This window comes from Neofelis nebulosa, chromosome 11 (genome assembly GCF_028018385.1).
Source record: "Neofelis nebulosa isolate mNeoNeb1 chromosome 11, mNeoNeb1.pri, whole genome shotgun sequence".
Taxonomy (NCBI): domain Eukaryota; kingdom Metazoa; phylum Chordata; class Mammalia; order Carnivora; family Felidae; genus Neofelis; species Neofelis nebulosa.
The window spans coordinates 91,696,977-91,765,513 of record NC_080792.1 but is presented as its reverse complement, the minus strand read 5'-3'; the positions used below and the strand labels follow the sequence as shown (position 1 = coordinate 91,765,513).

Genomic DNA, 68,537 nt, shown 5'->3' with positions numbered 1-68,537 from the left:
AGTATGGGGAAAAGATATAAAGAATCTCAAAAACTCTGATCCCGATATCATAGAACCATGGCGCCGAAACAGAAGCTTCCAGCCCTCTTGCCCCGGAGACGAATAAGCCCCTATTTCATTTTGTTTTGCTCTGTTGAACTACCATGACTCAGCTATTCTGTTGCTCACAGACAAAAGCATATCTAATAGCCACCCCTTCCAATGGCTTAGGGGAAGCCCAAGGGAGGCAAAACTAAACAAAAAAGGCCAATGGGACATTAGCTGTCTGTGAAAGGCAGGAGAGAAGTCGGGAAGAGGGGAGAGGGAAAGAAAACCGGCCAGAGAAGCTTGTTCTCGGTATTCTTTGTGGATGTGGGGGCAAGGGTGGCATACATTTACTGTGGGACCCAGGGAATGTCTCGGGTGATGCAAACACCGACTCGAACAGCCTCTGGACCTTCACGTACTCAGATTAAGCTTCTCCGTCTGTCTCCCCCAGATCCAGATGTACTTTGATAGCAGAAAGCCGCACGGCAGGTTCCTATTGTTTTCTGGATTATTCTAAACCTTCCCCATGTTCGCGACTGCGTGGCATCTTATCGTGTGTCTGGATCCTCAGCCCTCCCGCACCAGAACTTCTCCCGGGGGCACCCCAGATTTTAAAGAAACAGGCACGGGAAGCGATACTCCACAAGTTATCGCTTTATGAGACCCCAGTGGGTTTCTCAGCTTGAAGTGTAATTCATAAAGCGGTCTGTGTCTCGCTCTCTCTCAGCCGCCAGCATTGCTGCTGCTTAATTCTTCAAAGGACTGTGCTAATTGCTTTTCTCCCCACCCCCCACCTCCTTTTTTGTAAAAGTTGAAAGAGACAGTTTCCACAGCAGAGGCCAGCTTTCTTCCTCATCTTTCAGCGGCTCAAGAACCTGCGGGTACAGGTTCTAACGGCTGCGTCACCTTCCACCAAGATTCCGCTACAATTTGTTTTTGTCAGTGACGAATCCCGCTGTCCGGGCGGCTGAAGAAGAAATACACTGATGACAAGGAAAAGGTGTGTGTTTGCGGTGGTGACACAAGAGGGATCCCCTCGCCTCGGAGGGGCCTCCCTGCACAGCGGCCCCCGTGGGATTCGGGGCTCGCCTCTGAGACCCCGAGCACGGTTCCTCCTGCACGCGCATGTGGACACCACGGGGGAGCAGTGGCAGCGGGGGAGCTCGGCCTTGGGTCTGAGGGAGGCACAGAGACCCCTCCCCCCCCACACGCTCACCCGGCGACACGCCCTGTGCTATTTCGTGTCTCTTCAAACGGTCACCAGCTTGGTACTTTCCTTTAAAGCAGCTCAGGCCTCAACTCACAAGCCTTGCCGTGAGCAATGGGCTTTGCAAAATACCGTCCGATGGGCCAGCGTCCCCTCACTTCCTCCTAATGCGTTGTAATTACAGCTACGCGCGCACACGGTGTCCACGCACATAAACGCACGTGGAGATGCGCGTTCAAGCACGTGCACGCGCCCCATCGCCTGTGCTATGAAAACCGGCCAGTGACAAACATGAGTCTTATTGAAATGACTCGTTTCAGTCAGGAGAAGGGGCCCCGAGAAGAGAAAGGACTTCTCCAGCGTCATTTAGCTAAAACAGTAAGGGGCAGAACTCGAACCCAGGACCACCGATGCCCGATCCAGACCTCTTGTCTGAAGAATCAAGATTGCCTGGCTTGACAGACAAGGCCAAATCAGGTAAGGCGGAGGGTGGCCGCATGGGGGAGGCACATCAGGTAGAGCACCATCCGAGGCCTCAGACCTGCACACCTGGGGGTGTGTTCACACCAGGGGGAGGGGGCACAGCCGCTGGAGCAGGTGGGTTGAGGTCCAAGGCCTTATGTCTCCCTCCTACCTAGGAACTGCCTACCTAAGACCCCTGCCTCCAGGGGCGCCTGGGTGGCTCAGTCGGTTGAGCGTCCGACTTCAGTTCAGTTCACGATCTCATGGTGTGTGGGTTCGAGCCCCGCGTCGGGCTCTGTGCTGACAGCTCAGAGCCTGGAGCCTGTTCCGGATTCTGTGTCTCCCTCTTTTCTGCCTGTCCTTGCTTGCTCTCTGTCTCTCTCAAAAATAAACATTAAAAAAAAATAAGACCCCTTGCTCCATTCAGCCTGGACCCTCAGCGTGGCCTTTCCTCACCCTGTCCCCATCACGACCTTTGCCATATCCAGACAAATGTCAGCTCCTGGGACTATGGATCCTGGGCCTTTTTAAAAAGGAGTAAAGATGGGGTGCCTGGGGGTGGCTCAGTCGGTTGAGCACCCAACTTCGGCTCAGGTCATGATCTCACAGTCTGTGGGTTTGAGCCCCGCGTCAGGCTCTGTGCCGACAGTTCAGAGCCTGGAGCCTGCCTCCAATCCTGTGTCTCCCTCTCGCTCTGCCCCTCCTCACTCTCACTTTGTCTCACTCTGTCTCTCAAAAATAAATAAATAAAAATTAAAAAAAAAAAAAAGAAAAAGGAGTAAAGAAAAACAACAGTGAAGTTACCAAGTGAACCCACATCCCAAGAGTATGTTCTTGTCCAACTACAGGGACAACAGGGACCTTGCAAAGAAGGGTCGGTGACTGAGGAGGGAGCAGGAAGCAGGAAGTGCCCTTTCCCCAGGGCTCAGGCCCAGGTGGGGAGATGACCGTGGCTGTTTGCTGCTGTGAGGAGGTTAAGTTACTCTTTCCCTAGTCGGGCTACAAGGGATCCAGATCCCGTGGTCTTGGGGACACAGCTTAGTCCTGGTCGGGGTTGCCAAGCATGGGTGAACGTGTCTCCCAGGGCACATCGACAGGGTCTAGATCATCTTTGGCATCTGGCAGGTGGAATCCAGGGATGCTGCTAAAAGTCCCACAAGGCACGGAATAGACTCTCTGGGCAAAGATTTATCCAGCACAAAACGCCAGCCTTGCTGAGGCTGAGAAGCTCCGAGGTCAAGATTGTGGCTCAGAATTGACGGATGTGACAGGACACAGCCGAGGAAGGGACAGCGTCCTACCTGTGGTCACCAAAGTGTCAGCGGGGCATCCCCCGCCCACCCTCCACCCGCCGGGGCCAGCCTGCCACGGGGGGTGACATCCGCCAGAAGACAACAGTATTCTCTACTGTGGGAATCATGAATGCTTCTCGTTTCTATCCGGGGAGGACATCTCCAAGGTCGTTCTTGTCCGATGGTGTTGTGAACGACTCTGGGGTTCGTGCATGATGTCACATCACAGGGACCATTACTGACGCAAACGGGGAGAGAAACAAGATTATCTGTGACTCGAGGATCGAGGGGGCTGGAGGAAACACCCAGAAAGGGGTATTTCGCTCCTTTGAGAGGAGCAACCCTACAGAGGAAAAACTGAAGGTGGCTGGAGGGGAGGTGGGTGGGGCATGGGCTGGATGGGGGATGGGCATCAGGAGGGCACTTGCTGGGATGAGCCCTGGGTGTCATATGGAAGTGACAGGCCACTAACTTCTACTCATGAAACCATTCCTACACTATATGTCAACCAGCTTAGATTTAAATAAAATTTTAAAAATGATAATAGCCAAAAAAAAAAAAAAAACCCAAGCAAACCAAACAGAACCATCACGTGAATCTGTCAGCCGGTCTGTGACCTCCACCTTCTAACACTGAAAACCGGAGTCCTGCCCGTCGCTGGCACTGCTAGCTCTTGGGTCCAAGCCACTCCCACCATCCACCGTCCAGATTATTCCAGCAGCCTCCCACCTGACCCGTTCGACCTTGCCTTTGCTCCTCTTTGGTATGTCCTCAAACCAGCATCCAGTGTGAGCCTCTAAAAATGTGTAACGAAACAAATCCCTCCTCTACTCAAATTCTCCAACGGCTCCTAATTCCTGCGAAGGAAAAGCCACAGTCCTTCAATGGCCATGAAGACCCACCATGATTTCCTCAATCCCACACAGACACATTCCTGCCTCAGGGCCTTTGCACTTGTTGTCCCCTCTTCCTGGAATCCCTAGGTATCTTTGTGGCCAATTCACACATTTCCATTCGTCTTTACTCAGATGGAAAGAATGTTCATTTTTTTGGAGAAAAATTTCCTGGATGCTCTCTAAAATTGCAAGCTTTCCTTTTACCCCTACAGACACTATGCCTGGTCTTTCTTTTCTGAACACTTTTCACGATCTAACATACCACATATATTAGTCATGTATTGTACCTCTCTCTGCCCCAGAAGATGCCAAGTCCCATGAGAACAGAGATTTTTTTAAGTATATTTATTTATTTGAGGATGGTGGGAGGGGCAGAGAGAGAGAGAGAGAGAGAGAGAGAATCCCAAACAGGCTCCATGCTGCCAGCACGGAGCCCAACCTGGGGTTCGATCTCACAGTTCATGAGATCATGACCTGAGCCGAAATCAACACTCAACCGACTGAGCCACCCAGGCACCCAGAGAACAGAGATTTTTATATTTGGTCATTATGAAATCACCAGCACCTAGAATCATGCCTACCATATATAGGAGGCTCTCAGTAATTATTTCTTGAATGAATTAATGAGACATAATAGAAAAATTGCTAACCATGCAGCCTTTATACACACACTGTTTCTAAAAAGCTCAAGTGATGATGATATATGTGTCCCACTTACCAATCAAATATGTAAATACCAGAAATCAGTAAGTACAAATTTGTTCCTTACTTACAAGTTACAAAAGAAGCACGAGTAAAAACAATATGACACTTTCCCCATCAAATTAGCAAGTATGTTTTAAAAACAAATTGACAATGCCCAGTATCAGGATGAGTAAGCGTTTCTCATACTGCTAATGAGAAATCAGTCTTGCGACTTCTCTGCGAAACATGTTGGCAAACAGGTAGCAGCAACCTTAAAAATATTTGTGAAAATATTAGTCATTTCATTTTAAGAAACAATCTAAAGAAATCACAAGAGGACCAGACAAAGACATATAACATATAACGTAAGCCTGTAACACTGCTTATAATATTAAAAAAAATTGGGAGCACCTGGGTGGCTCAGTCGGTTCAGCATCCGACTCCGGCTCAGGTCGTGATCTCGCAGCTCATGAGTTGGAGCCCTGCATCGGGCTCTGTGCTGATGGCTCGGAGCCTGGAGCCTGCTTCGGATTCTGTGTCTCCCTGTCTCTCTGCCCCTCCTCCGATTGTGCTCTGTCTCTCTCTCTCTCTCTCTCTCTCTCTCTCTCAAGAATAAATAAACATTAAAAAAATTTTTTTTAAAGAAAAGGAGTTGATTAACTACATTATATTTCAGCCATTTAGCAAGGTGCTCTGGCCAACGAAATCCTGAGTGGTCGGTTACTGGGCGATATATTCCAATAGTATGTTAAGTAGCTGGCTGCAAATCTTCACCCCTCCCTATGTCTACACTCGCCTGCAACAGAGCCCACACTCTCATATTCCTCTGTAGGTACTGGATGCTCTAAATGAACAGCTGCTCCTGTTTGAAAGAGTTAAAGAGTTAGCTGAGCAATGGCCAGCACTACAGTCAATCGAATCTGAATTTCCCATACGTGTACCTAAAATAGAGAACCATGATAGGGAGGTAGCTCTACGTGGCAGGTCAACATCCGAACAAGACATAAAATGTGTCCTCCCCCCACCCCCCACGTCAGGACACAAGACCTTCTGTCACACCAGTGCTTCCTCTGGGTCTTTGAGGTGAAGTCTACGGCACAATCCGGGGTCTCTGGAAGTTTCCACGGGGTTGTGTGTGTGTGTTGCCCCCCATGGAGTGGGGAGAGTGCAAGTGCATTTTGGAAGACTGGGCTGCGTGTGTGTTTGTTCTCCACGACAGAGAAGGAGCAAACACAGAGTCCTCCTGCTGGTGACGCGGTGGACGAGAGCCTCCCTGGGATGTCCTTCCCCAGTTCTGCAGGATGTGAGAGGGGCTTTGGGCCAAAAGCAACTTTAAATGTACATCAGCAGCAATAAATGTAAGCGACCATCAAGCTTTGCTCTGCTCCAGAATCCCCAAGCTGTTCTCGGATCAGCTCAGGTCATAGAGGAACCATCTCAGGTCTGGGCTTCAGGAAGGACCTTAGCCACGCCCCCTGCTGCCACGCTGGCCCCAGCCACCGTGTCCCTTCTCCTGGACAAGGACAGCAGCTTCCAAAGCTGGCACCCACCTTCCAGGCTTGAAATGCCCCACCCCGATGCCAGTAGCCAGACTTGCAGATTCAATGGTCTTATGTATAAATAAGGTAGATAATGTCAGCCTCCTGCTTCAAGCCCTACAGTGACTTCCTGCCTTTACAGAAAGACCCAGGCTCTGTCCGTGGTCTTGAGAGGCCCCGCACAATTGAGCACCTGTGTACAATTCTAATCTCCATTTGTACAACATTTCTTTGTTGTCTGCAACAAATTATCCAAAACTTGGTGGCTTAAAAATAACAGAAATTCATTCTCTCAGGGCACCCGGGTGGCTCGGTCGGTTGAGCGTCAGACTTCAGCTCGGGTCATGATCTCGTGGTTCGTAAGTTCGAGTCCAACGTCGGGCTCTGTGCTGACAGCTCAGAGTCTGGAGGCTGCTTCAGATTCTGTGTCTCCCCCTCTCTCTGCCCCTCCCTTGCTCGCTCTCTGTCTCTCTTTCTCTCAAAAATAAATTAAAAAAAAAAACATTTAAAATTAAAAAAAAGAAGCGGGATGTCTACAGAGTCCAGGTACAGTGAATGGCCCCAGGACCTTTCTCCCTTCTTGTCAGCAGGACACCTGGTGCCTACAGTCACCACTGACAAGTGTCCCAGAAGCCACGACCTCCCCAAGTATTCCCATCGTTTGAGAGCAAAAGGGGAAGAAAGGCAGAAGCCACGACCTCCCCAAGTATTCCCATCATTTGAGAGCAAAAGGGGAAGAAAGGCAGAAGCCACGACCTCCCCAAGTATTCCCATCGTTTGAGAGCAAAAGGGGAAGAAAGGAGGAACAAAAGCTGGAGGGGAGTCAGATCATTCTCCCTGCCCCAATTCTAGTGCGATTGCCTCACCAAAGGTATTTATCAGCTATCTACCATGTGCCAACGACGATTTTAAAGAGTTTTATTGAAGTATACGTGCTATAAAACAGAATGCATATATTTAAGAAATGTAATACTTTCTAAGTTTCGACCTATGTGTTAGCCTGGAAGACCATGACCGAAAGCAAGAGAACAATGATCATCCCTCCACCTACCCCCTCCCCCGCCCCACACCCCTACCCCAATCTGCACACGACCGCTGGTCTGATTTCTGACATAGGTTTGTTGCATATACTGTAATTCCCTAAGAACGGAATCACCCATGTTCTGTGTGGTTTCTTTCATTTAGCACAATTATTTTCAGACCCGTCACGTTGGAGCATGCATCAGTAGTCAATTTCCTCTGACGGCTTAGTGCTATTTCCTTACATGGACACATGGCTGCCCATGCACCTGTTGGTGGACATTCGTGCCCTTTCCATGGCCTAGTACCAATAAGGGTGCTACCAACGTTCAGGAACCAGGCTAGTAAATACTGGCAAATACCAAGAAGTGGAAAGCCTGGGCCATAGGGAAGTTATGTTTAACTTTTTATTTTTTTTTATTAAGTCAACCATTTTATAAAGTGGCCATCCAGGAGCACCTGGGTGGCTCAGTCGGTTAAGCGTCCGACTCTTGATTTCAGCTCAGGCAGGTCACAATCTCACGGTTCGTGGGTTCAAGCCCCACATCAGGCTCTGCTCTGACAGCACAGAGCCTGCTTGGGATTCTCTCTCTCTCTCTGCCTCTCTCCCATTCATGCTCTCTCTCTCTCTCTCTCTCTCTCTCAAAAACAAATAAATAAACTTTAAAGAAGATTCCTGTTTCTCCACATCCTCTCCTACACTTGAAAAGGTGGATTCTTTTCTTAAATTATACCTATTCCGATGGGCGTGTAAAGGTATCCCTTACAGTTTTAATTTCCATTGCTCTGATTACTAAGGATGTTGACCATCGTTGCTCACGCACCAGCTCGCCATCCATCCATTTTGCTATGTTGGCCGTTTGTCACGAGAGCTACAAATGATGTCCTTCCAGCTGGAACTCACATAGAAACGACAGAGCCATGAGTCACCGCCTGGGAGGGGAGAACAATATACTGGTAGTAAAATGAGAATAAGCCTTCTGGAGAAAATGCAAACGGCTTCTGTCCAAACGATGCCTAATTGTTCCTCGTGTGAGATGACAGAGCTCAGCCGCTGACAGTGAGGTGTGCGTCCTGCCCCTGAGGACAACTGTCTGTGGCACTAAACGCAGCAAAGACCTCCTAACAGAGGTCGCCCTCCTCCCCACTGGGAGGCAAATGTGATGCAGGAAAGAGCCAGGACTCTGGCGAAGTGAGTGATCTGGCCGTTCAGCTCCTGGCTGGCTGAGTGAAGGTCAGCAAATCCACCCCCAACTCCGGGAAGAGCAAGATAATGACCCAGGACTAGGGGGGGTCCAATTGCTTAGATGGTCTCCATCCCAATCAGACAGTCTGTGAACTCTCAGCCTTTGAATTGCAATTGCTGGGGTCGGGGGGACATTTGGAGGACAAGGAGGGGTACAGAGTGCCGGTTGGGGTGCAGGGAACCATAGAGCAGCCGGAAAGTGGATGCTCGTGTCGCCATCTGACCTTGGCAAGTCATTTCAGCTCCGAGCCTCAGCGTCCCCATCGGCACCTGTTCACCAGGTGAGCGATCATCACGACGAACCCTGGAGGGGGCACTGTCGCATCTGTACGATGCCGCAGCATCTGGGATTCAGTTAGTTTTTCCCAGAGGGTAATGCGGATTCACTTTTACCAGATCTTACAGCTGGTGCTGCTGTAACTCTTACTATCTCGCGTTGACTACACGCAGGGCTCTGCTCCCTCTTTATTCTCCCAGCACAGTCACCTCCACTTGGCAGCTGGGGAAACAGAGGCTCAGAGAGGCTCGGAGATTTGACCAAGGTCGCACAGCGGTAACGCAGGGGTTCGAACCCAGGTCTGCCCACATCAGGAGCACTGTCTGTACGCACGGTGGTCTGGTGCATCTCCTCCTGCCCGTCCTCTGGCATAGCTACCTCTTCAAACTGCCCTGCCTGGGGACAGGTAATGGTCAAGCTAACACTGGACCAGATGTCTCCATTCAGGATCGAACAGCCGGGTTTCCAGACATCACCCCAGGCTAGAGGGTCTGCTGCTCACCTCGGCCACCCTCTGCTTGCAGCGTTTGGAAGCAACCAGTGACGGAGTGGCTGTGCGCTCGAGGCAGGCTCGTTCTGGCAGTGCTCCTGCTTAAGCGTCATTAAGCAGAGGTTGCTGTTTCTGCTACAGATGGGGCCGCTTTGGTTTGGGGACATCGATGTGCTATGTTTAGAGATCGCATTCAATTTAAACGTCGCAGCCTGGCTCAAAATATTCCCAGTGGCTGTCAGCATACAATTTTCCATCGTCATCAGTATTCCTGCTGCAAAGTCCCAGGGAGGCATTGACCACATCAGAGTTTGCTCGTCCCACTGGGGGATCCTCAGTGTTCTGAGAATCTAGGACTTTGCACTGTCTCCTTTTCTGTCTCCATCTCTCTCCAAGTGGATTTGGACTCAGGGTCACGGACGGACTCAGGGTCATGGACTGAGCCAGAAGGAGTGATATACCGGTTGGTTCCCATGAGCCTGGGGCAGGCACGGAGAGGAGTCTCTCCATCAGTGATCATGCCCAATCCCGGGGGACATCTCAGTGGCAGGATATCTTCCCCAGGACCTTTGGAATGCCGCTGACCGACAATTAAGCACGTGGGTTCATCACAGACTCAACAGGAGGCAGAGGAGGCAACGTTGACCTTGGGTCTGGAGACGCCTGGGTTCAAGTCCATTTCAGCCCCGGTGTCGTTTGGAAAAGCAAATTTCCGGTGTTGACTTTGTTGATCTACATTCGCTTCGAAGGATTTATCCTATTGTAACGTTGTCCTTTCTCGGGATTCTTTTTTTTCTAATTTCAAACCTTTTACTAGACAATAAACACAGGTAATAAAGGAACTAAGCAAAGAACACCAAAGAGTGCGTCCGGAAGCCAATCCGTCCCACGGTGGCCATGCGTCGTTTCTCAAGCCGTGTGTTAGTAACGAGAATCCCCAAATTGTCATCCTTTTGGCCAGGCGGGCCTGGGCGGGAGTCTGTATCTATTTAATGTTGGCACCTCGCTGTCTCTGCAGCAATCCGGCATCACCTTGTAGCAGAGACCTCCGCCGACCGTGCGGGACCCTGTTAGGGGCACCCGGTGCCTTCCCTCCTTGGCAAGTCAGCGGGACAGCAACGTCAGGGCGGCCCCAGCATCTCATGAGCAGGCAGCCTCACCTGCCCAGACGCAGCCCGTCCCCATGCCAAGGCGAGCCTGGTTGTACAGAGCTGCCTCTTACACGGGAGTTTCGAACGGCCCGCGAGGGAGCCCCAGATGGGAACTCTTATTGGATGCAAAATCGCAGGGAGGCTGTGCGGCTCTCCCAAAAAATTAGACTGTGTTCTGTCCCATTAGGTTTCCTACGGCCCGGGCAGCTCATTGCCGAGCGGGGTTACCGGCTCCCTCTGAAATCCGTCCTCCCTCCGAGAGAGAGGTGGGGACCTCACCATCCCCGTCCACGACTGAGCCGCCTCCTCCGCCGAAGGTAAATATTTTCCAGAGACAGAGACGATGGCTCCGGGGAGACCAGGAAATGCAGCCAAGTTGCCCGAGCTCCTTCCAAGTTTTCCTGCTCCCAGTTCAAAACCCGACAGTTTCTTCCGCCTCATATTGAACAGGCTACTTCCCTCGAAGGTATTAGTGTTATAAGCGTGCGCCTCAGATGCGGGGTGAGACCCACTATGGATTGCATTTACCAAAAATGCCTGCAAGGACGCCGTCCACATAACCTCACTGTGACACGGGGCTCTCGTTATCCCGCGGCGTGGGCCTGGCTTCCCGTCCTTGATCTTGGGCAGACGTGTGGTTCTGGTAGAAGTTACACTCTGTGACCTCTGAGGCCTCATCACAAAAGGCCTGATCCATCTTTCCAAGGAGGAAAGGTTTGGAGTTCATCAGCGTTCGTTTGGATCCTTCCTCTCCTGTTAAATAAGTGAAAATAAATTTGGCACATTTTTACAAAAACAGCATGCAGGGTGCTGGTGCGTTTTTATAGCACATTATCCCCATTCATTCGGGGATCCATTTATAGCCACCCTGTGGGGTGAGGACTGAAGAAATGACAGTCTTCCAAGATGGAGAATGCAGAATTTAGGATCTTGGGGTTTGAGGTGATTTTTTTCTTTGTTGTTGCCAAGCGTCTATGCTGCTTGACTTTTCCAGAATAAGCATCTTTTAAAATAAAAACTGAAGTCATAACCAAAACACAAAGGGGCGTTGGCTGATGGAGGCACACATATGTTTTGCCTACAAGCTGTCACCTACCCATCACTGCCCACGCCTCTAAGGAGCTCTCGAAAGGAGATTTGGGGGCGCCTGGGGGGCTCAGTCGGTTGAGCGTCCGACTTCGGCTCAGGTCCTGATCTCACGGTTCGTGATTTTGAGCCCCGCGTCGGGCTCTGTGCAGACAGCTCGGAGCCCGGAGCCTGTTTCGGATTCTGTGTCTCCCTCTCTCTGCCCCTCCTCCACTCACACTCTGTGTGTGTGTGTGTGTGTGTGTGTGTGTGTGTGTGTTGTGTGTGTCTCAAAAATAAATAAAAACATTAAAAAATAAGAAAATGTCGTCTTGAGAGGAAGTAAAATAACCACCATGAAAAGTGCTAGAATCAGGACCATACTGTGCAGGAACAGGTGTAGCAACCACTCCCCACTGTGTCCCTGGCAGCCGCAGGCACGGTCACGGCCGGACCGCATGCCCAGAACTGGTTGGTGCTCATGGCTGGTTCCTGGTAAACTTTTGAACTCTCTCCCTTCTCCTCTCTCTCTTCCTGTGTGTGTGTGTGTGTGTGTGTGTGTGTGTGTTTAAAGCATACAGACCTAAAATGGACCTGTATTATTAATTTTCATTTGCTTACTATAGGCTAAGCATTTTATTCTTTAATATTATGTTATGTTTATATTATACCTGATAATTATATTTCTATCTTATATTTCCATTATTTTATAGCACTGATGGCCTTGGTAGTCAGGACTCCACATCATGGTGAATCGCCAGTCCTCCTATCCACAGTGACAGGATTATGTCTTCAATGAGAATGTCACTGTCTGGGACATTCTCACTCACCTGTCTCCCCTTCTCACTCACCACTAACAACACAGAACAACTGCAGTCACCCAGCCTGTGACGCATGTGGCCGCAGTAGCTGCTTTTGAAGTGGGTCATAAATATTAGAGATCGTGGCAGAACCTTTAAGAATTTGGCATGTCCTGATCTCGCCCCAGAATCACCCAGAATTCTATACCCGGCTGACGAACAGCCGTTTTTCTTATGGGCTTGTTGATCTGGGTCCATTTTTTCCAATTCACCTTAAGAAACTGCACATCTGTGAAGGTTGTCCTGAAAAGATGCGGGTCAATTGAACCAAATACCTTTCTAGTTTGTTCTCCCTCTTCTTTTACATTTAGCTGGCTCCCATCTGCTCCCTGGGATCAATCATTTTGTATTTCTTTGTTTCTGAGTGTGGGCTAAGAAATGACTTCACATATAAACGCTGTTATGTGGCCACCGTGGCAGTGTAGCTGAAGAGATGCTTGTTGGCATTCCTGTGCTATAAGGAGGCACAGATGTGGGCAGATGGCTAGCGCGGGGCACGATGGCAGTGTGGCCCCCACTCTGCAGGGACCCCATGTCCTCAGTGCTTACAAAGGGCGCTGCTCACTCTAGTTTACGCAAAAGCATCAAGGCCAACTTGCCCCAGGTTTATTCTGGAAACCAACAGCCATAATCCAGGCTCTGGTCAGGTGACAGACTCAAACAAATACCTATAAATTTACTTTGGGATTCAGACCTACAAAAGCTTATGAGGTAAGAGTTAATCAAAGATAACTTTTGAAGATAGAAGAACCTATTTCTTGTTCTAATAAACAGGAACTAATCATACTACCTAATGTAAACCTTTATTGTTCTTGATCACCATAAAAATCTATTGAAAACCAATTAAAACTAATTAGAGTCAGAATTTCTGCTATATGCAGTATACAATAGTCAGTATACTCAGTAAACAGCTCTGACCAGTACGTACTGGGGACTAAGTGTGATCTATAGAGAAAGTGGATGGATGAATGGATGGATGGATGTGTGGGTGGTTGGATGGATAGATGGATGGATGGATGGATGGATGGATGGATGGATGTCTTGGTGGTTGGATGGATGGATGGGTGGGTGGATGGATGGATGGATGGATGGATGTCTTGGTGGTTGGATGGATGGATGGGTGGGTGGGTGGATGGATGGATAGATGGGTGGATGGATGGATGGATGGATGGATGGATGGATGGATGTCTTGGTGGTTGGATGGATGGATGGGTCGGTGGGTAGAGGGGTGGATAGATGGATGAATGGACTGATTAACCACTGGTCTGATCCTTTCATGTGAAAGTTGGGAACACAGGCCTAGAGACTGAATCTGACCTACCAAAGGACGTACCTCTTTCTCACAGACATAGGTTCCAGCTATCTATTCAGACATGTCCTTTCTGAGTATCTTAGTCTGTTCTGATTATTATAACAAAACACCACAGACTGGGCAGCTTCAACAACAGAATTGTATTTCTCACAGTTCTGGAGTGGCAGTCCAAGCTCAAGGTCCAGGTGAGGCCCACTTCCTGGATTGTAGAGGGCTGCCTTCTTCCCAAGTTCTGACATAGAGAGCGGGGAGGGAGAGAGAGAGAGAAAGAGAGAGAGAGAGAATGCACACACCCTGGTGTCTCTCCTTATAATTCTATCAGCTGGGGCTCTGCCCTATGAGTTCATCTCAATTACCTCCCCATAGGCACTATCATCAAATACAGTCATATTGGGAGTCAGGATTTCAACCTACGGATTTGGGGAGAGGGGAACACGATTCAGTCCATAGTGACTATAGATTCCATTAAAAAAAAACAAGCAAAATCACAGGCTAAGTCATTTCAGTCTTTCCTCTCCTCAGAGAGCAGACAGAGGTAGTCAGCATTTTAGGACAAGGAGTCCCCTCCTTCTGTCAAGAACCATCCTGTGCCCTGTCACAGTAAATGCTCCCACAGCAACTGAGCAAATGATATAGCTCCATCCCTAAGACTTAACATGCCTCCAGCAAGTCCCTGGCCTCTAGGGTCACATCCCCTGCAGGTCCCTGGAGAGAGTGTTTCACACTCAAAACAGTGAACAGACCCCAGCCAAGTCTAAAGCCAGACGGGTGGGCGTCAACACCCTCTGCCTCAAGCTTAAGCCCTAGCCTGTATCACAAGAGGGGCGGTGGGTTTGGAAAGAGGAATTCACACAATGGCTGCCAACACCAGATGTGTCTCATGACCCTCTAAGAGCTGGGAAGCCATATTTGGAGGATGCAGGAAAGAACAGGCTGATATAAGTTTAAAGAGGAGCCTTGGAAGGGATGCTGGAGACAGAAGACTGAGCTGCCATCACTCTCTCTGAATTGGCAGATCATAGTTCTGACAAATGTGCTGAAGGAAATTACAGGGCTGTGGGGAGGGAGCTGAGCGCTGTCCTAAACCATGGGCTCCAAACTCTACAACTGGGAGCCGCTGGCCGTCAGGAAGATTCCTCTGCCTTTCTTGTCACTTTGCGCCACTCCGTTTGTCTTTCAGACTTGGATCCATTGCCACCTCAACAGCTGTCTTTAGACTTCTCTCTTCCTTCTGTCCCTGTTTCACAGAAAGAGATTTCTCTTTCCATTTGTTTGCTTTAATGTGGGCTGTTTCTCCCAGAGTGGGCTCAGAAAACCGGCCCCTCCACTCTCAAGCAAGCATCGATCATTCTGGATTCTTCCCAAGGATCAGCCCTGGTCTCCACCAGCACAAAACTGCTATCCCAACTCCCCACTCAACATAAATCCATGAGAGCAAGTTACTGTCATACTCGCTTTGAACAGAAACAAATTAAAAATCCAGGATGCCCCGATGATCGGGTTTGAATTTTCACCCAGTGTTCAGCATCTGACCAATACTAACTTAAGCTGAGCAAATTTAAGACCCCCAAATAAATTTTGCTTCAATAAAAGAAATAATAAATTCAGGTCCTAGTAGAAAAAATATATGGGTTTTATTGAGAAACATAAATCAGGTGAACTAGAAGAGTTACTTATTTTAGCAAAATAATTTTTCAGAATTCTCTCTCAGAAGGCAAGAGATTGGACTGGGTGAGATAGACAATATACCCCATAAATCAGAATAATTGCATTATTTCACTATCTCGGTGGCTCAGTTTTCTCCTGACAAAATTTTTTAAATTGGAAGATCATTTTTTACATTTAAAACATTTTATAATACAGTCAGCCACCTGTAAATGATAGCTATATACATATATATATGTTCTATAGAACTATAAATACTTCCATATAATTACTAAGATATACATGTAATTCTAAATTTATGTTAATGTGGAAATGCTGGGGTTCAGAGCCAATAGCCAAGGAATTCTTGAGATGTCTTTGGTACAAAAAGGTGGCTTTATTAAAGCACGGGGACAGGGCCCATGACAGGGGTTGTGAGGAGTGACTGATTATATACTTTCAAGCTGGGAGGGGGTTAGGGACAGCACATGTCTTCAAGGAATCTTGGAAACAAGGTTTCCAGGACCCTGGGGGGGGGGGGCTAGCCATTGTTAGGAAAAGGTCATTTGTCCCTGTTTAGTAAACCCTCAGCCATGACATCCTTCAGATGTATATCAGGGGGCCATATGCTTGGAGGATGATGGCTAACATATATTTTGGGGTGTGGAGATAAAGGAAGTTTCCAGAGGGATTTTTATATGATAAAGTAGACTCATGGGATCCTGGAGGCCAGGATAACGTTGAGCTAAGATTGTCTTTTGCTCCTAGCAAAGTGTCATCATTAAGGCAGCTGAGCTCCTAGAGGAAGATCATTCTACCTGTTTTCAGGACTTGTCAATGGGCCGTAGTAGGGAAACTTACTTTGTTTAATTTTGCCTTTGTTTCCCACATCATATATAATTTATATACACATATATATTTAGATAAGATAAATGTATATACACAATATATCATTTACATTTGTTAATACAAATGACATGTGTGTGTGTATATATACACACATGTATATAATTCTAAAAAGTTGGCTGTGAATTCACGGTTGACTCAAAACTCAATGGATACTATGGGGATCAGGCCATCAGGCCATAAATTCGCATCCGCACGGGGTTGCAGTGGTTTTCGAGAGACCAAGCAGGAAATTGGAGGTAGAGTCACGGTTTCCCAAGTCCCCTGGTTAAGTGGGCAGATCTTGCCTTTTGAAATACACTCAGCCCTCCACGTAGGATAAGCTCCCATCCACCAACAACTATAAATTTGGCTGAAGAAGAAGATTGCATTTTATTATGTTCCATACAAATCGTCTTCAAGTCCTAGAATGGGGCAGGTAATTAGACTGAATTCTCAGATCCCTTTCTATCCGCTGGGCCGGTGTGAGAAAACCGAGCTATAAACAGCAGTGGCATCTAGAAGGGAGATGTCTCCGCTGGCGTCTAGGCTTCCATTATCAGGCTATCAATTTTTATAACTATTTTCAAATACTATTCCTTTCTTCTTTTACTCTTTAAAAATAGGCTCGTATCATCATATGTCTCCACTCCATTTTTATTACCCACCCTCTCCAAATCCTAACTCAAACGCATTGTGGTTGCATTAGAAGGTAGGCAGATTATGGCACGTTTCCATCACCGAATCTCAAAACCAGAGCTAAGCCACCTTGCACGTATGCTACACTCAAGATTTATGAGAGCGATATTGAGTAAAGTTTAATTCATGATGCAAACAACACCATCGTGCTCCAGGGACATTTAACTCCAACCATCTGCTTGGCACGGACACACACAAAAATTAATTTCTTCTCATCATCACAAGGAAAGGTATAGGGAGAATTAAGATATGTTTTCAGACCTTCTTCCTGGTCCAACATCTGTTGAAAGAAATATGCATTTTGGTGGTCGGGAGTTATTAAAATAAAGGAACTGACATATTAGTTGCTAAGTAAGGATCAAACTTTGTGCTGGGCCTTGAGCACACTTACCTCATTTAATGAGCTTTTCCCCTGGATGTGTTGGATGGGGGTGGTGGCCATCTCTCCAGATCCCCGTGCACCCCATCTCTTTCTATTTATAGCACTATGATGGATTGCATCATTAGCCTCCACTTTTACACCTGCTGTTATGGGAAGATGCCAGTTCGTCCCATCAAAAGGCCCTTCTGACTTGGAATTCAACCATGAGCCTTGCTTTGGCCAAAAGAAAGAGACATAAGTATTGGGGACATAAGTATTGGGGATCCACATCTGAGTCTCAGATTTCTCAGTACATCCACGGTCATTTCTATCATGTATTACCTCATTTAAAAAAAAAGAAAGAAAGAAAGAAAGAAAGAAAAGAAAACCATTGGTGTCCTTGTTGCTCTGCTGGGCTCCTGTGGGCCTCTGACAACTCCTGGAGAAGAGTGTGGCTGTGCTAGCCCACTGGTGACAGGGGGACAAGGACAGATGCGTGTGAAGGAGAGCATCTCCAACTCAGCCACCTCACAGATGTTGGAGGGATAATAAATGAGTAATTTTAATATATCTTTTTTTTTTAAGTTTGAAACAATCACAAAGTCACACAACAGTTACAAGTATAGTGCAAGAAATTAGGGATGCATGGGTGGCTCAGTGGGTTAAGCATCCGACTCTTGGTTTCAGCTCAGGTCACAATCCTATGGTTTCATGGGTTCAAGCCCCATGTCCGGCTCTGAGCTCGAGTCTGCTTGGGGTTCTCTCTCTCCCTCTGTCTCTGCCCCTTCCCCACTCGCGCTGTCTCTGTCTGTCTCAATTTAAACAATTAACTTAAAAAAAAGAAATTATTTTTCCCCTGAACTGAACAAGAGCAAATTGCCAATCTAATGCCTCAACCCTTTAAGCAACTGAAGTGTGCATTTCCTACGCCAAGAACAAAACCACCAAAGCCTCACGACAGCCATCAACATCTTCACACCCACGCATTACTGATGTTTAAGAGTCAAACTTCATTCAGCTTTTTCCAAATGTCACAGTCATGTCCTTACAGCAAAGGAGCCAATCCTGCATTATGGGCCGTTGGTGGGAACCTTCTGAACCTTCTCTTTCTCCTGGGATTGCTACTGTATTGCTTCTCTTTCTACTGGGATTGCTACTGATTGCTACTGGGATTGCTACTGTATTGCTTCTCTTTCTACTGGGATTGCTACTGATTGCTACTGGGATTGCTACTGTATTGCTTCTCTTTCTACTGGGATTGCTACTGATTGCTACTGGGATTGCTACTGGGATTGCTACTGTAAGTGACCAGACGCTGACGGTGGTGTCTGTGAGCGCCTGGGGAAGACCTCCGTCCACTGCTGCCACAGAGAATAGCAGAGCCGTAAAGAAATTATTCACTGACTTTCTCTCCAGCATCTGTGGGGTGGCCGAGCTCCTGCTAGAGAGGCTCTCTGACGTGTATCTGTCTGTGTGCCCCTGACGCGGGGCACAGCCCTTGAGCATCCAGACCCAAGGACACAATGAGGCACTAGACCGAGTGGCCACAAGGCGCCAGCTCAAAAACAACTTCTACCTGGAATCCCAGAGCACCCATCTGGAAAGAAGGTGTTCTTTTCTCTTTTAGTCAGGGAGTCTGAATTTTGCTGCTTGGGGTTTTATCAAACAGCCATTCTCTACCTATCCCTACTGTGCCGACTCACAGTAAATGTTTATAATGGTTTATTATCACGAGTATAAACCCTAGCTCAGCCACTTCCTAGCTCTCAGCCTGTGTAACTTCATCTTTCGGTGCCTCAGTTTATCCATCCATAAAATAGGTACTAGAAAGGCTGGATGGCCCCATGAAGCCCTTATCACAGTGCCCCATCCACTACAAATATTCCACGATGTCTCATATATACGGAACACCATCAGGGCTCTATATAATTACCAGCACTATTGTTGATAGTGTGCCTCAGGTTGCCTAACAAAGCCACAAGCCCACAAGGCCCCCCATGCAAACAGAAGAGGAAAAAGACAATGGAAATCCGGCTACCAGGACTTCCGATATTTCCTGTAAATTAAAAATGATCCAATCAGACATTTCCAGGAGAAAAAAAAAAAAGCTAAACTTGAACTTTAATTATCTACAAAGACAGTCTCCTGTGACCTACACATCCCTTTGCTGCTAGAGGGAATTTTCTGATTAACTCCGTTTTCCATTAAAACACAAGTATTAATCCACTATGGGAACACGAACCCAGTCACTTAATACTCATGATGCACACAACAGAAACAAATTAGTGTGAGTGTGTTAGAAAATACTCAGTTACTCCACGAAAATATGACTTTTTAAAAGTTAAATTAATTAGGCTTATTTCATTTTTGTTGCCTTCTAATAAGGTCATTTATAAGAAAATAAACTCAGGCTTAAGAAGACAGTATATGTCACAGATTGAAGCAAGTAAGACAGGAGGCTTCCAAATGAGAATCCATGACCAGGCAAAATTCAGCAATTTAATGATTATTAAATTAAGCCCAGAAACTTACTATTATTTTTAATTGCTTGGGATTTTGATTAATCACCGTCTTTAGGACACAGATTAGTGATTCGCATACCAAGGCTTCCATCCATCACTTGCCTGCTCCTTTTCCATTTTCAGTGATGATTTATCAGCTCCTGAGTGGAATTAAAGATTCTAGGTGATCCCTAACATCCCCCTTTGTGTGGAAGAGAGGAAGTGCATTACTTCACAAAGGCTACATCTCCCCTGCCTGTGCCTACTGGGTTTCTGTTTAATCTGAGCTCAGCAGAGACCAAGGAGGTGGTAGGCTGCCCTGATGTCACAATATGACACTCTACATCTTGTCATGCAATGACGTAATGCATTCTAACTACAGAGCGCTTAGCACATCGGAAGGACTTTCCATATAGTGCTATAAATAGAAAAAGATGGAACCTGGCTTGTCCATGAGATGGCAGTCTAAAATAATGATCCAAATTCCTTTTCAACTCATTCTGCAACCGAGGACATGCTGAGAAGAGCTAAAAATTCTTTGCATTATTGACCCAACCCACAGCCAGTCTGTAAAGCTCGACCATAGCTGCATTGCTACATGGTTCAACAACTTGGGGTGAGATTGCTTTGTTTAATCAGCCAAGACTTACTGAGAACCACCTGGATGCCAAGCACTTGCCTGGACACTAGCACTTCCTAGAGGAAAACGAGGTCCCTATGATCGTGCAGCTTATTTTTTTTTTTAGAGCAAAACAGACCATTAACCAAATAAGTAGACAACATGTGAGATGGCAATAAATGCAAAGAAGAAAAATAAATGCATAAAGAGGAGGAAGGGATAAAGAGTGAGGACAAGGGTTGTTATTTTAAATAGGGCGGTCATAGAATGCTTTACTGAAAAGGCACCAGTGGAGGTGACAACGGACATGCATGATGACAATGACATTGGTGATGACCACAGGTGTCCTCTGTTGTGGCTGTATTCACCACGTGGCATGCCACGTCAGAATCTTACAACCCTGCAGAGTAGATTCTGTTACAGACTCCTATTTTAAGGGGAACACAAGGTTAAATTACCTTTTCCAAAGTCACCCCCTAGTAACTATGTTGCCACTGAAGCATTTTTTTTTAAATCACGGACCTGCTGGCACCTGGTATGGAGTGATACCAACCAGACACCATGACTCATTCTAGCTGACTGCTTAGGAGTGCACTAAGTTGAAAAGGGCATAGTCACTGGTGGATGTATGTCTAGATACCAGGAAGATCTCCCATTACTTCCTGCATTCCATCAGAGCTAATGCTTCACCTGACCAGTGTTTGATCTAGGCATTGTCTGCCTTGTTCTAGTCATCTTTCAGAAGATGCCGGGAGCATTCGAGAAGTGCTGCGGCATTTCATGGTCATACCTTGCTGCAAATACTAGATGAATGACAAAATTTAAATCGGATGTTTTCCAGACACCTGCTGGTGACCAGAGTGCATCTACATATAACAATCCACAATGTCTGAGCAGCAGGACTTTCTTGGTCCTCCATGCTTTCCTGTCAACTGGCTGGTCACACCGGGAAGCTAGCAAGGAAGAGAGGGTAGACTAGACTGGGGATGGTGGAAATAAGTTCCAGGAATCTGGGGAGGGGTCAGAGACACACGTAATTAGTTAGACATATTCAGTGAATGACGAGATACCTTGAGTGAAAGGTAAAGCCTGGTTAAATAAGGGCGATTAAATCCAGCCAATGACAGTAAAGAACCCAGATGCCACTGGTCACTGCTCACTGTTTGGAAGTGGAAAGAGCAGAAGTGATTGCAATTTATGCCTGAAGATGTTTTTAAGAATCAGTAAGTATCCACCTCAGGGAATTCTGCCACTTTGTCTGCCTGCTATGTTCTTGCTCCAAAATTTCTGTAGCTGACTCCTTGCTATTCAAGTTGCCACTCAAGAGAAGCTTTTCCTGACCTTCCTCCCAAAGCCACCTGGCTTCCTCCAGGCTACTTCAATTACATTATCTGATTCTTTGGCATCATCAAATTATCCTTGGCTTAATTACTCGTGTATTTATTCATCTGTGTGTCTGTTGTCTTTTCTGCTAGAATCTAATGTCCTAGAAATTAGGAATCTCGCCTTCCACATGAGCTGCTGTTTTCTTAATGTGTAGCACAGTGCTTGGCACATAGTGGTTACTCAGTAAATGAATGGCCCTTACAAGTGAACAAGCTGGAGAAGAGCAATGAAGTCACTTGTCTAAGGTCATGGACATTCCCAGGGGCAGAGCTAGGTCTCAAATTTAAGACTCTTGGCTATTGGTAGGTTCTGCTTTCCAGACTCCTGGTGAAAAAAAAAATCCTTTCCTATGGATGTTTAATGGTGGATGTCAAACTGAATGGTGATGTTTTGCAGATAACAGTCCTGGGAAAGATTATACTTATTTCTTGCTTTGTTTTGTTTTATCAGTAAAGTTTTGCTACTCAGATGGTTCGGCACTGAGGCTCTTCTGGGGCACACAGATTTCACCTCCAGAAAAAAATCTGGAAATGTTTTTTTCTTCTACAGATGACATTAACAATTTAGAAAATGGTTTGAAACATAAAGGCATTTCACAGAAATGCCAATAAGAGTTAGCAAATCTCATTAATGAGATATACTAACTTGGAAATTACCACGATCCTATTTCCCAGTGAAACTATTGTAATTAAGTCAGCACGCGTCTGTGTTATTTAGAAAAATAAGTAATTACACTATGCCCTTGAGACATATTACTAATTGGGTGCATTGAGCCAACACTTTCGCGGTCTTGCCTGGTACTGAACTTGATAATCTGATGCCCAGGACCACACTCAGGGCAATGGACTGCCTCCTACAAGAACACAGTAGTGCCCCAGCAACACTGCTGGTGAACTTGAGGTCACACAGCAAAATGACAACTGACATATAATCCGACTGTTGCTGATTATGAACAACACAACGCTTTTAATTCAACACACAATGACTAAGTAACACCAACATATCAGGCCTGTGAGGAACACAGGCTTTATGGGTGGCATATGTCCACACGGTAAGTTGGCTGCAGAAGGGTATTAAAAAGGGTCAAAACTCAAAGATGCATTAGTATCACAAAATACAGTATCTGAGCTTACAAGAAAATTTGACTCCAATATCTAAAGCAGATATGGCACATACAAAGGAAGTCAAATCTAGCTCCTGACCCATTCAGTACCTCAAAGATGAATAAGCCTAGAGATCAAATGTGTAGCTATGGTTAGTAACACTGCATTGAATACTGGAAGTTTTCCAAGAGGGTAGATTGCAGATGGCCTCAGCACACGTGCAAAACTGGTAATGACATCAGGAGATGTGTCAATTAGCTCAACTGTAGTAACCAGTCGCTAGAAATATAATACATATAATGTATATATAATACGTACCCATGTTGTACACCTTAAATATGTACAATTTTTACACTGGGACATTTTAATGAATGAGTATTAAAGAGTGTTTATCGGGACGCCTGGGTGGCTCATTCGGTTAAGCGTCTGACTTCAGCTCAGGTCATGATCTCACAATTCGTGAGTTCAAGCCCCACCTTGGGCTCTGTGCTGACAGCTCAGAGCCTGGAGCCTGCTTCGGATTCTGTCTCTCAATCTCTCTCTCTCTTTCTCTCAAAAATAAATAAGCATTAAAAATTTTAAAAAAAAAGAGTGTTTATCTGACCAAAAGGGAAAGAGATAAACAGTCTTGCATTCATTGTCCCTTCGAATTACATCCCTCCAGAAGTTCTAGGCAGGTTGTGACTAAAATTTTTCTTTCCAGCTGAGATGTTAGTGTCTCTGCCTATAGGAACTGAGTGTTTCTTCTGTTGATTATCCCCTGAATGCACAATTGTGAGTGCCCCAAGACCAGACAATCACAGCTATGTACAGAGAAGACTGATCATCAGAAACGTGAAATGTACCGAGGTGGAAGAAAGGACTATCAACAAACAGTCAAGACAGTCCTTGTCTTTAAAAAGGGAGAGGAGGGGCGCCTGGGTGGCTCAGTCGGTTAAGCGTCTGACTTCAGCTCAGGTCATGATCTCACGGTCCGTGGGTTCGAGTCCCGCGTCAGGCTCTGCTGACAGCTCAGAGCCTGGGGCCTGCTTTGGATTCTGTGTCTCCCTCTCTCTCTGACCCCCCCCCCTTTCATGCTCTGTCTCTCTCTCTCTCTCTCTCTCTCAAAAATAAATTAAAAAAAAAAAACATTAAAAACATTTTTTTAAAAAATAAAAAAAAAAGGGAGAGGAAACAGGGTTCTGAGATGCCCATCATATTAGAAACCCACCCCATCACCATCTATCCCCGTGATGGCAACACTGATGAGCAAAGGCAGCCACTCAGACTACAAGTGTCATGAATATCGGTGGATTGTGAATATACATTTAAGAAATATTCTTCCACCAATGAAGACCCACTTGTTACCCAAGTAAGATGTGAGGTGACTCTTCTGGGTCAGAGTAGGTTTGAAAGAGCTATCAGATGGATGCTTTCTTTAACTCACGTTAATAATTCGATTACGTCCTGCCATTCTCAATACAGAAGACCTGAGTTCTTACCTTACTATCTTTAAGGGAGGAGGAACATGACACTCCTGAGATCGCCATGGGGGGTCAAGTAGCCTTATTGAGGAAAAACCCAATTGTGAAACAGTCATTCCACTCCTAACTTTGGCTAGTTAGTTCAACAACAAAGGGCACTGGATCTTGGACAAAGGGCTGCAGGCAGCTCCAGAAAGAATCCCCACCATCATGGGACATCCAGTTTGGATTACACAAGCTGTTGATGGTGAGCTACGGTTATCCATGCCTTTCGTACAGAGGAAGAAAACACGACTGTACTAGAAATAGTCTTATTCAGGAAGTTCTCCAGACTTGCATAACTCGGTTTATATACAGAACATTTACATATATATGCACACACTCACACATATACATGTGTGAGTGTGTGTATATACCCAAATAAAACAGAAAAAGTGCATGTGTATAAATATATATGTAAAATAAATATATATGTAATAAATACATGTCTAGAAAACATTGTATACATACACATGTTTTCTGCTTTATTTTTAATACGTTCTATCGCCATGTGTTCAAATTTACTAGTATCTTTTTAAAAATTTTTTTAATGTTTATTTATTTTTGAGAGAGAGAGAGAGACACACACAGAGTGCGAGCGGAGGAGGGGCAGAGAGAGACACACACACACAGAGAACCTGAAGCAGGCTCCAGGCTCTGAGCTATCAGCACAGAGCCTGACGCGGGGCTCAAACTCACGAATTGTGAGATCGTGACCTGAGCCACAGTCGGACACTTCACCAACCAAGCAACCTAGGCCCCCCAGCCAGTATCTATTCTGCCATTAACGCCACCCAGTGAACATCCCCCTCACTGTGGTTTCCATCCTTAGAATTTGACTTGAGCCTTTTTATGTCTCCCAAGCCGTTAGTGACGTGGGTTTAAATCATACACTAACGAAGCTAGAAAACAGTATGATGTGATCTGTAAACGGTTTCTAAAACATTTTGCATATGTAGTGAAAGGTCAAATGACCGAAGAGAAGGCAGAGCTCCAGGAAGGGGTGTCGGTTAGCTATCGCTGAATAACACATCACCCCAAGCAGGTGGCATAAGTGAATCGTAATCATCTCTTGTGATGCTGGCTGGTCTGTGCATCTGTGGGTCAGCTCTACAGATGCACAGATGCTTCGACCTAGGAACGTCATCGCTAGGTACACCCAAGTGCACACAGGAAACGAGTACAGCAATGTTCACTTAAGGGAACTATCTGGAGGGATCGAGTTCCCATGCAAGGAATCCATTAGCTGACTTCCATTTCCTCGGCATTAGCTGTTGGAACCCTTATTTTTTTATCGCTAATTTTTCGTTATGTTTTTGCTTATTTTTCTGCATAATCGTGTGGTTTTCATCTTCATTTACTCACATTTCCTCACCATGAGTGTTCATTAAAATATTTTAAATGAAGACTTCTTCTGCCTTTCTAACCCTGTGCATTGGGTCTTTGCATTTAACAGCTTTTCAAATTCTTATCACAGCATTTCAGGCAGTTTGCGTGTTACATTCTATTACGACGATTCTACCCAAGGTTGTCACAATTCAGAGATTACAGCTTCTGCAGGATGGTTTTTTCTTTTTTTTAGGAATATATTCATATATTCACTTTGTCAGCCATCAAACACATCCCATGAGCCTGCATTTAACATCTCATTTGATAGCATAATTCGACAAAGGGGCTAAAAGAAGCAATTTTTATTAATATTATGGAATGGGTTTTACAGGGGTGTTAGACAGGCACACACTGTCATACCAAAGCAAACATTTCTGCATTTCTAGTACTGTCAGCAAGGCAAAAAGAGGAAAAGGGGAGAAAGAGGCAGGACATGTGAGAACTTCTCCTAATGATGTAACTCTGGTTGTATAATGCCTTTTTTTCTCATGCAATCTTTCCAGTCTTTTCTAAAAAGAATCCAAAATTATCCTCCCAAATGTGACAAACACCATCTGTGTTGTTCTTGGGGTTTGAAAACATCACTACTTGATCGAATAGTTGAAGAAAATATATGCCCTATGCAAAATCCACAGACGTTATCATTATGTGCCCAGACAGTATTTCCTGAGGGCGTAGAGACAGAAAATCTCATGGGTACTCCTGAGGCACAGTACCTGGAACAGAAAGACTATGGTGACAGCCTGGCCTCTCTCGTTTCTGGCCTCCCACAACTTGCACCCCCCGGAATGCCTCCCGTCCTCTAAGCCTGTGTCGTTCAGGCGGGCTGGCCACAGTGATGGGTTCTGGTGGGTCCGTGACGCAAGACAAGCCAAACAGAGCCAGTGGACCAGACAGGGAAGAACGGAGTCCTCCCCGAAGTGACCACAATGGCAGGACGGACACTGGGAGCTGCTGGTGGCCAACTCGCCACCAGGAGGGAAGATCCTGCTGGAGACGATGCCAACCCAGAGGAGAGACAGGAGACAGGCTGCTAAGGACGCTGCTTGGACACCTGCACCCTGACGTCCCTGGTCCCCGCCCCCCTGCACGTCTCCATCCACAGGAGGAGCCCGAGTCCCCTTTTTGCTTGAGTTGCATCGACACAGCACCGAACGGCAGCCACTGGACAAAGCCACCTGACCAACGCCACGGCAACCCAGAGGGAGTCTTCCAGGGGGGACACGAACACACAGGGTCCCAGTGCAAAACACAGAACCAAACAGATACAGCCTCCGGAGAGAGAGGAAGACCACTGGCTACCTCTCCAGCCGTCACTATCTCATACCTCATCCTTGGCAACAAGGCCTGCTCCCAACGCTCCCAACTGTGAATCCTAAAAATGTCAAATATGCACCTGACCAAACCCTCTGAAGCCAGGACCCACTGGGGATCAGTTGGGATCTGAGGGGAAGACCAATGGAGGGTTTGTGGAAAGGTGGTGCTCCCTGGCAGAGACAGACAAGACAAGAAACATCTCCCTTCCTGCCTTTGGGTGAGCTGGGTGAGTTTGTGATCTCTGGAGGAGCTGCAGCTGTCTTGTGATCATGAGGAAACAAAGTTGGAGAATGACAGCCAGTGGCCTGGGTATCGTGGAGTGGAAAAATAGAAACATTCTGGATGACACCGCTGCCCCACTGGATTCACAAACCAACGGACCAACCACCTCCAGAAGTTTTGTTACGAAAGGGAATTAAGTCCTACCACGTCAGCCATTTTCAGGTGGCTTTGTACTAACTGCAGCTGACGTCATCGTAAATAAGACACAAGTCTCGTGCCTTCTCCCTGGTTTTGCAACTGAGGCTTAGGGGATGTTCATCAGGAGTGTGCAGGTTTCCAAAAGCCCCTGGGTATATAATAAGGTTGCATAAGGAAATCCTTCCTCAGTGATCGTGATGGAGCGTCGGGACTGAGAATGAGAATATTGAGTTTGGAATGATCTAGTTCTTAACCAGTGGCTATCTACTCAGAAAGTTTTGACCACTGGACCTCAGTAACCTCTTCCTCACTAAGGCAGACAGAACACAGCCCCAGACCGCAGGTGTTGGGGTCGGCAAGAACAGAGCCCTCACTGCACAACCCCACGGGTGGTGTTCCGGCCAATTCCTCCTGTACTTACACACTCACGGACTCTCTCATTAAACAAGTACTCATCAGCACTTACTGTGTGCCTAGCACCGTAGAACCCAAATCCTTTAAGGGTTGAAAAAGAAGGAAAAGCACGTTCAGGCTCCGTCATAACCACACAGCAGGAAAGCAGCTGTAGAAGACACTAGATGCAAGTGTGTGGCTGTGTTTCAATAAAACTTCATTTACAAAAGAGAGGACGGGCCGGGTTGGGCCCACAGCTGTGGTTTCCCCACCCCCGATCTAAGAAAAGGACCCCTGATCTAAGTTTCCATGCATCTTACATGAAGGGTCCCAGGTACATATGGCTGTGGTGTGTGAAGTCTCTGTCCATCGAATGGTGACCTCTTGGTTCTCCACCATGAAAGCAGAAAGGAAGAAAAAGACAAAAGATGAAATTATTGGGGCGCCTGGGTGGCTCAGTCGGTGAAGCGTCCGACTTCGGCTCAGGTCGTGATCTCACGGTCCGTGAGTTCGAGCCCCGCGTCGGGCTCTGTGCTGACAGCTCAGAGCCTGGAGCCTGTTTCAGATTCTGTGTCTCCCTCTCTCTCTGCCCCTCCCCCATTCATGCTCTGTCTCTCTCTGTCTCAAAAATAAACGTTAAAAAAATTTTTTTTAAAAAGATGAAATTATTAACAGAACCCTTGGAAACTGAGGCTGGTCACCAAACAGTTTACCAACGAGCTATACACATTCTGAACTTCATTCTCTTCGAAATGTCACATTCCTTCTGGGAAGTGCCAACAAATCACAAGGTCCATATATAATTATCTCTGTGGAAAGTTGGAAGCCACACGTGTGTTTACAGTGTTATTTGTTCAATGAGAATTTGTGGTGCATTTGGGTGGATTGTTATTTCCTCCTCTGTCACTCAGACTTCAGTTTCGCTGAGCCACCATGCCTCAGGTCGCACAGGGGACCTTTTCCGTTCTCAGGTCTTCTCCATGGTTGGATAAGTCAGGCTGAGGAATCTGAATCTCTGCCCCAAGTGGGCCTCTCAGCCTTGGGGCTGCGGATGCAAAAAACCTTACTCCAAAAAAATCTTTGGGCAAGATTGGCTACCTGCCCCAAAGGAATTCACTCCCAGACCCTCATGGGGACCTTCCAAAAATGAAACCAAAAAAAAAAAAAAAAAAAAAATCAAAGTGCAGTCCATTAAGCGTCCGACTCTTGACCTCTGTTCATGATCTCAAAGTTCGTGGGTTCGAGCCCTGCATCAGGCTCTGTGCTGTTGGGACTGGGGATTCTCTCTCCTTCTCTCTCTGCCCCTCCCCTGCCTGTGCTCTCCTGTGCTGCCTTCTTGGAGTGAGGAGACCATGCCCAGTTTAAAGGCTTCCCCAGAAATCCTGCTCTTAGCACAGAGACGGGCCCCTGAATGTTGGTAGCAGCTTTGTTGACGATAGTCAAAGCCTGGAAACAATCCCAGTGTCAATCAACACGTGAGGAAATGGACAAGCGGAGGTATATCCCATCCCGGCAATAAAATACTGCTCAGCAATAAAAAAAAAAAGGACTAAACCAGAGAGTCATGTACTCATGCATGAATCTCATGAGCATTTGCAAGAAACCAGACCCATCACGGTGCATGAAAACACGGATAAGATATTCTAGAAAGGACAAATCCAGTTTGCAATGAAAAACAAAACAAAACAACAACTAGGGTTTGCCTGGGCACAGAGTTCCTATGTGTACTGACTAGGAAGGACAAAAGAACAGATTTGGCGGGGGGGGTGATGAGTGTTCTAGATCTTTTTTTTTTTTTTTTTTGGAATGTGCTAGATCTTAAAAGTTTATGTATTTACTTTGAGAGACAGAGAGGGAGGGAGAGAGAGAGAATCCCAAGCAGGCACGGCACTGTCAGCGCAGGGCTCAAACTCACCAACAGCGAGACCATGACCTGAGCTATAATCAAGAGTCAGAGACTTAACCAACAGAGCCACCCAGGCGTCCTTCTATATCTTGACTGTTACATAAGTATGTATATTTATTTAAATGATTCAAACTACGCATCGAGCATGGGTGTGCTTTGCCACATATAAATTATTTCTCCAAAAAGCTAATTAAAAAAAAATCCATACGTTCCATAAACCAAAGTACACGGAGCTTAAATCCAGCCCAAGTGTCACCTACACTAGTCGCCATCAGCGAATCCAACTGTTGTCTTCTGCTGGATAGCCAGAGCCCTCAACCCCACTGCCCTACTTCTCATGTTGGAAGCTTCCTGCCTAATCTCTATAAGCAGCCAGAGCGAGCCTTTAAAAAAAAAAAAAAAAAAGAAATAACTCATGTTATCCCTTGGCTTAAAACCCTCCAAACACTTCCTCTAGAGGGTTTGAGGGTTTTTTTCGTTGTTTATGACACAGGTTCAGCGGTGAATCACAGAGGACACCCCCCCACACACACACACACACAGTGCAGGGCCTTAAATCAAAAACAAATGTATTTCTCGGTCAAGGCAGTGACACATAGAGGCGGCCAGCCCAGGGCTGGCATGGGAGACCCGGACAGCCCTCTTGGTGCTCTACTGCGTGAAGCTTCCATTCTTGAGGTCACCTCGTGGTCCAAGATAGATGTTGGGGCTCCAGCCATTACATCCATGCTCTGGCCACCAGAAAACAGGAAGGCACACCTCCTTCCATTAAAAACACATCAAGAAACTTTCAGGCACCACAAACGCTGACACATAGGTCGCTCATAGGGTCACATCTATCTTATGCAAAGAAGTGAGAAAATATAGTAATCACTGTGCTGAGCTATCAGGGTTTCTACAGTGAGGAAGGGAAAGGAGAATGGATTTCAGCAACCCCCCCCCCCCCCCCGCGGCCTCAGGTGTCCATCAGGGTCTGTGGGGCTCCCGCGCCCAATTTTCCCGACTCTTGTCGGCCTTCCTCTCCAGCCACCTGCCCCTCTTGGTGCACCTCCAGGCAGCAAATTGACTGCATTTTACCAGCCCTGCCCTGGCTGAACAGCTCGTCCGAGGACCCATGCTTTCCTCCTCTCGTCCCTGCTCCTACTCCAAAGCCAGCCTTCCCCAGGACCTCAGGACCCACCACCCAAAAGAGCTCAAGCTCCTTCACTGTTCCCCGACCCACCAGCCTTCCGCATTGACCCAGGGGATCTATTTTGCCTAGTCAAGTTCACAGAGAAGAAAAACGCCTTCACCCAGGGGGAAAAGGGGCGGGGGGTGTATTTCAAACAGCAGAGAGGATGTCTGTGAAAAACGGGGCGTCGCTGGGCTGTCTGAGAACCTGCAGCTTCAGGGAAGGGCGATTTCCAGGGAATTTCAGGCTATGCGCAGTGACTTCCGGGAAGCACAACCGACTTCAGTGTCACTTAGCAATGCCCCTTCCGGTGCGTTTAGAGGCCAGTGTTAGGCGGAAGGGCTCATGGGAGGAAGCGGTTGTTAGGCTGTGCCCTTGCCTTTCGGGAGTCGGCTCATCCTGGGACAGGGAACCGAGGGGCCGCGCGCGAGGAGCAGAGGCTGTGCACCTGCAGCGCGGGGTTAGCCACCTGCCCCCCCCCACCCCCCCCACCCCCCGCGCTCAGAGGTGCCGACCTGCAGACCCTTCAGCTCAACGTGGGCACCATTCTCCTCGGCACTTGACCCGACCCCGAGACTCCCCAGGAGCCTGTGTCCTGCAGGGAGGGCTCAGGTGCCGACAGCGCCCAGGACCCAGAGGCAGAACCTCCCCTCCATCCTCTCGCCGCCCGCCCTGCAGTCGCTGAATCCACCAGACCACCCCGACGCCACGTGCGCAGAATAAAACTAGCAAGATAATACCAGCTGATCTCCTCTGGAACTTTCTAGGCGCTGTGCTACGTGCCGGTTAACTTCCCTCCGCTCCAAGAGTCTGTGCCGTTCTGCTACGGAGAGGGGGCAGTTCAGTTCTGTCCAGGAGAACTCGCACCCACCTCCCCCAGACGCCTGCCCCTCTGAGTCCCTCAGTCTCTACCTGAAACCCCAAATTGCTCTGAAATCAACCTCAGGTGCCCGCGGAGAGACCCCAGATTTCTGGCAAGAGACAAGCACTGTGGGCGTGCCTTCCTTCGTGGGCCATGATCGGCGCTTGGGACCCCTCGGTTGGGGACAAGGGGGCGCAAAACGCTGGGTTCCCTGGTCCTGAATCTCCGGACGCGCAGTTCGCGCAGAGGGGCGGTGGAGCCCCACTAGGGGACGGTTCGCTCCGTCATCTGTCCTCCCTGATGGACGGAGCTGGGGCAGAGCAGGCCCCGTTTTTAAGGGCCGGCACTCCCAGTCGCAGAACCTCAGCCTGACCTGGGGACGGGGCGGAGGGGGGGGGGGCGGGGGCAAGCAAAGGAACTTTCTTTCCCCTTGGGCACGCCCCCTTCCCTACTCCGGGGCGGCACCTGGGAATCTCACGACCAGCCAGGCTAGCGCCCCGCGCCCCACCGCTCCCAGCGGGATCTGCCCGTCCGGGCTGGGGACCCGCTCCCGGGGCGGCCAGCCCTGTCGCCGGGTCGCCTAACTCCAGGTTCGGGCTCCCTACTCTGGAAACGCCTGCAAATCAGGGGCAATCTCCCGAGCGCCTGCGCGACAGCCACCAGCTCCTGCCTTACCTCGACCCAGCGGCGCCCTGGGAGCGCACTTCGCGTCCCCAGTGTCCGCGCCCTGCCCCGGCCGGTCCTCCCCGATCCACCCCGGCTCGCGCTCGGCTGGCCCTACCCCCAGCAACTCAGTCACGGAGCTTCGGATCCCGGCGCGCCCGCCCCCGGCTGGGGTCCCGGCGGACCCAGCCCAGCTGAGCCCCGCCCCCAGCCCCGCCCACCCCGTTCCGCCCCTGGCCCCGCCCCCACCCCAGGCCCGCCCAGCCCACCTGAGCTCCGCTCCTGGCGCGCTCCCGCTCAGGTTCACCCTAAGCTCCTCTCCGGCCCCGCCCCGCCCCACCTAGCGCACCTGCGCTCCTCCCTGGCCCCGCCCCCAGTCCAGGTCCACCCCACCTGCCGCTCCGTGTCCCCCACAGCCTCAAGACAACACCCACCGCTCACCTCCAGCCCCTTTTCTTTCCAGGACTGCCCCCTCTCCGCTGGCCGCCTTTCGGTCCCCAGGGCCGGGTCCCACCGCCCAGGCCCCGATGCGCCCCCAGGTTGGGTGGTGAGCGCCGGGAGCCGGGAGGAGAACGCGCGGGGTGGAGCATCTCGTGGGGTCCCAAGCGGCGGTGCGGGAGGAAGACCAGGAGGGAGAACGCAGGGCCCCCTGAGGGATCCCGTCCTTGGACCGAGAAACTTCCTCGCGGCAACTCCTTTCCTCGTGCTCTGCGTCGCAGCCCTGAGGATTGGACCCAGACGCTCAGCGACAGAGAGGGAGGTGGCCCCTTTCATCATCCGCCTTGCCCTTCCGAGAGGCTGTCCTGTCGCCTGTGCCCACTAAAGTGTCTTCCTGTCCTCCGGAGCACGTGTGTCTTTCCGAGACCTCCACTGACTGGGCACTTTTACCTGTCCTGTCCAGGCAACGTGGTGTCACTGATGTAACGCATCAGTGTGGTCTCCCTGCCCCCCCGGGATGTCCCAGCAGGCCAGGTCTCTGTGGGCTGCGCTTCGGCAGTGAGAAGGCGTTAGTCCAGTCCTGGGACAACACTGTAAATTAATATCGTTGTAGGGGACAAGAGCAGGCCGCCCCAAGATGGGCTACTTTGGTGTAAAAGTTATTTTGAGTTCAAAGCAATCCAAACTCAGCAGATTGAGGAAAACGCTCACGTGCACCTCCCGTTTCGCTGCCGGCCTGTGCCCGGAAGAGAGCTGTTACCAAAGACTGCTCTTTACAAGAAACTGATCTGCATAGTAAGGCAAGCTTTGTTTTCCAAATATCTCTTCTGTCTTCCTGCTGAAGGTCTTCCTTCCCTTTGTATCCTCAGACCCTAGGGCTCTCCTTAGCTCTTATAAGCCTCACGTTGGCTCTTTCGAGTTTCCTGTCTGGCTTCCCGTGGATGACACTAAATTTGATTTTCTCCTGTTTATCTGTCTCCTATGCATTTGACCCTTAGCCCATCGAGAAGGACCTTGAAAGGCAGAGGAAATTCTTCCTCCCCAACATTGTCCATCAGCAAGCATGCAATGATGTGTGTATATGTATGTGTACACATGCCTGTCCATGTACATGTATGTGTTCTGAGATGCCGTGCAAACTACTTTTTTAAATAATTTATTGTCACGTTAGCTAACACAGCGTATACAGTGTAGTCTCGGTTTCAGGAATAGATGCCGTAATTCATCACCGACATACAACACCCAGTGTTCATCCCAACGAGCGCCCTCCTCCGTGCCCATTCCCTGCCCACTTCCCCTCCAGGAACTCTCAGTTTGTTCTCTGTATTTAAGAATCTCTTATGATTTGCCTCCCTCTCTGTTTGAAACAGTCTCCCTTCCCTTCCCCTGTGATCTTCTGTGAGGTTTCTCAAATCCCACCTAGGAGTGAACACATAGGATATCTGTCTTTTTCTGACTGATTTACTGTGCACACTGTATTTAACATTGTGGGTTACAGTCAAAAACGTGATGCCAAGCACCTGGAGTGTATACGTGGCAGGAGAATCCCTGCGTGCCTGGGTATATGTGTCTTTCACATTCGCTGTCGCCAAACTGCTCCCCAAATTGGAGGCGCCGGTTGGCAAGTTGTGTGTGAGGTTTGAAAGTTTCTTTCCTTTCTGAGAGGAGAGGATTTTCCAGAAGCTTGTCTTTGTGTATCTCATTTTGAGGTGACGGACTTCTGGCTGGGTTTCATAGATCCGCAGTTGGTGTTTCGTTTTGCAGAGAAACACTCTTCTTTATGGCTCACCATTTAATTTCCCTGCTGTCAGGAGGCAGAATTAAGTTATTCCTCTTTTTAAAAGAATGAGATAAGTAGGGAATAATGAATGCAAAATGCTGTAGTTAAACATCAGCAGATACACTGATGGATCGGCTGTCACTGAGATTATGCTATAAACTGGAAGAAAGTAATATTTAATCGTTTGCAAAAAAAAAAAACCAAAAATAGCGGTGAGGGATTCGGTGTACTTTGACTCTGAGTGACTCGTTACGGCGGACTGTTATTTTCCAGTTAACGGAAAGAAGAAAAAGTACAAAGCGTAGGGAAAAGCCGTTGCTTTCAAGAGCATGTGAGGCCTCCCAAAAAGCTTAAATAATTGCAAAGCTAAACACGGTCACGGGCTGACTTGTGTCCTCTCAAATTCCTGCTGAAGTCCTGACCCCCAGGACCTGACGATGTGTCTGTATTTGGAGATGGGACTTTAAAGAGTAATTAAGGTACGATGAGGTCAGGTGGATGGGCCCTAATCCAACACGGCTGGCGTCTTTAATAAAAGAGGGAAGACATGGGAAGACACGGGCCTCGGAAGAAACCAGTCCCACCGACAGGAAGGTAGAAACCAGCCCCAACGACAGGAATCTTTCCTTGCCTTTTCCAGTTTTTGGTGGCTCCTGCCATTCCCTGGCTGTAGGGTCACTCCAGTCTCTGCCTGCATCCCCATATGGACTCGGCCTCTTCTCTGTGTCTTGTCCTTTTCTTACGAGGACACTTGCTGTGGGGATTGAGGGTCACCCTGGCTAATCCAGGATGAGTGCATCTCAAGATCACTCACTCAGTGACATCTGCAAAGAAGCCTTCCAAACAAACTCACATGTATAGGTTCCAGATAGATGTATCTTTTGGAAAAACCACCATTCAACCCACCACAGGGCCCACCCAGATAGTCGAGGGTGATCTCTTCATCTCGAGATCCTTAATCTGATTATATTTGTAGAGACCCCGCTTCCAAAGAAGGTCATGTTTACAGGTTATTGGAATTAGGTATGGCCATGACTTTGGGGGTCATTGTCATTCACCCAGTGGGGGCATTGTGGGGTTGGAATCGTTTTATCTGTGCAAAGCACTTGCAATGGTGTCTGAGAAGGTGGCCAGTAAGTATTGACTAAATGCTTTCATTGACCACATTTGTATCAAAAATGAGGGGAAAGAGAGTTTTGAGATAAATGTGAGAGCACATTTCTTTGTAACAGAGAAGAATATTCCAATATACAGACTGTGCACACAACAGATTTCCAGCTGGGGCCGATCTGGAAGCCTCCCAGACTCTGTCCTATGCGTCTCTCCTTTGCTTAATTTCAATCTGTACCCCTTCCCTTCAATAAGCCACAACCAAGAGGAGAACAGCATCTTGAATTCTGTGAATCCTTTGCTCAAATTTGACTCAGGGAACCCCCCTGAATGGACAGTTGGTGTCAGAAGTGAGGGTGGCCCTGTGGAGGGGTAGGTACCCCCTACCTTTGGTTACTTTGAGTTTGGCAGTTTGCCTCCCCCTGGCTAAAGGCAACGTGATGAGTGTGGCTTCCCTTCTCCTGGGACACATGCAGATATTCACTTAAGATTGTGACTCTCGCCGCAGGAGACCCTTCTGGCTGAGAGCTCACACAGGGAACCGGGGTCTGAGCAGCATTTTGGGGAGCCATGTCTGCCTTGGGTGATGCCCCCCCAGGTGCTTCGATTATTTTTCTTCTTCAAGGGAGAGAAGGGGCTTCTGCTGGTTTCCCTCTCCCCTCTCGGTAGCAGGAGACCCAGGTATGCATTGGAGGACGGTGTCTGTGGTTCAGGAGAAGACCACCGTCGTCCAGCTGGTGGGGACACAGGGCTGGTTGGTAATGTCTGGGTCTGTAAGGGGATATGTATGAGCCCCCGTGGCCGTCAACCTTCTGTATTTGGTGCCAGGGGGGTGGGGGGGTTCTCTGCTTTGAGAGAGTTTCAGCGAGCTGAGTGACGATCACTGCTGTGGATATTTTTCCACTCTGTTTTCTTGGTAACAGTTCTTTCTTAAGAAGTGAAGTTATTTTAAATTGAAATGGAGACAGCTTATAATTAAACATTTGCAATGAAAGCACATTTATCGCCAAGGTGGCCACATCTTCCATTTTGAACAGATACCATTGAAGCTAAGTATACCACCGAAACTGCGAGAGGAATATCTACACCCTGTTAACAACGGTGGTCGCTATTCCGTTTTCCTGGGAACCTTAGTGACAGCAGAGAAGACAACCGAAAGCCATGAAATGGTGCTGAATGGGGAAGGGCTGGGTCCATGAAAAGCATTCTCCCCTGTGGACTTTTGTTGAATGGCCTTTTCATGAGTTGAGAAAAGTTTCCTCTACTGATGGTGTTGGCTGGTTTGGGAAAATACCATTCCTTCCCTATGAATCCTCTGGACCATTTCCTTTAAAGATGAAATTAGGGAGTGCCTGGGTGGCTCAGTTGGTTAAGCGTCCGACTCTTGATTTCGGCTCAGGTCATGATCTCACGGTTTGAGGGATCGAGCCCTATGTCGGGCTCTGTGCTGACAGCATGGGGGAGCCTGCTTGGGATTCTCTCTCTCTCTCTCTCTCTGCCCCTCCCTCACATGTGCACACACGCACTCTCTCTCTCTCAAAAAAAGAAAAAGTTAAGAAAAATAAAGATGAAATTAGGTAATTATCTTCATTTGCGTCTAAAATCTTGGGATCTAGATGAACTAGATCAAGTAATCCCAACTGTTGGAATAAAATCTCACTTTTATGCCTGCTTCACCTTTGGAATTTTTTTCTTTTTAGTGTGAAATTTAAAAAGCAGTACAAGGTGTCAAGTAACTCAGCATGGCACTCTTGGTCATTTATTCCAGGGAAATGAAAACTTACGCGTGTGCGTGCACACACACACACACACACACAGACCTGCGTATGAATCCTCATAGCAGTTTTATCTGTAGTAGGCAAAAATTGGAAACAACTCAAATATCTTCAGTGGGTGAGTGGTTACATTTGGCACATCCCAAATCCCAAACGGGATCCCCAAATTTGTCATCCTATATGAACCCCTTAATATAACAATCTTAAAGGGAGAAAATTATAGGGAAGGAGGACAGATTTGTGGTGGCCAGGACCTAGGGACTGGCAGGGGCACAGGGACAATTGGAAGGATGGGCTCTGGAATTAAGGTGGACATCATGTGGTGAGGAAGCTACTCTTGCTTGTGGTGGTGATTAGACACATTTTCACGGGTGACAAAAATTACATGGACCTAAATGCACAAAGACACAAACGGATGTACGTAAAACTACCCAAATTTGAATACTGTCAGTAGGTTGTATAGATGTGTACTTCCTGGTTGTGACATTGTGCTATATTCATGCAAGATGGTACCCTTGGCAGGAGCTCGATGAATGGAGCTTAGGGTGCCTCTGCTTTATTTCCTACAGCTGCGCGTGAGTCTGCAGTACACTCAAAACAAACAAAAATAATAATTAAATAAATATATAAGGTTCATTGGTGAAAAATCGGGAAGCATAAATTATAAGGAACTGCTATTAATATTTTGTCCTCCTATCCCGCGGCTTTATTCCGTGCATTTCTTCCCTGCTTGAGTCCCACGATGCTTCTTGTTACAAAACATAATAAGTGGCTTTATTGTTTCGAATGCCGTACATTTTATTATCTCACTTGAAAGCCAGTGCACGCTAACGCATGCCGCTGCCTACGTTGTAAAATTCATTGGGTTTATTCCTCCTGGTCTGCATTGGGATTTATAGTTTCTCTCTATTATGAAATGAACATTGGGTTTTCTGCCACGAACGATGACAAGAACCAAGATCTCAAATCGTGTGACGTGTTTGTTTGTTTGTTTGTTTTTAATGTGTGTGTACATGTACTTGACGTGCTGCATTCCATATGTCCTCTTTGGGTCTGGATCGTGGGGAAGATGTCCGAACGATATGAAGGACACAAGTGCACAGTGCTATCCAGCACCCTTGCAAATTATTGAAAACGATGTACACGCCCACCTTGAGCATCTGTTGCCGTGTAACAAGCAATACCACCACTTAGCCACCCGAAACAGCCAGTAATTATTGTCTCACAGCTTGTGTGGGTCAAGCATGTACCCACGATGGCTTCGCTGGATGTCTCTGGTTCAGGGTCTCTCACGACGTTGTGGTCAAGCTGTCAGATGGGGGCGCGGTCACGTCAAGCTCGACCAGGAATGGAAGGTCCCTTCAAGCTCACTCATTGGTCATTGACAGGCCTCGGTTCCTTGCTGTCTGTTGGCCGGGGACTCGGTTCTCTACCACACGGGTTCCCGTCAGACCTGCGTGTCTTCACAACATGGTAGCCGGCTTTCCACAGAGCGAGTGATCCCAGAGACAGCAGCCAAGGAAGAGAGGGCTCAGGATGGAACTGTGGTTTTTATCACCCGATTTTTCCCTTCTGCCGTTGATCATGGGAGGGGGCTGCCAAAGAGCCACTGGGACGTCCTGGGGGCTGGTGACCATGCTGTCCAAGCTCAGGAGCGTGGATAAACTGCCGGGCATCACACAGTGGGGCCCCTTGCTATTGGAAACAGGAAAGAGGAGAATGTCTAGGAACTGTGGCTTCCAGAAGATACTGCTAAGTACACATTCTACCTTTTGTATCAGACAGAAGAGAAAATACAAAAACACACCTTTGTCTGCTCATCTGTATAGAAAGATGATACCCAGGAATCTAAGGCAGCTGACACCAAGGTTGTTTACCTGAAGCAGGGGGGCCTGAGAGGAGGGCACGTGGGCAGAGGAGTAACTCGTCTTCTGCATCCCGAATGGTCTTCACTTGTGGATGCAGGAGAAATGTCAACAAAGATAAGGACTAAAAAAAATCACACCCCTAAGCATAAAACGAACAAATGAACCCAACAGTGTCTCACACAAATACGAAAACAGTGCAGAAGGGAAGACACAAAACACAAACCAACCAACCAAACGCTTAGAAGTTAATGAGAATAGAAAGGAGAGAGCTAACTGAGGAAGGGTCACCAGGAGAGGCCTCTCCAAAAGTTGACCTGTGAGGCAAAGAGAGACAAAAAAAGAAAAAAAAGAAAATCAGCCCAGCGGAACATTCTGGGTCAAGAGGACTTAACCCTGAAGGACTCGCAACACCCAACAGAAAACAACAACAACAGTAAATCCTATAGGAACATGGGCGAACACGGATATTTCCCCACAGAGGACGCACAGGTGAGAAGCACATGAACACGTGCTCAGCATCGTGAGCCACTCGGGACGTGCAAGCCCAGACCACGGGAGACAGAGCAGTACACGTTAGGATGGCTGAAGCCAAAACGAGGGACGCCACCAAATGCCGGTGAGGACGCGGAGAAATTGGATCTCTTTCAGCAGGTGGACGCTTGGGCGGACGCTGGTATGGCCGAAGCACGGAGTACCCCTCAGGCGCGCAAAGGAACAGCTTCCATGAGCAGAACTGCCTGAAAGGGCATGAAGGACCAAGTGCTTAGTGCAAAACAAATACTGACCGGAAAGTGTTACATCCTCTAAGACTTCACTTAATTTCCATGTTTGACATGACAGAACAGCAGAGATGGTCAGATTCGTGGTCAGCGGGGAAATGGGCAGAGGGGGGCAGTGTGGTCGCTGGGTGTACCAGCGAGATCTTCGGTACCCACGGCGGAATTCTGCATCTAATTTACCACTGGTTCCACGAATCTGAATACGGGGTTAAATCGTAGAGAGCGGCACACACATGAACTCGGGCTAAAAAAAAAAAAAGGCTGAAATCGAATAAGGTGTACAGTCGAGTTAAGGGCTACGTATTAATATTTGTTTCTTGATCTTGACATTGTACGTCTGCCACGTCAGATGTCACCGTTGTGGGGAGCATACATGGGCTCCTTGGTCCTATTTTTACAACTTCCCACAAGCCTAAACTCACTCCAAAATAAAAAGCTTACATGTAAAAAAATACGACAAAATAAGCGTATAGAAGCTACTTAAGTCTGAGAGCAGGAGGACAGATGTCCCCGAAAGGCCACCTTTCCGCAGGTTAGGGGATTTGGAGACAGCCAAAGTGCTGATTAAAAACTGCATACGCTAAAGAGAGAGACTACCTGCTTTGGTCGCACTGCATCACAGCGCTCCAATCGCCAGCCATGATTTCCGAGCCGATTTTCACGCGAACAAGAGAGGTGCGTAACACACATCCGCCTTGCCGGCTCCAGCAGCGGGTAATTAAAACGCTATGCAACCCCAGCACCCCTGTCAGATTGCTCCCTAAATAAAGATGAGCCCCTAAATGTGCCAGAAATGCACACTTCTGTGGGTGCACCACAACACAACACTGGCCTCCCCCAAAGATGCGGGAAAACCCAGACAGCCCTCAAGGAGTCCCGAGTAGAGCACCGCCTGTAGGTGGGGTCATTTTGCAAACCATTGTCCTGTGGTTTTTCATCTACAAACTTATTTTAGGACTTCAGCCTGCCATATTGACACTTGCCAGTTTCTTTTCTCCTTGGCCCCAGATCACCCAGTCAACACACGGTGCGGATGACCAGCGATAACCGTCTTTGCTGGATGATAGGAAATATATATATATAGGAATGTATATATCATATATTCCACACAGTGGACAGCCGTCCAACACGTCCAGGGCCATTCAACCACCCACCGCCAACAACCCAGGACGTGGACACTGGTGAACACGGCCAGCAAACCCGGTTCCACAACGTTCACTTAACGTGCTGAGGTTACGCCATTTCCCGGCACACAATAAAAATCCAGGGATAAAAGGATCGATGCGAGGATGCACGCTCTAGTAGGGAAGGCAGAAAAGGTGAAGGGAAAACCCATTAAGATGTTCAGTTCAGTTGACCCGAGTCAACTCAGGAAAACCTTCACTGATGGGTAATTTCTGAAGATGAAAGGGAAGCATAGACCCAACTAAACAAGTCCGTGAAACTAGTGACTGTCACTCAGAGAAACAAAGCGAGAGAATCCCGAGTGTTTCTGTTGCAGACGGAATGTGACAGGGCACATTTTTAAGGCTGTCAATACCATTAATATTTATGACCCGTCTCGCGAAAACATCCGTCGAGAGGCACATCCATCAAAGGCTTCTGTTGGGGGATTGTTTTGTTTTGTTGGATGATGAGTCCCAAATGACAAAATTGAGTGTTATTATATAAAGGGTTTTATTTGCCTCCGTTGTACACACACCCTTCAAGATGGCAAAATCATCAGGAGGCTGTATTCTGAGAATATATGGTTCCTTTTGAGAAGAAAAACCACCTTTCCTCTTACCAGGTGAACTAAGTTATTTCCTGCGCCCGCCCGGCCTCCAAGGTGCCGCCTCCAAGCTGACAGTAGAGGGACCAGCCCCTTTCCACAGTTGGGGGGCGCTGGTTAAGACCCTTTCTTTACACCAGCTCCCACACCTCTTGAAACCCAGAGACATAAGATGCATTCCTATGCCCAGGGGAACCTAGGTCTTTCTCTATAATGATGTAATTGTGGGTTCCCTTGTGGGTGAAATGAGACAACAATATATGCCCACTGTATATCCCATGACATGGGCCCAGTGAACGTTAACCGCCGCTTCTCTTCAGCATACCAGTGCCCTTAAAGGGGGGACCCTTAAGAGTAGTGGTGACTTTGAAAGTACTCTGTAACCAGGGGGCCAGGGTCACTGACCAGTTGGATTAGATGCGGCTGTAAAGAATCCTTAGGCCCCTGCCCTCCCCGCGCACCCCAGAGGGAAACGCGCAGGAAATGTGGCAATGCACTCCCCCCTTTTTTTTTTTTTTTTTTTTTTTTTTTGCATAGCTTGGCGCGGAGCCCTGCACACCTCTCCCCAAAGGGCCTTGATTTCACAACCGGCAAGACGGCGATTCTGATTGGCTCCAGCGGCTCCTGCCCAAACCGACCGTCCCCGGGGCGCCCACTAGATGGCGCGCGCAGACCAGCTTGTGGCCACACCTGCCCCGCGCTCCCCTCCCCCTGGAAGGTCCCTGCACACCTGCCCCTGCGCAGTCTTCTTCCCACCTACCTACCTACCTGCCTCCTCAAGCCCTTGCCCCACCCCCCGCCCCCCGGGGGCCAAGTGGGAGCCAGGAAGGCGCCCCCCGCAGCCCCACCCCGCGCTCAGCGCGACCCCTGCCGTGGGGCACCTGCCTCGGGCACCTGTCAGCCCGGAAAGGTGTGGCCTCCCTCCGCCAGCCCCACCCCCGCCCTGCCGCTGGATGGAGGCCCTGCTCCATGGTTGTCACGGAAAAGGACGCATGCTCGCTGTAAACATTCCAAAGGGCTCCAGGAAACCTCAGAATCCCGGCAGCCCCGGCAGGGCCTTCGCTGATCCTCCGGACGCGTCACTCCACATCTAAGTCCACGACCCTGCACAGAGATGGCCGGACGAGTGGACGGCAGGCGACCTCGTGCTTTCTAACAATGACGTCATCCTCCGTGCGCCGCTACTTTCTCAAGTGCTAAGTTTCCCGTTTTGCTTAGACTTAACAGAAGGCAGTGAATCCAATGTGAAATGTCTGAGCTTCAAAAACCAATCACTACAAGATACGCTGATCGTTGAAACACCTCGCTGTGGCCCGGCGGAAAGTTCCAGGCGAAACGAGTCACTGACTGGAGCTCCACCTTATGTCTATTATTATACTGTTTCATTTATTTATATGTTTGTATTTACTTATTTACTTATTTTATTTATTTGTGTTGTCAGATTATTGGGGCATAAGTGACAAAAATTGTGGGCATTGATGGTATACAGGGTGATGTTCTGAGGTACACATACATCGTGGAACGATTACCACAATCAAGCTAGTTAGTAGCAGGGACCTCACGTAGTCACCATTTTCTGCGTACGTGCGTGCGTGTGGCGAGACCACCTAGGATGTACCCCCTTAGCAACTTTCAAGTATACAACACAGTATCGCTAACTGAAGTCCGTCCTGCCCACTAGATCCCCAGCATTCACCCATCTTATTCATAACTGAGACTTTGTGCCCTTGACCCACATCTCCCCGTTTCCTGCAGCCCCCACCCCCTGGCAAACATCATTGTGTGTTTCTACGCATTCAGCTCTTTTAGATTCCACGCAAAAATGAGATCAGTGTTTGTCTTTCTGGGTCTGGCTTATTTCACGTCGCATGATGTCCTCCAGGTTCATCCATGTTGCTCCGAATGGCCGGGCTTCCTTCTTTTTAAAGGATGACTAGTGTTCGTCTATCTATTCCTATATATCACATTTTATTTGTCGGCTCATCCATTGACCGTTTAGGTTGTTTCCCTACCTTAGCGGTTGTGAATAACGCTGCTGTGAACGTGGGTGTGCACATACCTCTCTGACACAGGACAGCGTCTGAGCTGTCCAATGTGGCGGCCATTGGTCACATGTGGTTATTTAAATTAACATTAACTGACATTAAATACCATTAAGATTCAGTTCCTCAGTTGCACTAGCCGCGTTTCAAGTGCCAGAAAGCCACGTGGAGCTGGTGGTGACCTTATTAGCACAGATAAAGAATTTTCTGTCACTGAAGACAGTGCTGGTATTAACTGACTCCCTTCTTTGACAGATGCGTGAACGGTACCCTTGGACTCCTTCCCACTTTCCTCTGCTTAGATATTTATTAGTTTTACATATATTTTTGTGCTTAAATTTGTCACATTTGCAGAAGCTGACGCCTCACTCCAATGCTAATCCATTCTTCACATCCTCCTTTAAGTACCCCCCTTACTTCATCAGTCACCACAGTTCCAGAAAGGATGGGTCTGATCTTTGATCACCGAAGTCCCCTTTTTGTTGAGGGCTTTCCACTTTTTATTCCTTTAGTCTCAGTTTAATGAAGTCCCGGGGGGAGAAATGAGATAAACCAAGTGGTCAGCGGCTGTGTTGGACCAGAAGTCCTGAAATGCTTGGTGAACTGGGGAGTGCCGTTCAGATTTTGGGGATAGGTGGCCAGTCCTTCCTTCCACACACCCGATGGAGGGCCCGTGTGCTGGACTCCACGGTGGGAGCCGGGACGGGTGAGGGAGACTCAGTTCTTGGCATCGGTGAAGGCAGCAGGGACCTTCCATCCAAGGGGGAGAATTCTCCTGCTTTGGGGGGAAGGTTCTTTCATGGAGGAGGAAGTATTCCGTCCCACAGTCAAAGACCAAGTGAAACCATTGACACCCTTGGGTGGAGCTACCCTTACCTTCATTTATTTATTGAGACCCAGCTGGAGAAGCTGCTGGTTCTCTTCTGAGACCAGGAGCCAGGCTTTTGGAGCAGACCCAGAGAAGAGGTGCTGTGGCCTCAGGGGGGAGGTCTGCCACCTCTCCGCCTTTCCCAGGACCACGTTTGACCCTGGAAGATGTCACCGTGGCTGGTGACGATCATGCAGTCCTACCCTCCCTGCCGGGGAGCTCGCAGAGGAGGAAGAAACCAGCACTAGAATCTGTGGGCAGCAAGAAACAGGATGCCCTAGTGTCTAGGGTGGGAGTCCCTTCCCCTGAGCACCCTGTGGGTCCCCCTGGGGCTGTTCTGAGTCTCCATCTGAGGGTAGCCAAAGAAAACTATGGCAAGGTGGCCCCTATTCCCCTCCACATGTCGGCCTGGCCCTGACCTTGCTGGCCCTCTGACCGGCTAGGAGGGGACAGGTGCTCTGAGCATTGCCTGTGATGGGGCTGAGTCTGCCCAGTCCTCCACAGGGGCAGTGACAGGCTGCTGTCCAGGGTGCTTATCAGTCACAGAGGCTGTCTAGGCCATGGAGACACGTTTCCCAGGTGCAAAGGGCCAGGGCAACCCAACAGGTTGGGTGTTCTTGCAGTCTTCCTAATCATAAGCCTCCTGGGGACAGGACCCCATCACATCACATGTTTATAACCGCCCCCCCCCCATGCCTACAACGGTGCTATGGACACCACAGGGCGAGGGGCTTAAAGTCAAATTTCTCCAGGAACTGGGTTAGGATGGGGGTGAGTGAAGGTCATGGGGGTAGGAGAAAAGTGAGTGAGGGAGGCCCTTGACTGGGGCTCATTACCACCTACAGGGGACGCCACTTGGCTCCCCTGTCTCCAGGGGACAGTCACAGTCCAGGATTTCTCACTGCTCCACGTTTTCATGACAGGCCCTAAATTTTTTTTTTAATTTTTTTTAACATTTTATTTATTTTTGAGACGGGGAGAGACAGAGCATGAACAGGGGAGGGTAAGAGAGAGGGAGACACAGAATCTGAAACAGGCTCCAGGCTCCGAGCTGTCAGCACAGAGCCCGATGCGGGGCTCGAACTCACGGACTGTGAGATCGTGACCTGAGCCGAAGTCGGCCGCTTAACCGACTGAGCCACCCAGGCGCCCCTAAGCCCTAAATTTTTAAGATGAATTTGGTTTTCTAATTTTTAATTGTTATCTCAAATCTTTTCTTTTAAGTTCATTTATTTACCTTGAGAGAGACAGAGACAGCTGAGTGGGGAGGGGCAGAGAGAGCGGGAGGGAGGGAGAATCCCCAGCAGGCTCCACACTGTCAGCGCAGAGCCCGATGCAGGGCTCGAACCCACAAACTGCGAGATCATGACCTGAGCCGAAACCAAGAGTCGGACGCTTAACCACAGAGCCACCCCAGTGCCCCTGTAACTGATTTAAAGCGAAGTCAAGTTTGTCTTCAGATCCAGGTGCCCGATGACATCATCCTCGGGAGGTTTCTTTTGTTGGATTTCCCGTTGCACACGTCACTCACTCTCTATTCTGTTCGTGCACTCGTACGATACACAGATTCCCAAAGTGTGTGCAACAGACAGCATGTGGAGCAAGGGACAGGCTCCTGAGCCCTTCCAGTGTGGTTTCCTGGCTGGAGGGGGGTCCTTGTCTGTCCCTGTGGTTTAGCACGGGTGAGGCCAGCTGAGGTCTACCAGAATATCCCAAGGAAGACAGTGAGCTCAGGCCCGAGTTTCTTTGACAACTGCTATTTTTTCTTCTTCTATAACCCCACCCACCATCCCCTGAGGAAAAGCATGGACTGAAGACATATTTTTAAGAACAAGTGCTCTAGAAGGAGAGCGGCCCCTAAATAAACCAGTTTACATTAAAAAAATTTTTTTTAACGTTTATTTTTTTTTTGAGAGAGAGAAAGAGAGAGAGCGCACGTGGGGGAGGGGCAGAGAGAGAAAGAGAGGGGACAGAGGCTCCCAAGAGGGCTCTGCATTGACAGCAGTGTGCCAGACGCGGGGCTCAAACTCATGAACCATGAGATCATGACCCAAACTGAAGTCAGATGCTCTACTGACCCGAGCCACCCAGGCACCCCAAAATAGTTTACATTTTTGACCCCTTAGCCAAGCTCTCTAGATCCTGGAAGGGTTGCACGATATGCCTTGGAGGAATGCTGAAAGATGGTCCATTGGCCTCCAAGCTGCTGGGGAGACGGTAACAACATGAACTTAACTGTCCATGTGGAAATAAGACAGATACAGATATAGCTGTCGGAGTGGACGTATCTCTAGACAGTGATAACGTACGCGTGAGTTTCTTTAGGAAGCCTAGGAAACGGTGGACTATTATGGCATTTTTTGCTGTTCTTTGAGGTTTTTTTCTTTCATTTTTCCGTCTTTTATGTTATTTTCCAAAGACATGTTTAAATTAAAAAAAAAAAACCATAAGGACACTTATTAAAATTATTCCATAAAAGCCAAACAACCCGCCTCACCAAGCTCAAGGCTTGTCTAAGTCTTTCTAAGACTCCGGGAGGCAGAGGGTGACGGGCACCAGGCCTCTCTGGCACCACTTATCTTCCATTTCTGCTGCCCCTGGTGATCTCCCCGGGGACCTCGAGGGACTGATTGCTGCCCTAGGGCCTTCCAAGCCAGACAGGGGGACAATTGCTCTGGTGATGACTCCAGGAATGTGTGACTGTGTGACTGGGGGCAAGACCCCAGACATCTCTGAGCTTCCGTGTCCCCCCATCTGCCAATCAGATGTGTTTCAGTAACACAGAGAGTTCACAGATGATACCTGATTTGGATGGCAACCCTGGAGATCATTCCATCGAACTCAGCCTCTGAGGGAAACTGAGGCATCGCAGAGGCGATTTTACCCAGCTCATTTTTTTTCCCTGTTCTCCAGACTCAGAGAGAAAATTCGTTTATGAAACCTGGCCAGGTAGGGGCTGTGCTGACTAAAACCCCACATCTCCCGAGTCCCAGCTCTCTCCTGGGATAAGGAACAACTACATGGAGAGCCACCTGTGAAGATGACCTTGGCCTCCATTAAGTGGCCACCACGGATTTTAGTGGCGCTGGATGTCACCATCCCAGAGTGGGCACACAGACCTTCAGTAGCATCAGACCAGCAAGTGCCTCTCAGGTAATTAATCATCTGTCAGACAGTCACTTGGACAGAGGCATTTGTTGGAAGAAGGCTCCTCCTTCTTCCATTGCCAATTGATTAAGTGTTTGGTTCCCGTCCCTGGATTACACAGGGATTCTGCTGTGAGCTCCAGTTCAAAGGGCATCACTTGTGACTGTGCAAACAAGTTCCTTCTAGAGTGAAATTCCTGCTAATCACCTCTTCCAGCAACATTTGGCTTTGGAAATCTGATTTGCGAAGGGGCCGCTAAGCCAAGCTTTCGGTAATTGCTGGGGTCAGGAGGTTCTCCCAGCTGCATTCTTCGTGTCGGCAGACGGAATCTTCCCTGACTCCACAGACAACACTGCCGTCCTCCCAGCTGCTTGGAATACTAATCTAGGAGGCGTCCACGATGCTTCTACATTGCTAACAACCACATGCGTCCAGTCCATGAGGAAGTCACAGCGCCTCTGCTCTCCAGAGCATATCCAGAATCCAACCACTGCCTTCCATCTACACAGCCAACACCCGAGCCAAGTGCATCATCTCTTGTCAGGATGAGCTGACGCCCTCCGCGCTGGGCTCCCCATCCGCCCCGTCACACCTTCATAGCATTTGGCATGCCCCACAGTTGCCTCGTGACACGTGTTTGTCTGCTGACTTGTCTCTCGGTCCTCATAGGAATGTTTCTTAGTTCCATGATGGTAGCTCATATTTGTCACTATCATCCATCCTCATGACCTAGAAGACCACTTGACATCTGGGGGGGGCGTTCAGGAAATAGTTGTCAAAGAAAGAGCAGTGGAAGGAGGGGCAGAGATAGCCAAGGTCAGTCATATGGCTTTCCAAATGGGTGCTGTCTTCCAAGGAGCATATGTTCAGCCTGTGTCCTTTCTCCCTCATTCCATTCCTTTTTTCTTCTGGCTTTTCCCCTTTTCCTCTCCTCTTCACCACCCTCCCATCTTTCCAATGACAGCTGCATTTCAGGTTGGTCAGTGGGCGTTGAGGAACAAGGCTAATTTAACCTCCCCTGGAAAGATATATCGGGATCTTCGATGCAGAGTGTGTGGGAAGGGTCCTTTGCTATAGAACCATCTAAGTAAGCACATGATCATACACAGAGTTGGGTGCCCAGGAGACAGGTGTTGAATGAGTAAATGGAAAACATTAACAAGCTAACTAGACATGCAAGGCCAGGTAGGATAAGGGGGCAAGAGGGAGATGTGGTGAATGAGTAAGATGGCATTGGATGCTGTGGGTCACCCTAGAGGCCCTTTTTATAAAGGCTTCATCCAGAATCACACATTGTGGATAAGTGAGATGGGTGTTGAGAAAAGCAAGTTCCCTTAGACATTTCAGCAGGCTTGTTGTGACCGCTGCAAAGACTGACGAGGAATTAGACCAGAAATCAGGGCTACTTGGGGGAGTATGGCAGTCATTGAGCCAAGAGCTAATGGCAGCTTCAGCCGAAGATCGAGTTCTCCAGGGGGCATCGGTACAAAGTGGCCGCAGTCTGGAAGGAAGATCTGAGAAGGTTTGATTTTGACTTTCATATTGCGTATGAGAGAATGAGGACGCCGAGATTTTTATCCAGAAAAACAGAGAGGACTGAGCTGCGACTGACTGAGACGGGAGCGCTTTGAGGAGAAGCGGTTTTGATGAGCTTAGTAGGGCGATCATCAAGAGCGGGGGTTGGCAAACCAGGACGTCAGGCCAAATCTGGCCCGCTGCCCGGTGTTGTAAATAAAGTTTTATTGGAACAAACCCACGCCTATTTGTTTGTGTATTGACAGCAGCTGTTTTCAAGCTACAACAGCAGATTGGAATATTCATTCTGAATATTTTTCTATTGCGATGTCTTCATATTATTTTCCCTTGAAGTGTATAATCTGCTGTTAATCCCATCTGGTGCATTTTTCAATTCAAACACTGTATTTTCCATCTCTTGAATTTCCATTTGAGTCTTTTGTTATACGTTTTATGGCTCACCTTGTCATATCCATGATTTCCTTTATATTCTACAGCATATAGTTGACATTAATAGTAACTATTTTAAGGTCCGTGTATGCTAAGTCAATTATCTCCATCATCCGTGAATCTGTTTCTATTGGTTGATTTTCTCTTCTGGCTATGGGTCATATTTTTTATGCTTTTTATTATGCTTGGTAATTTTTTATTGGCTAATGGACAATGTGAATGTTGCATTTTTGAGACATAGATCCATTGTATTTCTTTTACCAGGATTGGACTCTTTTCTTCCATGATGTTAAGTTCCTTGCAGATCATTTGATTCTTTTGAGACTTGTTTTTAAGCTTCATTAGGGCAGGTGCAGAGTAGTCTCTGCTCTAGGGCTAATTTAGTCAAATTTTAGATTTTTAAAAGTGCATATCTATCTTTTTTTTTGAAAGAGAGAGAGAGAGAGAGAGAGAGAGACAGACCCTGAGCAACGGAGGGGCAGAGAGAGAGGGAGACACAGAATCCAAAGCAGGCTCCAGGCTCTGAGCTGTTAGCACAGAGCCGGACTCGGGGCTCAAACCCATGAACCGTGAGATCATGACCTGAGCCAAGGTTGGACACCTAACCGACGGAGCCACCCAGGAACCCCTAATTCAGTCCAATTTTAAAGGGAGGACCCATCTGACAACTGTATCCAATGCAGAGTGTGATATGGTCCCTCCATCTGGCTGGTGGGAATGTGGACTGTACCTCGTCATGTGTGAGTCAGGGAAGCAATTCAATTTATGGCTTTTGGTGATGCTTTTCTTGGCCTTGGGAACTTCGACCTGTGCACACACAGACAGCACACAGCCCGAGAAGAAAGGGGGCCGATCTTTCTCCGGACACTTTCCTTCCAGCCCAGTTGCCTTAACTACCTTCACCTTTACTCTCTGTCCCTTGGGTCAGCCTGACTCCTGGATGGTTTCTTCCTCCCCTGGCTGCTGCCTGGAAAATGCCTGCAGACACCCAGCGGTGACACCTGTAAGACTCACATTGTGCTGTCCCTTTCTCCCAATGAGCACGGTCTTGTGCTACCCACGGTTGCAGTATCTGAACACAGGTATGTCGTATATTTTGTCCGGTTTTCTACCCACGGGGGATAGGGAAATTCTGGGAGCAGTGAATCCCTCATGGACTGGCTTCATGGGAAAGCAGAGAGCTGCGGATTTATTTTACTGGATAAGACAGATCGTAACCAAATAACTGAATAAATAATTTTGAGATGGCTGTAAGTGGGCAAAAAGATAGCGTGAGTTATGCGTAAAAATAATGGCGGGAAGCGAGGAGTCAAGAAAGGCTCCCTCTCTGCAGATTAGCGAGACGGTGCGTGCAAAGTACCTGCCACAGCGACTGCAAAGATGAGGTATAGAGTGGGTTTGAGGCATCGCTAGCATGCTATTATATTGATAAGCCAAATAGGGTGGTGTTTAAGAGCCTGATCTCCCGGACTTGAGATCCAGGTCTAGTATGTCACCACTTGACCTTGGACAAGCTCTCTGTCTTCATACCCTCATTTGTAATGTGGGATGCACCAAGAGCGTCTCCTCCTAAGGTTGTTGTGGGCCTTCCATAAATAAATTATGCAAGTGTGAACGGTGCCTCTACATTGTAAGCCCTCTGCTGCTCTTTCTAATCCTTGGGGTTGCCTTTCCGGGGCCTCTTGCACCGGGGGGGCACGCATCTTGTTCCGCGTGGTGCCTGTGGCCACCTGGAAGGTCACACCCAGAGGTGACCTTGCCGTGCTGCGCACTTTGAAGGAAGCTCTCCCTGGCGTGCTGGCTTTGCGATTATGTCACAGTGATGGGCCGGAGCGCGGTCAGCCTCGGCTGGATGGTCACAGGTGCCCTGACGACACCGCGTCCCTGCCCTGGAGGCGCCTGTGAGCCTGTTCACTTTGTTGGGAGCGGAGAGGCCCTGACTTGGGTAGCTGCAAGATGTGTCTGTGTGTCTGTCTCTTTGTTCTGTCTTTCTCGCTGCCTGTGTTGGTATTTCCGTCTGCCGATCTCTCTCTGGCTGCCTTCAGGCCCTTGACTCACAGCCCCTGCCTTGTTCTGTTTGCTTGTCCCTCGGCGTCTCCACCCTGGTGCGTTTCTTCCCTTTGTCACACAGCCGTTCTCTTCTCAGACTTCATTTACGCCTGCGTGTTCTCTGTAACTCTTTATTCCCACAACATTTCCTACCCCCCCTTCTCTCCCCTGTCCCTCCCTGTGTTTGTCTGTCCTTGTCGTCTGGTTGCTCCTGCTCCGTTTTCCCATTTTCTCTGTTATCCGTGGGCCCCACCGAAGGACTGGGACCCGCCAGAGCCCGCAGCCAAGGCTCCCCTGCCCGCCCCAGTTCCCCCCGGCACCAGGCACCAGGCACCAGGCACCAGCCAGTCCTCGGGAAAACACCGCACAGAAGGGTTTATTCATATTTAAAATTTTTTTTTTCAACGTTTTTTATTTTTATTTTTGGGACAGAGAGAGACAGAGCATGAACGGGGGAGGGGCAGAGAGAGAGGGAGACACAGAATCGGAAACAGGCTCCAGGCTCCGAGCCATCAGCCCAGAGCCTGACGCGGGGCTCGAACTCACGGTGGTTTATTCATATTTAAAGAAAGTCATTACTGTGGACTGGAATTTCAGTAGGTCTCCGCTTTTTCCTCGGGAGGGCTTCTCTCGGTGGTGCATCTAATCGGGTTTGGGTTTTCACGGAGCAGCTGTCATTTGCTTGCTGAATCTGTGGCAAGCCCATGTTTGATTAAATTTTAATTTAGCCCAAGATGTATAAGGAGATTTATTTCACACAACAGAGTAACCGTTGTAATTAAGCAGAGCTTTGTCAAAGGGGTAGCAGTAAGGTCCAAGAGGGGAGTTAGAGAGATACTTCTGTAATTATTATTTGCTGCAACGTGAGTATGTACGTGGACCCCGCTGAGTCAGAAGGAGCAAAGGACATCAGAAGGCAGGGGACGCAGACCAAAATTTCCCCTCGTAGGTACTGTGTCTCTCTCTCTCTCTGATTCTCTTTCTCTCGTCTCCGTGACTGTCTTTCTCTCCACTTTGCTACGTCTCCAGGCTTCACCCTTCTCTGCCTCCCTACCTGCCTGCACGGGGGACTTTCTGTTGTTCAAAAACATGCATAACAATTACACCTCAATCACGTTAAAAAATTAAATGCAAAAATGCAAAAAAAGAGAGAGAGAGAGAGAGAGAGACAGAGAGAGGGTGTGTTTTCTTTTCTGTCTGTCTGTGTCTCGCTGCCTGTCTCTCTCGTTCTACAGAAGCGACGGGTCCCTTTCCGCCCAGCTCCGATCCTGCACCGGGGGTGGGTGCCCACGGCCTCGGGTCCTCTCCGAGCTCCGCTTCTCCACCAGCCAGAAACCCCGATCTCCTCCGTCGCTCTGTGCGCGGGGACTCGTTTGACCTCGGAACACAGAAACCCGATTTTGGACCTGCTGATTCCCATCTGCTACAGAGCCCTCCTAACGGGAGTTAATTAATATCTGTTTCGGGTTTTGTTTTTTGTTTTTGCCTTGAGGCTGAGGTGACGGAGTCAGAGTAACACCGGCAGGTGTTATCTGGGATCCCGGACTTCAACAGCTGGAATAGCGGAGGCTCGTTCTTGCTCCCTGGCCGTGGCTGACAGGGACCGGCTGGTGCTTCGCTGGGCCCCGTCGTCACCCCGGGACCCGGGCCGCTGCAGCAGCCACTGTCCCCGAGGCACAGACGGGAGAGCAAGGGTTTTTGTTCTCTTCCAGCTTCTGCTTAGGAATGAATCCTCGCTGAGCTCAGTGTGTTGGCCAAACATACGCATCCAGAGGGGACAGGAGGGCAATCCGACCATGTGCCCCGGAGAGCAGGTGCACGTGCCCAGCCCGTTCCCCTCTTGGATCCCCAGAAACCCTTTGGAAAATGTCTTATTTAACAGCTGAGGTGGCACAAGAGACGAAGTGACATTCCTATGGTCACAGAAGCCAGGAGCTGGATGCCAACCTGCTCTTGACCAACTGACCCAAATACATGGTCCAATATCACCACGTTTCCACCTGCTGTTTAACGTCCTAACACACGTGTGCACACGCACACACACGCACACACACACATGCCCTCATGTGTGCACACACACACGGGCACATGCACACTCGGGGGTGCACACACGTGCATGCACGTGCTCACACACACCTGCTCAAGGACATTTAGAGGTTGTTTCCAACATCTCCCTGTTGGAACCAGTGCTCCAGCGAATATCCTTTCCAGGCTTCCCGGGTGACATTTTCTAAGTAGATCCCCAGGTGAAGTGCTAGGCTGTCCATTTTCGTGACCATCTAGAATGTCCACGTATCCCCAGCTCTGTGTAAGAGGAAGATGGACATGGAACCCACACCGTTGATTAATTTGTCAGCAGAGAGTCTGTGGGCTGGCGTCTCCTTACAATGACTCCCAGCAAATGCCAGATGCGCCCTTCTGTCACAGCCAGATTTCGTCAGTGCACGGAGTGTCCGTACTCTCTGTTAACCTTGTGTTGGCTGTGGGGAGTTCGATGACCCTGGGGGGGATCTTGAGCCAAGGGCCAAGCAAGAATTCTGTAGACGTCGTTGGTACAAAAGGGCGATTTTATTAAAGCACGGGGACAGGACCCGTGGGCAGGGAGCGCTGCACTAAGGTTGGGACAAGACTGAGGATATACTCTTAAGCGAGCGGGGGTTAGGGAGAGCGTAAGTCCCTAAGGAATTTGAAAGCAGGGATTTGGGGACCTTGAGGGGCTCGCTGCTGTTACGATATGGTTGCTTTTAGTCTTTAGTCACACAAAAACATTAAGGCATCAAGGCAGCCGTGAGTTCCTTGAGCAAGGTCACATACTACACGTTTCAGGTGTCTATCAGGGGGCCGCAGGCTGCAAGGAGATTTAATTCATGCTACATTTCTCTTGCCTTTGTTTCCATCATCAAACCCACCGGAGCGTCAATATCTACACAGGGGAGAAGGAATCACGGCTCCCTTCCCTTCCTGGAGGCAGGTGTGGAGCCAACGTATTCTGGCATTTCTTTCCAGGTCTGAGATCCTGCTTAGTTTCAATGGTCTCCACGGCTGAGACATCAACAGTGGCAACAGTGTTATTTAAGAAATGGTGACTGTCTATCTGAACAGCACAAAGACAGACGGAAGCCTTGTCTTGTGGTAGATGGTGAATTATTTGAAGTCTCTGGCATTATGGGATGATTTGGGGGAAATATTTAAATGGAGCAAGAACTTTATTGTCGTGCCGAAAGTAGGCGGGAAGTCCCTTTGGGATTCTTGAGAGGCTGTTTGGAAAAATGGGTGTAAATGTCCGAGTCGCTCGTGAAAAACTAGGCACAGGTGAACACAGCTGCAAAGAAATTTGTAAGAAAAGCATAAGCCTGGATCAGTTGTGATTTTCTTTTATTTTTCCTTATAACCTAGTCACCTCCCTTTGATACTGTGCCTGGGAATATCACTGCAGGCCCTCTCCGAAGGCAGTGAGCATCTAGTGAGCAGAGACCAGTATTAGTCTATTCTGTTCCCCTAGTGCTGGCAGGGGTTTGCCCGGGCTCATTCTGTATTAATAAGAACGCTTTCAGGCACAAGTGTCAAAACAGAACAAAACAAAACATGTAAAAAGCAAAAACCAATTTGCACTAAGAAATTAGTTTCTGTAGCTAAAATTTCCGGGGATGACGGGCTTCAGGAACAGCTTGACCCAGGAATCCTGCCATTATTTTCAGGAATCTGGCTCTGCCGCCCTTGAATTTCGCTTGAAGCAGTCATTCAAGGGAATGAATTGGCCAGGTTGGGGTCACAGGCCCACCTGTGTCACGGGCCCAAAGCGTCAGCACCACCCCAGGTACACGTACCTGCAGCAGGGGTGTGTGCACCCACATGGAAACTGTAACTGTAGGTCGGCTTGCTATCGAGAGGAGGAGGAGACATGCAGGGTGGGCACAATCAATGCTGGGCGGGGAAATCTGGTAATTTTCCAGCGTGCACACAGAACTTAACAAGCAATGCTCGCAATTGGATGACTGTGTTGTGTTGGAGGGAGGAAAGGAGGCCACAGGACATGACCCCGGCTGACCCTTGGCTGACCCCGGGGCTGTGGGAGGCCCCTCCGGCTCCTGTCCCCGGGATGGGGCTCTGCCTGCCGTTCCAAGGTGGGAGCGGGCTTCCAGGCGGCGACCTTGAGAGGCCTGTGGCGCTGAGACCCTGTGAACTCTGCTTGCCGCCCGCTGAGGCCTCCCCGTGAACCCCAGGATGCAGGCGGGCCGGGGGAGGGGGCAGACAGCGCTCCGCCCAAGAAAAGCCTGGAGTCAGGTTCTCTTGCTTGTTTGTTGCACTTGCCGCCTGGGGCTCTGCTCCTTCCGGCCTCTCTCCCGCCCCCAAGCTGGGCGGGTTTCAGATTTCACCCCGAGGCTCCTGTGTTTGCAAAGAAGTTGAATTCGGCCCTTTGTTGTGGAAACAGGGTCCCACAATGTCTCTGTAGACAGTGTGATTATTCCTCCATGGACATTCTATCCTGCATTTGGTAAGTTACAATATACATTCCTACAATTATTTTTTATTCATGCTGCACTCCTTAAATACACCTGTGTATAGATTTCCTCTCCCCAGTAAGGATGGAATTCCTGGAGACCTGGGCTTCGTCTTATACACTCTTGGGTTTGTCTCCAAAAGGGCATTCACAAATTCACAGAAAGTGTGGGCGTTTGGTCCACACAAATGAACAAACCTTTCTGAAAATTTTATTTAAAATTTTTTTTAATGTTTATTTATTTTTGAGAGAGGCAGCACGACCAGGGGAGGGGCAGAGAGAGAGACAGAGAGAGAGAGAGAGAGAGAGAGAGAGAGAGAGAATCTCAAGCAGGCTCTGCGATGACAGCACAGAGCCCAACTCGGGGCTTGAACCCACGAACCTTCAGATCATGACCCGAGCAGAACCTTCAGATCAGACCCGAGGACTCAGATGCTTAACTGTCTGAGCCACCCAGGCACCCCTGAAATTTCAAAGAGAAAGGAAAACAGTTTTATTTGAGCCCAAGTTAAGACAGCTGTCCGGGATCTACAATTTTCCCAAAAATAGAGTGGTCTGGGGAAGGAACATTTGGTGCAGGGTGATATATGGTTTTTACCCAGAGAGGTGCAAGTCATCATAATGAAGGACATTCCAGAAAGTTATAGACCTTATCTTTTGATTTTAGTATGTGCGAGGCTGTATGACTTTAATCTTATGGAAACCAGGGAGGGTTTTTTTTTTCCTTATCTTTATATTTGGAATGCTCCCATTAAAAAAAAACAAATTAGACCTACAATGTGTGCTTGGGGCAGAAACAGCCCCAGCTTTGAGGTTTTGAGGCTTCCTCTTGACCTTGGTAAATGTTAAAGTATAACTTCCCTAACATTAAAAGTTGAAAATCTCTTTTATCAAGGTAACTACTAAAGAATGAATGAGCCAATGAACAAATGAATGAATGAATCCAGAGGAGAGAACGCATATTTTTAAGAAGTTAATTATTTGGCTTTCCCAGATTCAATTGACATTGCTTTCAAATTCTTATTCCAAAATTGTATTTTGTAGACAAGTTGCTTTTATTTGGAGGTTTCATATCCATGAAAAGCAATCATCTGCAAAATGGAAGTAATAACTATAATGGTTATTTGTAGTATTCTTGAGAGGATCAACAGAGAAATTAAGTGCAGTAAAACCTTGGTTTGCGAGGATAATCCGTTCCAGAAACATGCTTGTGATCCAAAGCACTCATATATCCAAGCGAATTTCAAAAACCATTGGCTCAGTTGTGATCATGTGACATTCGGCATCACCTACGACTTGTATTACAAGACATTGCTTGTTCATCAAGTTAAAGTCTATTAGAAATGTTTGCTCGTCTTGTGGGACACTCGCAGAACGACCTTCTCGCAATCCAAGGTTTTACTGTATAAGGCACTTGGCCCCGGGGCTGGCCGGTCGTCAGTATATATAACACCTGCTGCTTCTACTATTCATGTTGGATGATCTCTTCCCCGTTCTGTGTCTGGGGACAGTGAGGACTGACTGAGAAAGCTAACTGGGGACCCACTTAGTGCCCTCCGGGAACAGTCAAAGCTAGAAGGCGATCGCGGAAGCAATGATCCGTCGGGTAGACTCTGGTGGAGGCGACCGTGTCGTTCGGGGGACCTCGCTGCTGAGCGGCATTTTGCCCGGCTTCCACCGGCTCTCTAGTTGACTTTCACTCTCGGGACGAGCGTGGAAGGAGCGTCTTTCCCGGAGTCCCTTTGTGGACCTGCCCGGTGGCTCTTTACTTCATGCCGGGAGCAAACCTTTCATAGCATCTGCGGCAGTGGCTGCACGGATGCAGCCCTTGCTCATTTGCCGCCAATTCCGTTCCGAGCTCTGTACCTAGAGAGGCTCGTTAAGCCTTCGCGAGGCCACCACGCGGTGGGTACCTTGCTTCTCCCCGTGTCCCACGTCAGGGGACCGGGGCGCGGGGGGAGGGCAGTGCCTTGCGGCGGACCCGGGAACGGACTGGGAAAGCCGTTTGCACGCCCGCACTCCACCGCCAGCTTCGCTAGGGACGCCCGCTCTGCCAGCCGCCTCCGGAGGTGGCTCCCCGTGCGACAAGCCCTGGACTTCCTGGCGAGGACGAGCGGCTGCGCTCTTCCCCCGGCCTGCCTCCCCCTGCGGAGACAGCGGACAGATGGCCGGTGTGACGGGCGCCGCCCGGCTCGCTTGAGGGGGTGGCCGGGAGAAGAGCAGAGAAGCAGCCCTGGCCTCGCGGGGTCACCGGACCAGGGTCGGCGGCCGGAGCCTCCGGAGTCCGGTCGTGCGACAGGTGCAGTCAGACCCGCGACGGGTCTTTCACTGGAGTCGGACCTTCTGGGACTTGGGATCCACCGACACGGGGGGCCGAGCCAGGCCCAAAGCCGGACGTCCAGTCCCGGAGCCTGTGCGCCAGACGTCCCCCCGCACAGCTTCCCACGCACCAGGTTCCGTCCCCGGTCCCGTGGATGTGACGAGGTCAGAACAGAGGGGGCCGAGACCTTGGGGAGTCTACGGTCCGATGAGTAGTGAGACGTGGAAACACAAGCACCAGATGAACACGGGGTGAGCATCGGGGGTGGGTTCCCGCAGGGCAGACTGGGCGCGCCGTCCACACCGTGGCGGGCAGAGGAGCCCCGCTCCCCGCAAGAAGCGGGTGTGGAGGCTGAGACGCGCGGGTGTGGTGATGGCTCTGCGTGGCTGTGAGCGGGGGTGAGGGTGAGGACTGGGGAGAGGTCTGGGGGGCTCCCGTGGGAGGGACAGTGGGGGGGCGAGAGAGCCGGAGGCGGGGTCAGGGTCAGATGGCCGCGGGCCGCGAGTGTGGACTTAATCTTAAGAACAAACGGCAGGAGGCTTTCCAAGGGTTGCAACCTAGGGGAGAAACGCTGCGAGTTCCGTTGCGATACAAAGGATGCTCTTCAACTGTCGTGGGGGGCGTGGACACGGGAGGTGGGTGGGCAGCCGTGGTGGCTGTCCACGCGGCAGGACAGGGTCTCCGTGGCGGTGGTCGTGGGGGCAGCAAGAATGTGGCAGGCGGGGGAGAAGTCCCGAAGGTGGCCCCCGCGGGACCCCGGGGATCAGCAGAGGAAGACAGACGTTGCCGAGGCGCCCGCGGCTCCCTGGGCTTGGAGGGGACCCTGGTGACTGGGAGGCCTGGGGGAGGAAGGGGGCTGGCCGTCGGCTCTGGAAGGCACAGGTTGCTTTTCCGCGACCGGTTCTCCTTGTTCTGTGTGTGGTTACTTTCCTCCTCCTCCTCCTCCTCCTCCTCTTCTTCTTCTTCTTCTTCCTCTTCTTCCTCTTCCTCTTCTCCTTCTTCTTTGTAAAGAATCTTTTTTCTCAATGTTTCTTTTTGAGAGACAGAGAGAGCGCGCGCGTATGAGCGAGCTAGTGGGGGAGGGGCAGAGAGGGAGAGAGAGGATGCAAAGCGGGCTCTACGCTGACAGCACAGAGCCCGATGTGAGGCCGTGAGATCGTGACCCGAGCCAACACTGGCCGCTTAACCGGCTGAACCGCCAGGCGCCCCAGTTACGGGTCTTAATTTGAAACTACAGCGAGGGCCGCGTTCACGGTGTTGATGAGCTGGGAGGACAGGCGGCCGCCCACCGAGTGACCCTGGAGCGGAGATCTGGGGACCGTTGGAGAGCACCCCGTGTGGTGGGGGAGCCCGGCCGCAGGCTGGAGCGAGGGGGCTGGTGGCAGGAAGGGTCCCGGGAGGGGTGACCGTGCCCCTGTCCCTGGGGGCGGAGGAGGGAGCGCGGCTGTCGGGCTCCGGGAGCTCAGCCTGGGATGCACTGTCCCCGGCTTCCCAGAACTGCCGAGCCGCGGGGCCTCCGCACTGGGTCCAGGCAGACGGAGTCTCGATGGCAGGGGGAGAGGGACGGTGGCAGCGGCCTGTTCACGGGCTCCCCTGTGTGTGACCTGCGCCCTCTGCTCTCCCGCGCAGGACACGGAGGTGCTGAACACGGCCGTCCTCACCGGGAAGGCCGTCTCGGTTCCCGTCAAGGTCGTGGCCGTTCAGGAGGACGGCTCCGTGGTGGACGTGTCCGCGGCTGTGGAGTGCAGGTCTGCGGATGAAGACGTCGTTAAGGTACGAGGGGCCTCTCCGCTGGGCCTCCCGAGGGTCCGGGCCTCTTGGGGGCCCCTCCCCCTGTCCCAGGGTCCCGTGGGGCTGGCGCCAGGGAGTGGGGGGCCTGGCTGGACCTGGAGGGGCCGTGCAGGTGCGCTGCTTCCCTCCCGGAGTGGGGACCCCCGGCATCTGGAGCAGAAATATTTCTCTGTCTCTGTCTCTGTCTCCAAATACCTTCTCAAATCGTGCCAACTCCCCACATCGTACACGGTTTCCCAGTGTATTTTCTCTAAGCGATTCACTTTTTAAACTGGGAGGTCAATTTTAGCCTCACTGCATGACAAGAGAATCTTGACCTTGATGTACTTTTTTTTTTTTTTTTTAACTTGCATTAAATTGGATGACTGGTGACCGCATGTTAGGTGCCACCGAACGTGAGCATCACGTCCCGGCTCACAGTGTGAGGAGTCCGGCGGTGGGGTCTCTCTGCAGGTCCCATCGTTCGAGACCACACGTTCAGCCAGGCACCGGCCCCGCCGATTCCTTGCGGAGCTCTCTCCCTGCGTCATCAGATTTAGAATTCCTGCCTACCTTGGGCACACTGGTTGGCGATTTCTTTTGCTGCAGACGCTTCGTGGAGAAAAGACTCAAAGCCTCAGAAGGTCTTTTCTCTCCTAAGTCGCTAAGGGCACCCCCGGGGCCCATTCATCTTAGAGAAAACCATAATGCTGGGTGTGCCGTCTTTCCTGACATTCCACTGGCTCCGCTTAGAAGTTGAAGGAAACTGGGGCTCAGGCTTAAGGACCTCACGCGCAGTGTGTTTTCTGGCAGCAGAGAGAACAGGTCTAGGAGGGGCTCTCTGGTCTGGGAGGGGCTGATTGTACACGAGCCTTTGATGGAGCCTGTGCCTTAAGTCAGAGATGCCTTGGGTAAAGAAGCAATGAGATTTGTGTAAGGCACATTTACAAACGAACCCTACGGAACCCAATTTGGGGGCGGCCCAGTCCTGGTGTTGGAACATGACTTCTCCCTGGAGACAGGAGAGAGTGTTGCTCAAAGCCTGTGCCCACAGCCCTGCCCCCCGCCCCCCCCCCAGGCACGTTTGATCTGACCAACCGAAGCCTTGGATATTCAGAGTCTAGAAAACTCCGCACCACCAGCCGTCTGTTCCAGAACGGCAATGACAAAAGGGCTGATGATTCATTTCCCTCTGTCGCCTTTGACAATCCACGTTGCTTATCACTCCCACGTCACTTTGCACTGAAGGGTGACAGAAATCCCAGAGTTTGGAGACAGGCTGTACCAGTGTCCTAAGGCCGCCAGGGCCCAAGCAAACGGCTCACCTGTGCAGCACCCCAAACCTGTGCCCCCTCCCGAGGGCCTCCCCAGGATGGGGTCCCCAGGCTCCTGCCCCATAGGACTCCACCCTCCGGAGGCCAAGGCCAAGCCCCTGGACGGCTGGGCTCCAATTCCTGCACTGTGGTCACAGGAGCGTGTCCAACAGACCCTCTGTCCCGACTTGACAGACAAACCACTTGGGAAAACGGGAGTGATGTGCTCCGTGGCCACTCCCGCAGCTGCATGGAGATGGGACTTTCTTTCCAGAAAAGTACAGCCTGACCTTCAGAGGAACATACTGAAGTCACCAAAGTCAGCTGCCTCATCCCCTCCATGGGCTGTGCCAGCTTCTGTTCCAAACCTTTGGGCCCGTAGCAACCAAGAAGGTTTAATTAGCTGTATGGCATTTTCCAGGCCGTGATGCCAGTCCTGGGGATGCGTTTCGCCACTACCTCTAGGGGACTGGCCGTGTCCAAAGAGTTGTGCTGTCCTCCCGCCAACGCGGTGTGTTCCAGGGGCCTCTCTAACAGCAGACGCTTTTCAGCACCATGCATAGAAGTCCCCCTGCCTCTGCCGGTCCGTGGTATTTTCAGTCCTCTGCAAGTGCAGGGAAGGCCGGGGATTCCCAGGGAACAGTCTTGTGGGGATTGCCAGGGTCTCCTAGAAATTCTGCAACAGAAGATTGCCCATGGGGCAAACTCTGTGCAGTGAGGTTTCAGCTGCAGGGAGAAAGCGTGCATTTGGGAAAAGGTCCACTGCGATACCCTGAAAGCAAACTTGACCTTTGATCTCAGACCTGGGACCGAGGTGGGGTGTGCGGGGCACTGGGGGTCGTCGCGGAGCCTGGAATCTGGAAGAATGCAGTGATGTTCAGACACTGGAAACTTGACCTAATCTAACAGGGTGAAGAAAAGTCCTACTTTTGTGTTTATTGATTGATTTTCATGTTTTATTTTATTTTTGAGAGACAGAGAGAGAGAGAGAGAGCCCCAGCAGGGGAGGGGCAGAGAGAGAGGGAGACACAGAATCTGAAGCAGGCTCCAGGCTCTGAGCTGGAGCACAGAGTCCGACACGGGACTCGAACCCACAAACCGTGAGATCATGACCTGAGCCGAAGTCGGACGCTCAGCCGACCGAGCCACTCACTAGCACAGACTTTGGGAGACACAGCTTAATAGCAACGTCAGTGTGAAAAAGCCTTGACATTTTTCCGAGTGGTGATGAGACCCAGTGAGTCAACTGTTTGAGGAGGTTGTTGTGAAGGCAGACTTGATCTTCGTGGGCATTAATCAGTGCATGACCCCGGGTTAGAGGTCACACACGTGGTGACCACAGGCCAGGTCGAACCCAGAGAGGGTGCGGGTGTGTGTGTTCGGCAATTTTAAAATAGAATCAACTACCACCGTGTCAAAACTGCCCTTTTCACCTTGAAATCCGGATTCCCAGCTCCTCTTGAGCAACGACGCGTTTGGGCCACCCTGGGTCCTTACTTCTGCCCGTCAGCGTCCTCTGGGGCTGCTGGGTCCAAGCCATGTGTAGACAGATGCAGGCCCCACCCTCCCCCGACCCCCTCTTGTTCCCCCACCGAGGCTCGCGGGGCATTTGTCATTTCTCGTCGCCCTCTTGCTGCTGGTTTTCTGAAAGCACATTTCGGGGGAAAGTGAGGTATTTCTCGTGCCCTGGATTCTATAAAAAGTCAGCCACAAATGCTGATCTCACTCAGCCACCCTGACCGGAATCTTGTGTCTTTCTAGGTGGGGGGGCAGCACTGGACGCTGGACTGTATTCTGCTCAAAGGTGTTGGGGGGGGAGGTACCTGGTGTCGGTGACAGAGGGGTGGTCGGAGCCCGTGTGAGCGTGGGGCTTGGTGAGAAGGAAAGGGACAGGGGTGGGGTGAAGAGGGACACAGGACAGCTCTCTCTAAGCCTTCCAGGGGCCACCGTTTGGGAGACAGAGCACATCTGTGCCATTTAAATCCCCAGAGTGGAAATCAGAAGGAAGCCGTTCTAGCTCAGTCGAAAGACAAAGAACTCAGAGGCAGGGAATCCTCTGGTCAAGATTTCGGCCCGACGATGTCCGCTCAAATCCTGACTCCACCTTCCTCTCTACCTGACCTTGGACAAACTGCTTAACATCTCTGAGCCCAGCGTCCTGACCCATACAATGAGATGATAATTGTATAGTGGAAAGATTTGTTCTAATACCAGAAGGTAAGGCAAACTTGCCGATAATCAAGGTAGTCCCTGAAAATCCTTTCAAGGACACCTTGGCTTTTAGAAGGCTCCCCCGGTAAAACAGTTGGTGTGTTTGTTTATTTTTCTCCTTAATTTCTTGCATCTGGGGTGTGGGCAAATTTCCTGCGGCAATGTATGGCCAGGGTTAGATTTGCAGGTGGTGTCGATAGAATCACAAATAAATAAGATCAGGGAGAAGCTGAAAATATGTCCAAGTTTTCTCTCTCTGTCATATTCTTTTCTCCTCTGTATCTTCTGATGGAAGTGTTATGAAGGAAATCTACACTAATGCTGAGCATAGATACTTGGATTATTATTAAACGGTTAAAATGGTGTATGAAACCATTCCAGGGAGGGGTCTGGGGGGAAGGTAAAATAAAATAATGCTTATACAGGGGTCACACGGTGCTGGAGCTGCATTATTTCAGCAAACATTGTATCTATATCTATATGGCATCGACATCTGTATCTTTATATGTAAACAGCTGAACCTGTAGTTGACCGAAGGACCCTTTACTCATGATGTGTCCCATGTGCCAGCCCAGGGTCTGGTACACATATGGTCCCCAAGGAATATTGGTTGAACGTGTGAGTGAAGAAATGAGACAGTGATTCAGAGATGGAGAAAGCTGTTTCAAGGATGCCATCCAGTTTGTCGGACTGTCGCGAGTGAACGTCTTGTCAGGGAAGCTCCTCAAAGAGACGTGGGTGGGCTTGGGTCAAAGCGATGGACGTTGGGTGCCGCCTTGAACTTGAGTCCTTAGTTCCAATGATTGGAGGCCTTCTTCCGTTCATGTGGCATGCTGTTATTCTAGGAGCCCTCGCTGTGCGTGCGCAACGTGGAGGGAAACGTACAGAGCCTTGGAACACGCCAAGACGCACCGGAAGCAGCTTCCATGAGTAGGCGCTTACGTGGTGGTTAATGCGTATTAGTGGCCAACATTCACGGGGCCCTCATGGGACAGGTACTCTTTCAAGAAAGCACATCCCGAGTGCTGACGTGTTTAATCCTCACAGCAAGCCCTCAGCGTACGTAATACTACCACTCACGCCGTGTAGACACGGTAATGGAGGCACAGAGGGGTTAGATGTCTCCCTGAAGGTCACCCGGCTGGGGAGTGTGACAGCCGGACTTCTGGTGTAACTGGCTGACACCAGGGCCTGGGGGCTTAACCCCTGGGCGCTGGGGGAGGTTCTTACGAGCTGGTAGCGAAAGGCCACGCCTACCACTCACCCATCAGAGAAACCAGCCCCCCGCGCACTTTTCCAAACGGTAAAAATACCGTACCCCCAGGAAGACACCTTCTGCGATCTTAGTCAAGTGTCTTTGGAAGTCTTCACGGGACGGAAAATCGTGTGACAGGGTGTGGCTATGTATTGTCATCTTTGAGCATCGGTCTTCCTAGTCAGCTCGTGCTCGTGCACTTGTGGTCTTAATCTGATGAACGACTGTGCTGCTGGTCCCTAAACTGAGGTCCCCTGAACCCCCTTCGTTGGCCGGTGCGCCAGGCCGAGTGTCTTCAGCTGGAAGTGATCCGTGGCAACCACACAGAACCCCGTGGCACCCCTGGGGAAAGCCATCAGCTTTGAGATATCCGCTGCGTTTCCAGGGTTAACGTTCGGCAGCTACGAGAGGGCTCTGTGGCCAAGTTTTCGTCAAGTTTGAGTCTTCCAAGGTGTAACAGAAGGAACGTATTTCTTAGAATCAATCAATGCTCTCGAGAGACAGGATCGAACTGCCATCATTGAGCTAAGAATACCATCCTTCGGATGGATGGCGCTTGGACAGGTGTGGTAGCTAGTTGGGTCTGGCGGTGATAACTCGAATTCTCTCATTAGTTATTTTTGGGCATTTTGTTTGCGTGTTTGCAAGTCACAGAAGCCCGGGTCTCCCTCGCTGGAACCCCTGAAGAGGATGTGTTGGCTCACGTCGCTAACAGGGTCCCGGATGACTTCGAGCCAGATTGGACCAGAAACTGACCAGGATTTGGTTTCTCTCTGCCCCTTGGTTCCGAAACCCTCTGTCTTGCGTGTATTCTTAGATGGACTCCTCCCAGCCGCTCAGGGGTTTCTGCCCCTTCATATTCGAGCCAGAAAAATGAAGCTTCTCTTCTCTAACTCTGTCAACAAGAGTCCCAAGCTTGAGTGGAACTGGGTCTAGTGTCCGCTCTTGACCCAGTGGCTCTGTGGCTGGATATGAGCCTCGGTTTTGCCTGGGTCGTGTATCGACCTCTGGGCTGGAGACGGGACGAATTTAACCTGAAATACATCATGGACGAATTGGGGAGCAGGGCGGTGCAGATCCACAGGGACATTTCCAGCTCCCTGTATGCCAAAAACACCTGACCCCACGCGGGTCCCCGGATAGGCTGAGTTCCTGCACGTTTTCTCCCTGTGCTGCTGCTGTTCCCTGTGCCTGGCACCTGCTCCCCAATCCCTGCACCTGTGGGCATCCCGGTGTCCTCTGGGGGCCCCGACTCGGTGCGGCCACCTCCTTCCTGCCATCGTGTGCCCCCACGGGTCCTCACCTCCGTGTGTCCCTGCGTGGATATACGGATTCGGGACTCTGCACACAGTATGTCCTCGTGCATGTCGAGGGCAGGGTCTGTGTCCCACGGGTGTCCCTTTCCCCAGGGTCCATCAGAGTGAACAGCCACAGCAGCACACGTCTTAGGCACACACGACACCAGGCCAGACTCCGCTCTGCTGGTTTCAGAGAAGGCACAGAGTCCGGCCCGCACGACCCCACGTGGTGGGTGTGGGTGTCACCGAATCTTACAGCTTGAAACTGAGGAGCTGTGCTCGGTGGGTTTTGACCAAACATCAGCCCGCTGCGTGTCCAAATTCATCGCACCAAAACGTGGACAGACATTTCTTCCTGTTTCTTCGCTCGTCTATAGACAGACTTAAAGACGGATGTGTCTGGAAGTCCAGACCTTTGGGTAAGAGTTTTAATTTTTAAGTGTTGGGAAGTCATTCTGTTGAAAGAGCTCCGTAAGCACATCTTGCCGGGGGCTGTCAGTCTGGCCCTCCCGCCCCCGGGACAGCAGGTAAATGAGAGGAAGATGCCCCCCAACCCCAGGTCACGGGTGGGGGTGGGACGGGGGACGCTGTCAGGACCCCCCAGGTGCCGACGAGGCGGTGGGCTCAGAACAGTCTCTGCTCTGACTTCTCCTGAAAGGGTCCTTGTCGGCTCTGGGCTGCAATGGGCTCCCAAGAAGCTCTCAGAGTGATCCAAATTTTATTTAGCAGGAGACACAGAGAAATCCAAAGGAGGCTTAAGGCGATGTCTCTCTCTCTCAGCGATGCTTGGCAAAAATTCCTACCGAGAACACTGTTATTCTATTTCTGGGCATGAATTTCCTTCCTTTGCCCACCACCAGGAGCCAGGCGGCTAAGAATAAGTTGTCAGGCAGCTTGGATGTTACTGCCTCATTCTGTCCATCTCGGGTCCAAGGTCCGGGGCTCCTGGAGACATATTTGTTGTGCGTTCAGTGGGAGGGGAAGGGACCCTCGTCGATGGTGCGGGGCTCCGTTCACAATGTAAACTCCCGCCGTGCAGCTTTGATGGTGGGCAGAGCGTATGGGTTCTGTTGATCACACGCAACCAGAAGCAAAACGAAGACTGAAGCCGTCAGCCCTGGCACGGCGAGCCAGTGTGGTGGACGCCCACCCAGAGCCTCCATCCGGAGAATCTGCACCCGCCTCTTGCCGTCGAACCAGGGGGCACCGGAGCTAGGACCTCAGCCTCGTCTTTGCTTATCCAGAGCCCTTCCGGGAGGCACCGTGGCCTTGCTCAGTGAAGGAAGGGACACCTTCCCGCTGATGGGGACCTGAGACCACACAGCCCTGGGAGTCTTCCCAGCAGGGCACGGCCTCTGGTGAGCAGGAAAGATCCCGACCTTGACTTGGAGGAGCTGGCCGACTCCTCTGGCCACCCCTCTCTCTGCGGGACTGCAGGCTGGGGCTCCAGCTGAAAGTGGGGTCACGGTGTCCCAGGGGGAACAGGCGATGACTTGCCCAAGGTCAAGCAGCCGGGAAGGAGTGGTTGAACCAAGAGCCACCCCCGGGGCTTTGTGAAGCCACACCCCTTGGCTTCCTTCTGGTGCCCTCGGGCTGGCAAATCGGCCCTTCTTCCTTCACACCCGTGCATCAGTGTGGATACCAGACGTTTCTAACAGATGAGGAAGAATTGGCCGCTGAGTCATCTCAGCTGCAGGAGACACAGAGATGCTTCTCCGCCGACCTCCGCGTGGCACAGCCGAGCACACGACCGGAGAAGCAGCTACCCACTGGGGTCACACAGCAGTTCAGGACATAACCGGAATCGGAACTCAAGCCTGCTGCCTCCCAGCCCGTGGCTCTTGGGGGGCATCTACTGAGGACTTTGGCTTTGCTTTTTCTTTCCGGCCGGAAGCCAGCAACAACCTCTCAAGCTGGCCGGCCCGTCTT

At 49.8% G+C, this 68,537-nt stretch overlaps 1 long non-coding RNA gene across 2 annotated transcripts; it reads right to left on the bottom strand.

Annotated features, from left to right (window-relative positions):
* Positions 1–7,799: 7,799 nt before the first annotated feature.
* LOC131489493 (uncharacterized) lies at positions 7,800–32,497 on the bottom strand. 2 transcript variants are annotated; one of them, XR_009250600.1, is made up of 3 exons: positions 32,361–32,497; positions 28,067–28,136; positions 7,800–11,043 (listed from the first exon to the last, which is right to left on the bottom strand). It is a non-coding gene; the product is annotated as an uncharacterized LOC131489493 (long non-coding RNA). The 2 variants fall into 2 exon arrangements; XR_009250601.1 differs by lacking the exon at positions 32,361–32,497 and adding an exon at positions 31,564–32,008.
* Positions 32,498–68,537: the final 36,040 nt, after the last annotated feature.